Source organism: Pagrus major, chromosome 11 (genome assembly GCF_040436345.1).
Source record: "Pagrus major chromosome 11, Pma_NU_1.0".
In the NCBI taxonomy this organism is placed as follows: domain Eukaryota; kingdom Metazoa; phylum Chordata; class Actinopteri; order Spariformes; family Sparidae; genus Pagrus; species Pagrus major.
Genome location: NC_133225.1, coordinates 10,074,607 through 10,146,695, shown reverse-complemented (window position 1 = coordinate 10,146,695; position 72,089 = coordinate 10,074,607). Strand labels below are relative to the sequence as shown.

General features: G+C 42.2%; 3 protein-coding genes across 3 annotated transcripts; 2 read left to right on the top strand and 1 right to left on the bottom strand.

Annotated features, from left to right (window-relative positions):
- Positions 1 to 47,200: 47,200 nt before the first annotated feature.
- On the bottom strand, positions 47,201 to 53,701 carry prdx6 (peroxiredoxin 6). The gene is made up of 5 exons (XM_073475695.1): positions 53,517 to 53,701; positions 51,218 to 51,374; positions 49,558 to 49,701; positions 49,116 to 49,262; positions 47,201 to 47,549 (listed from the first exon to the last, which is right to left on the bottom strand). The coding sequence occupies exons 1-5, from the start codon at positions 53,606 to 53,608 to the stop codon at positions 47,424 to 47,426; spliced, it is 666 nt and encodes a 221-aa protein (XP_073331796.1). The 5' UTR covers positions 53,609 to 53,701; the 3' UTR covers positions 47,201 to 47,423.
- A 1,483-nt stretch (positions 53,702 to 55,184) lies between these two features.
- On the top strand, positions 55,185 to 58,947 carry plpp6 (phospholipid phosphatase 6). Its single transcript, XM_073475694.1, has 2 exons — positions 55,185 to 55,757; positions 58,503 to 58,947. The coding sequence occupies exons 1-2, from the start codon at positions 55,268 to 55,270 to the stop codon at positions 58,868 to 58,870; spliced, it is 858 nt and encodes a 285-aa protein (XP_073331795.1). The 5' UTR covers positions 55,185 to 55,267; the 3' UTR covers positions 58,871 to 58,947.
- Positions 58,948 to 63,218: 4,271 nt separating this feature from the next.
- On the top strand, positions 63,219 to 68,669 carry LOC141004332 (flavin-containing monooxygenase 5-like). Its single transcript, XM_073475763.1, has 11 exons — positions 63,219 to 63,313; positions 64,767 to 64,909; positions 65,021 to 65,205; positions 65,302 to 65,467; positions 65,611 to 65,753; positions 65,868 to 66,067; positions 66,852 to 66,987; positions 67,083 to 67,302; positions 67,381 to 67,453; positions 67,786 to 68,038; positions 68,143 to 68,669. Exons 1-11 carry the CDS (start codon positions 63,234 to 63,236, stop codon positions 68,290 to 68,292), a joined length of 1,749 nt encoding a protein of 582 aa, XP_073331864.1. The 5' UTR covers positions 63,219 to 63,233; the 3' UTR covers positions 68,293 to 68,669.
- Positions 68,670 to 72,089: the final 3,420 nt, after the last annotated feature.

The following is a 72,089-nucleotide window of genomic DNA, read 5'->3' as shown; positions in this document are numbered from 1 at the left end:
TTCAACTTTTCAACCTCCACTCATTGCTCTCATCTGCGACCTTCTCTCCTTTTCTTTGATTTCTTTCCCCCCTCTTCCTTTGTTTTAATTTCAGTTTCACTCTCTCTCTCTCTCACACACACACATTTACATACAAATCTATACGGTAATACGCTCTGTGTTTCCTGAAAGCACTCCTCTGTCTGTTTAGTTTACATTCTCCCAGCCCTCCCACATTTCATGTCGACGGCGGGTGATGCACAGATGTGACAGAAAGTGCAGATGAGAGGAAAGGTCAGGAGTTCCTCAGACTCGAGTTCCTGACACTGCACCACCTCCCACAGCATCGCCAGTGGGCTTTACGGTTCCCCTCTGTGTTCATTGAGGCGCCACAGCAGCAAGGAGGGGCTTTCTTCCACCCATTCCCCTCAACATTTGCATGGCACTCACTATTAGGGTTTTCCCTCAAACACAGAACACTACATGCACTGACACAAATGAAATGCATGGTATCTCAAAGCCAGAGATTGGAGTGATACACCTTGACTGTCAAAGATGATGAAGTCCTGAGTGTCTTCACGGACGCTGATCAGGGGGAGGTGGTAGAGGTCGTGTGGGAAAACACCTTCATGAATTTCCTGGTTTAGGATCGATACTTCAACAGAATGACAAGAAGGTACCCAAGTTCCCTATTAATCCCCCTGATAATTTGTAAGTCTGCTGCATCCAAGTGGCCCCTGCTGCCATCATAATTCCATCCAGTGCTCTTTTATATCACATTTTAACAAGTCCTGTAGAGATATTATACGATATATTTGAAAACATTTTCAATTTTGGCTTTATATTACAGTAAATTGACCTGCAGATCTTGTTTGAACCAGAATATCGACTCAATCTAATCTGAATATCTGCTTCTAGTTCTGCAGCATTTAGTATCCTGTAAAGTCATCTCACGCCTCTACAGCAAGCTAAAACGTCGTCACTTGAGGATGATTCAGTGGTTTCGATCAGTATGCAGTTACTCAAGCACTAAAGAGCAGTATTGTGTCTGCAGCAGTGAAACTGCTGTGTTCAGGAGATACTGGATGGCACTAGCGAAACACTTGGTGGTTTCATCAGAGATAAAGAAAACGGGTAGATTTAAAGGCTTTAGTTTGACATTTTGGAAACAGGCTCTTTTGCTTTCTGGCTGAGGGTTAAATGAGGAGATCAATTCCTCTCGCATGTTTGTATGATAAGTATGTAGCTGGAGCCAGCAGCTGGTTACATAAAGACTGGAAACAGCTAGGAGGAAAAAGGAGAGGAGAAAAGAAAGGAGAAACAGCTAGCCTGGCTCTCTCCAAAGGTCACAAAATCAGCCTCCCAGCACCTCTAAAGCTCAATAATTAATACATTGTTGTTTGTTTAAGTGTGAAAAGGAAAGTTTGCTCTTTTATGCAGGGTTATGTGCCAGAATATTTCTTGGCTGGTAGCACGACTGACTTATGAAACAGTCAATTGTCGTTCTCACACTTTGGTTTTGGTGTAAATTAAAAGGTCCAGGCTAGGGCAACGGCACTGCAGCTTAAAGAAACACATGCAAAGAGACAAAACATGTGCAAAATAAGAAAACATCTTCATCAGTTTGACAAAACATCCAAATACAGGAACGTGCTGCAACGGCCCTGGGTTGTCAAATTGATGAAGATGTTTTCTTAGTTTGCTCATGTTTGGGAAGTAAATGCGTTTCAATTTCATGGTTTTATTGGTGTATATTCGCTTGAAACTAAGAATTGGTGTTTTCATTTCCTTAGATTGGGCCTTTTATATCTATAGAGGGAGTGGGGCCTCTTCAAGTCCACCTTGTCCACCTCCAAGTCTTAATGCTGAGCTAAGCTAAGCCTCTCCGTCCTGTGGACTCATTTACCTGATAGATCTAAGAGTGGTAACGGTCTTCTCATCTAACCTCAGCAAGAACGTGAATGCTCAAAGTTCCAGGACCAGAGTATAACTTCGATGACATGAGTGGTGTGTCCCTTTTATTTTCAGTCCAGGCTGACGTTCAGTTCAGCACAAGGCTGTGGGCAGTTTTTGCTATGTCATGATGGCTGCCCTGGACACACGATCCTCTTCGCAGCATGCACCCTGCTGGTTTCTGTATCAGGTCACACTTGCCGCCAAGAATGCCGTCTATTTCCAGTTGACCTGCCGTGACAGCTAGTTATATACCCGGGTTATGCGATTAGGGCTGCCAGAGCTGAGGGAGAGGAGGATGAGGAAGATGAGTGTGGGGTTTCCTGGGAAGCTCCCAGTCAGACATCTGCTGCCATCACTCCATCACCCTTCCTCCCTCCAACTCTGCCATCGTGCTGTCTATCTGCTTATTGGCTCGCTTTCTGTCTCAGAGATGGCTCTTTGTGGCGAGCAGCAGCGCTCCACTGAATAATTCAAAGAGACAGCAGGGACAGACAGTGGATTAAGTCCCAAAAGAGGAGGAGGAGAAGGGAGAGGGATGAAAAGGGTGGACAGAGGGGATTTTACCCCATTAGACACGAGGAGCTGAGGGGGAATTCATTGACCAGGCAGCGGGGCGGGCAGCAGTGTTAAATCAGCAGGGATGCTGTCAGAAGTGAAAAAGAAAGGGAGGTGAGGAGAGGGAGCGAGTGGGTGAGCAGCGCATCACGTGACCATCGGGAGATCCCTGAGCAGAGCCGGTCACATGACTGACTGGAAACGCAGCCTGCTGCCTGAGAACGATTCCCAGAAGTTACGTCTGTGAGTGTGAAACCATCCTGTCCTTGTCCTTAATACTGATTACGGTATATCAGCTAAGATGTGAGCGACAGTAATACATCACATTGTGCAGTTTTGGCATAAAAAAAATACAGTTTTATACACAGAATTAAAGTGAAGAATAAATACATTCAGTCAACATGACAGTAGAAACAAAGAGCGAGGTGCCCTTCAGATGACTGTCTGTGTTTAAGTGTCAGCAGCTGGGATTAAAAGAGGATTCTGCTGAAACAAAACAGTGTGTTTAAACGTCAGAGGTGTTGAGTTTGTGTGACTGATCACAGTCTAAACCAGGGTAATTCTCTTTTCTTCTCCTGCTGCTGCTGCTGGACTTTTGGGCCAGCTGTCGCACGCCCACTCGGTCACACACAAATGCACACTCTCACACACCAAAACATCCACAACGTCACTTACTGTTCAGTGTGTTCATCATTCAGAAAGTCAGGGGGATTTGATCATTTTTTTGACTATTAGAAAACCTGTTTGTAATTTCTTACTGATTTAAATTTTTTAAAAATTAAATGAGTTTAGAGTTGAAGCTTGTCGCTTTGTTCGATTAAACTCTTATTTCTTCTTGAATGGCAGATGTTGACTGTGGTGTGTGACTAACCATTCAGCGGCTACATGTAGGTTGATCAAGAGGGTTCGATCAGTCCAGTTTCAAGAGTTAGTGTAGAATTTTTTGGCTTTTTTCTGATTGTTTTAAAGCGAGTCAGGCTCTTTTCATTCCCATATTTAATAAAAAAATAAAATAGTACATAAATGAGATTCATAGTGAGATTAGAATATCTTTACTGGACAAAACATATACCGTATGTATGAACTGTACATGTAAAGGTACAGGTAAAGGAAAGCCAGGCCTATATAGGTGATTGCAAGTAGCATCAAAAGACGAGAGGTTTAAAATCCTTTATTCTTCTTCTAATTCCACTGAAGGGTTTTTCAGGTGCTTTCAACAAAATCTCCTGGTCTTCCTCAGGTGTCAGTGGACACCTGGAGAAAAATCCACAAGTCTGACGCCCTAGTTAAAGTGCCATTGGTTGTGGTGGACCCCGCCACTACCAGCAAACATGACTATAAAGAGGTTTACTGAAGTAAATGATCGAAATGTGGGGACAATCAAATTTGTTATCTTTTTGGCTCAAGAATCTTTTTTAAAATGTAATTTCTGTATCTAATGCTACAACCTCACGGGATCGGACGTAATTGCCAGACTTGAACAGACTTTTTCAAAATCACAGTTCTGAAACCTTTTCACATTAATGATGAGTAATGTGTTAGTAATAGGGGATGGAGGTTGTACAGATGTAAACTTGACTCATGCTTTGTGGGACGTTTCGTGCTCATACCAAGTCGACACAGTTCATGCTAAGGCTGGTCGAGCAGCATTCAAAGCCCTGTGCATTCTGGGAGTGTGACTAAATAAACACATTGCAACCATAACTGCACAGTTCATTGATGAACTTTATGGCCCTTGTCTGAGCGCAGCGCCTTCAGGCTTTGTAGCGGGAATGAAAAATGCACTCGGCATGAAAAGACGTTAAATACTTTCCAGGCGCACACGTCGGTTTGTGTACCCTGGAGGACGTCCGCACGTTGGTTTATACGTCCCTGGTGGGAATCTGGTGTTTGCTTTAGTTCCGGGTGGGTTGCGCTCTGGGTTTGTGGGTCGTGTTTTCAGGCCAGGAGCTGCAGAGATGGGGCCGGGCAGGACCTCTGTGTTATAAAAGGAAGCCATGAAGCTGTTGTTGCGCTCATCTCTGAAATGTATTTTGAGCATTATGAAAAAAATATCCCCTGCTTCTAGGTAAATGTAGGTGAGGTAAATAGTAAAGCTTACTGAAATACACGTAACCAGTGTTGGTTTCAGAGCACCCACTCTTGTTTCAGAGCATCAATAATAAAGAGTCACTCCACAGACAGACCTCTGAACACTGGCCTGCAGTGAACAAATGTGGGCCAACATCACTGCAATAAGCATAATAAAAACCAGAGCAGCTCTGTCGTGGCTGCACCATCAATCAGACAGCCATCTGGCAGCGATTCATTTTATTAAACTGCAGTGCATTTCAGTTTTCTTCTTGCTTTCTTGCTTGTCTCCTTCTCCATCTTCCTTCATCTCTATCCCTCTTTCTTTCCCTCTAACATAATTGAAGGGAGCTTCTCCTCTCCTATGTAACCCAATGCTCGTCCCACAGCACTAAAGTGTCGTTCGGGCCGCAGCTTAAGTACTCGGTGCGCTCTGTGCTGCGCTCTCACTCTTACAGATCAGCAGAAACCCAGATTAGACAAATGAATTATTCAGCTTATTGCCTTAAATGCAGTTTGTGGTAAAAGACAGTTATAAATCCTATTAGACTTCTGACCCTGTTCATTTCGCTGTTATGACATGAGGTTCCTGCTCTGACCAACATGATGCCTGAGAGCTGGTCATTCTTTCTGCTTTTCATTTCTCTCCCTTCTGAGGTTGATCTTTTGGACCAAATCAGGTGACCACGCTTCATTATTCCTTTGAGGACTCGAGGAGAAGTGAGCACATCTGGAGCTGAACAGTGGGATTTATACAAATATGGGTGTGCGTGTCTTATATCCATAATATTGACAGTCATGTATATAAAAATGGTGGAAAACAGTGTTGAGTTTGGCAGAGCAGATTCTCTCAAAGCCAAGACAAATATAAAAGATCTTCTCGCTCTCTTTCTTGCCTCTGATCGATACATATAATAATGGATGTCAACATGCTGGAGTGAATTAAGGTGAGGCTGGTGTTAGCTATCATCATCAAAAACTGATCGTTAATAATTGATGCAGGTGATGTTTAGTGTGGCTGATAATATGATAATGGGTTGATGCTGCCCAAGTGGATCAGCATGTTAAGACGATAATGCTTTTCCTGAGTGTGTGTGTGTTGTTTTCACTCTGTCTGTCTGTCTGTCTGTCTGTCTGCCTGTGCTGCTGCGTCTGTCGGGGGTGAGATTAACCTGATGATCTCATACTGTGGGTGATGCAGTCTTACGGCAGGTGAGTCATCAGGCGATGCTGTGAGCCTCTTACGGGAACAAAGACGCGCTCAGATCATCTCCCCTGCAGCTTTCATCTACTGCTCTACTTACTGCTGCATCATCACCCCATCCTCCCTTCCTCCCCACCCTCTCTGCCTCCACCTCATCGCACAGCCTCGTCTCACTTTCCTCCTTCACTCTCACTACGTTTCTAAGTCTCTCACCTCTTTTTCGGTCCCCATCTCGAAGAAGTTGTTGCTGTTCTCCATCCGTGCCACGGTCCCCTTCTGCATCTTTCTAACCTTTTAGGACAGTGGCTGTTTTGTTGCAATCTGAGTCATGTATTGGGAAAATAAGTAACATTTAGGTAAGAGCATCTAATGAATCTAACAAAAAAAATAAAAAATAGGTCAAAGGAATGACTTTGTGACTCTTTGACATGCAAGCAAGATGTCCTTTGATTAAATAAAAGATTGCGACCATGTGGTTTTTATCAGTCAAGATTTTACCGATAAAAGATCAAATTTAAATGCACTTAAAGAATATCAGCATTTTGGGAAATACGCCTACTCACTTTCGTGCTGAGTTTTAGATGATAAGATCTATATTACTGAGCTAAATATGAAGCTGGTACCAGCAGGCAGTTAGCTTAACTTAGTATATAGACACAAAACAGGTGGAAAAAAACAACAACATTTTAATAAAAAGTCAGAAATAAAAAAAAAGTATAACTTGTTGCTTTTACACTTTATTAAACAGACTAGATATCATGTGCTAGTGAGCTTTAGAGTTGCTCGTAGCCATATTTTGTGACCTTTTTATGCTCAGCTAAGCAAACAGATTGCCACCTCCAGTTTTGTATTTACCTTTAAGACATGAGCGTTAAATCATTTGTTTTTTCTTTTTTTTTTTTTCCTTTTCATGGCTTTATTTGACTAGAACAGCTGAATAGTGACAGAAGACAGGATGAGAGAGAGGGGGGTTGACATGCAGCAAAGGGCCACAGGTCAGATCTGAACCCTGGGCCACTGTGGTGAGGACGTGGCCTCTGTACTTGAGGCACATGCTCAACCAACGGAGCAACTGGGGCGCCCAACAAACATAACATTTTTGACTATCTAGTGTGTTTTATTGTTTTGATGTGGACAAGCAATAGCTCTCAGCAATGTGTTAGTGTTAGAAATGCCCGGTGGCAGTGGGGCACATACCATTGGCACAGCTTGTGGTGGGTCATCTTTGTCATAGAGAACCTTTGGTTTAGTTTCTTCATCAATAGCCGACTCCTCTGTCATCCGTCCACGTCTCCTGTCTTTGTCCTCTGCCTCTTTCCCTCCAGCTTCTCTGTGTCACCCTGCCTTTCTATTTGAATTCCTCCGGCTGCTTGTGTTTTATGCCCTCCATCACACCGCAGTAAACACAAGAGTCACAGAGACCGCTGGTTTGTTGTTTTAATTAGGTAAATGCACTTGAGTCTGTTGGACCAGACAGAAAAATCACTCTCTGGACTCCAGCTCTGTCATAAGGATTTCTTAAATTAATGAGTCCAACTAAATGTTATTAAAATCGTGCCATGCAGAGGGTTGTGCATACTTCTACCCACTGCTGTTTTTGTTTTTGGGTTTCCTAGGTTTGCAGTCGGGTTCTGACAAGGTGAACACGCTGCACAGTTTCCAGAGAGCAGACTCGACACGCCAAAAAGGGGAATTTGCAGCGGGAGACCTCAAGCCTCAGCCTTTACCTGGTCCTAAAAGGCTGCAACCTGACTCTCCCACACCCACAGAAGGTGAGGCCTGGCTGGGTTCGGCGGTTGGAGGAGTGGCACTGCCCCGTCTTTCCAGGGAGGATCCTTTCAGACACAACAACAAAAACAAGCGCTCAGACAGAGGGGTATTATCTGTTATTATTATTGGAGATAATTATGTCGGATAATTATATCTAATAGCCATGTTGTGTCTTTTCAGCAACTCCAATGTCAATATTGTTTTATTCACAGTCCTGAGAGCGCCGGACCGCATGAGAAAATACTGAGGGTCGGGTAAAGAGGGGGTGTAAGGAGTATGGATTTTATTTTTTTCTGTGATAAAGCTCTAAAAATAATAATTAAAAACACAATTATTGTATATTTGCAATATATTTAAGGTATTTGAGGAACATAAAAGAAGTCTAGCCTAGTTTTATAAAGTCCATTAAAGCAAGGAGGTAAAAAAAACATCGAAAAACAATAATTAGTATCAATTAATCGTCAAAGAAAGTACACCAGTAAAGCCATGACAGACTTAAGTTCTATGCCAGTCTTTAGGCTTTAATCCACTGTAGCATAAAAGAAAATCACATCTGTGTTTTTTCTTATTACCACAGACACACACACTGTTACCCAACATGCCCCGTGTCCTTGTCGCACATGAGCGTTTCTGACTTTTGAGGGACTGTTCTTCTCACAGAGGGCTTTTGTGTGCTGCAGGTGTTGAGGTATATGAGGCCGTGCTAAGGAGTGTTTTATTCCTATCGGCCCCCTGAGGCCCCGAGGCCTGGTCCAAGAGAAAGACCAGAAGCTGCTTCAACTTCCTCCACTGTTGTTTTGTATGGAACACAACTTCAAACACTGTACGTCAGAGCGTACAGCCAACCACAGCGACATGCACACACACACACACACACACACACACACAGTATTATCTCTCTTTTTTATTACACAAACTGGACCACGAAATAAAAGGCTGGATATTCTAGAAACGAGACGAGCTGTATGGAGCCGATCTTATTTGTTTTTTCTGTGTAGTGTCCCCATCTACTTCAATTGTATAGAAGAATAACACAACGTTGTTTTGCTGTGAAGCTCAAGAAATGTTTTTATACTTTTAATCTATAAAAATGTATCATATATCATAAGATTTTTTTAATCTGCAAAGTAACGAGTAACTGAATATGGTAGTGTATTACATAGTAAAGCTAGTAAAAACCATATAAAAATGTGTAAGTAACTAAAGTACACGTACTCAAGTACAACTGTAAACAGTTGTAGTAAACCTCTGGGAAAAATTCCACACGTGTGTAAATTTTGCGAGGTCACTGATTTATCTTATAAACAATTTTGAAGTTCAACTTGAGAACATAACTCTCCCCAAAGAATACTTTGTGCTATATTTAATACATCAGAAATGAGTCCCACCTCCAGTGTGTAATATTAGACTTTAGCACCAAATGGAGTCCAGTCAACAGGTAGAGAAGCCGAGCCGAGCGCTCCCAGAATGGATTGTGTTAGCGTCTCCAAAGCCTCTGGAGCCACAACACTGACCTTTCCTGTTATGGAAATGTAGTGCTGGCTGTTCTAGGCCCACAGCCACATGCTGCTTGTTTGAATGGCGACGCAGGCCCCCTTCTGCTGCACGCCTCTTTCCTGAAGACTGCTTTTGCTGTTTGTGCTGCGATGTGAGCACACATTTGTGGAGCATTGTTCAACAGAGTGGGGACAACTTGTTCTCTTTTAATGTTATTCTCTGTCTTTATCTTGGCAACCTTTTATTCCACTGTGTGGTAGAATTCTGCGGAAATTGACTCTGAACTCCTCATAATACCCAATAAATAATGTGTGCTTCTATCTGTGTGTGTTGGATGCAAACCAGTTGATTCAGGATCCCAAACCCAGAAAAATAAAAGGGTGTAGGGAGTTTAGCTTCGCGCAGCTCGCCGTCACAGAGCCTCCCTCTCTCCTGTCCGTCACTGTGATTACAGCTTAAACTGGGCCAAATGAAGTGACATGTTTTGCTTCGCAATGAAAACAGAGCTGTGTTAATACTTGCATGTGTAGTTGTGTGAGTGTCGGAGCGGGGGGCTCGTGCAGTGCACTGGGTCAGCAGTGATGCAGCGTCGAGCTCTGTCCGCCATCATCTGGACTTTCGATGTGTGATGTGATTAGAGAGCAATTTGCTCCTTGACAATCTGACCCAAGAAAAACACCTGCTTTATTAAAACAAAACAAATTACTCCATTTAGCCCCGAAGACACGGAGCTGAACGGTTTAGCGGCCTGGATACATCACATGGATGGATGATTATAAACAAATAGAGGTTAGAGTCGACGAACGTGATCCTTATCGTGACGTATGGTGGCCCTCCACCACAATCTCCATTATTTTTGTTTGACCAACAATCTGGACTGAAAGGCTTAACGGAACAGAGCTGAACATGGCTGTTTGGATTATCAGACGTATTGTAATTGCAGAGCAAGTAATCCACTTTAAATATACTTTGTGTGTCTCAGAGCTTAGTGCAGTATTTACATGTTCTACTATGTGGCCTCTTAATCCCCAATTTTAATTTAGAAACTTTTAAAGGTCCTATTTGTAGGAAAAGTAGATTTTTGAGTCTCATTCCCAACTCATCAAAAAAAGACGCTTTGGGATTGTAGGACGGGTCGGCTGCCATCCCAAAGCCACAGTTTTTGATGAGTGGGAAACCCAGAGCATCATTATTTGATGTTGGGACTGAGACTCAAAAATCTACTTTTCTTACAAATGGCAGCTTTAAAGGTGCACTATGTAGCTTTTGGGAAGAAATTTTAATCAGATCTTCATCGACTAAATAAAGTGAATAAACAAACTGACCTTGAAGGACAAACACAATTTCATGCTGTTTTACTTTGTTTATATTTGGCGGACCCTGCCACCCTTCTAGCTTCAAACAGTGTTCTGGGGACCTTATTTTCCTCAGAACTCAAATATCAGAGGCAGCCTGGGCTCTGAGATTTTTCCAAAGCTTCTGCTCCTGTAGATATAAGCTCTCTGGATAGTATATTATTGTGGCTGTATATTTCACATCATTTAAAAATGAAACAGGGAATTACACTGTGCTGGGTTACATAAAAAAAACAGGCTACCCTATAAAATAAACACATTTGGATTGATGTGGCTGAAGTGTCAGAGAAATTGGAAGATCTACAGCCGTTCTGCCAGCATGTTCTGTATAACTGGGAGATTTTAAAGACAACAATTTTGGCAGGAGAGCTTTGTCCCACAAGAAAGCCCCCCGACGCAGGGAGGGGATTATACAGAGTGACGTAAACAAAGATCAGTCCCTCAGTGCTGGTAAAAATAGATTTAACAAACAACTTGCCAACAGGAATTTGCATTAAATTTGACTTGAAATATCTGAGAAATGCCATGTGGCTTAGCTGCGCTTAGGCCTGTGACGTGTCCCCCTGCGAGCCTTCAGAGAACGGTAATCGCCTTGCCAGCGTTTGTGGGATGTTAGCCTAGCATAGAGCGCCTTAGCATTAGACTACTCAGCTGTAAGCCCAGATTGTTTATGAATTGTCAGAGAAACTAAGCACGGCATTATAATCGCTAAGCTGTCGGGATGCCCTTTCAGTTTTGGCATTTTGTACAGTTGTGGATGTTGCTGATGTACAATGAGGCCTTTTCATGCAATTGTTATGCCAGTAAATCTCAGTTGAGTGTGTGTTCTTCTCAGAAATCTGCACGCCATTTCCCTCGTGGGCTTCAACAGAAATCTGTATTAGAATCGGTCATCTTTCAGGGTTGCATGTCTGTGGTCTTCAGTAGAAACCAGAGAAGCAGCAGTGTTATCTCCCCTCTCCACATTGTTTCTTTCTATCAGACAGGGTTAGCCCCTTCTGTCTATCTTCATCTGCTCATAAATACAGTAAGCTCTCAAAAAGGAAGGAACAACAGCGCCTACAGCTCTATATGCAGCATGTTCCGGTTCCTCAGCGTTTGAGTTTTTCACTTCCATATGTAAAATCAGATCTTCTCTGTTTTGTACGCTTCACTGGACATTTGCTTTCTGCCTGGCTCCTCTCACTGTAAAAAGTTTCTGCTTCATTCACTCTCTCTTCCTCAAAGCTGCTGTTTCTTTATTCAGCTTCAGACGTCCCCTCCACTCCAGTTTGTCTCTGTCTGAATGTGCTATGATTTCTCTATTTTCTTTTTCTGTGTGTGCAGACTGTTTGCCCTGCGTAGGATGCAACGGGAGAGCGGCCAAAAGCAGCAGCCCTGACACATGAAAAACAAAAATGTTCTACTCTCCGGCCAATATTGTTCCAACGCTATTGCACTTTTGTATGAGAGTTGTTCATTGTTTTTTTTTTTTTCCATCATGGTGTTTTTTTTCAGCTGGACAAGAATCACAGAAGCCACTCTCGCCATATCTGATTTAAGTATTGTTTTTTATAAAATAACCACTGCAACCATGTTCAACAACAATGATAGAGAAAACTGCAAATGAAGTTTTTTGTTTTTTTTAATTCTAACACAGTCAGCAGAGCGTTCCATGTTTCTTAGCTGGATGCACATTGCAGCGTTGTTTACTTCCTGTTTTCTATCATGATTTCTGTTTGTTGTCGCAGACTGCATCAGACTAGTAGTTTCTTTGCAAACAATTCCCTTTAAAATGAGTGTAATTTGGCATTTTGTTTAAATGTAGACGAAGCAGTTCTGGACTGGACAGTAAAAAAGTAGCTTCAATCTAATGCTGAAAAGGGAAAAAAAACAGTTCCGTGAGAATAATCAAATTATGTGATTGGTAAACACAATGATCTGATCTGATCGCCAATAAAATTTGTATTAAATGTGTTTAAACTGAACTTCATTTAGTCTCCTCTGTCAGTGATTTTAATGTATTACTATATATAATGTCAATTTGCTCGATGCATGAAACCTACATAAAAACAAGACAAGTCTGCAGCTATGCAAGGGGCTCTGGCTGTTAAAAGAGACCGCAATGTTAGCCACTAAATGCTAACATCAGCATGCTAACATATTCACAGTGAATGTTAACATGTTTACCCTCTTAACATTACTCTTAAATTAGCTTGTAAGCATGCCACCAGTCGAAAATTAGTTGTACTCACACAGCTGAGGCTAATAGGAATGTAATTAGCTTAGCGGCTATTTGCTCATGTCAGAGTTTAAAGTTTGACCCAATACAACATATTCATACGGCAGCCGTTTTCCTCTGACATCACGCTGAGGGTGGGATAACGTTATGCTGCTGTGCTGTGTGAAAAGTCCGGGGATCACCAGAATCAGTAGGATTCATCCTCCAATATTTTTTGCCAATGAACAACCAGTCAGAGAGCGCTGCCGCTAGCATGGCTAAAAAGAGGAAGATTAAATTCCCTTCCGCGACGGTCAGCAGCGTGACTGCAAAAGCAAGATAAACTTCTGTCTCCCTGCTTTTAAATTACAGACTCAACCAAATATAGTACACATCTGCTGCCAACAGTCACATCTTAATGTCTGTTTAGAGTCTCAGCAGTATATATCAATGTTTGACACAATTTGTTTGGGTTGAATTTAGCAGCCGCGCAGGATTATTTGAAAAACGACCCATGGCAGTCTGCGGAGACAGCAGGCCAAGTGAACTGGCTATACAAGGGTTCCAAGCAGATGATAGTCAGAGCCCCTCCTTCCCAAGCTCTGTTTTCCAGCATTTATTTGCTCCACGGTGACAACTCCAGGCCAACGGTAAGCAGGGATTTGTCTTTCGAAGAGTTGGCCTACTTCTGCCAAGAACACAAAAGTCTAAATCTGTTCTTTCAGCGCTTCTCTGTGTGCTTCTCACCATCTCAGACAGACAAGATTCCAGCACTGGTGCCAGCCCCAATAACGAGTGTGTGTGTGTGTGTGTGTGTGTTTAACGACCGTGTGCACGTGCATGTGTGTGAGTGTCTGTGTCAGCATGTGTGTATTTTGGACAAGACATGGAGGGTGTTTGAGAGTTTGGAAGAGTGGTGCGGTTGGTTGAAAAGAGAGATGAAGCAGATGCCATTTCTCAGTTGGGGCAACGTTGAGTCTGTGCTGTGCCAGGAGGCAGCAGCCGTTAGCACGGGACTAGTGTGTGTGTGCGTGTGTGTGTGTGTGTTTGTGTGTGTGAAGTGTGAGTGTAATTGCAAATGGGGGGGTTGGGCGAGGTTGTCTCAGTACTGCATTAGCTGTGCCCTTATAAAGACGGGAGCAGGATATACTGTTCTCATACTGAAATGCCATATTAAACAAACACCAAGCAGTGGGTGGTGAGACCGTGTGTAAGTGTGTGTGTGTGTGTGTGTGTGTGTGTGTGTGGAGGGAGATGGTGTCTTTCTCTGTGTGAGGCCTTTATGGGCTTTAGGAGCTGGAACACCGCAGTCCTCTTGATGTAAAAATAGACTGTATAGACTTACACTCTCTATACGCAGACAGTCAAGAGATTCAAGTCCAATTACCTTCCGTGAGTACAACGGAGAACAGTCCATCTTCATCTCACATGGAACAATATGAACAGCTGAAGAAGAACAACGAAGGCATCAGTATCACTCTGTCATTTTTGTTTCCTAGTTTTGCAGCATTAAATATTAACGCTGTAATCCTTCAGAGTTTGTCGCCTCGCTACCACTTGAGGTGTCTCGTCCCCCTGGTTCCATGAGTCACTGTAAAAAAAATAAATAAAAAAAAATACATAAAGAACAAAAAGACCAATATCTTGTTTTGATAGGTAATGATATATAGATTTGTGCTTAACTCAATGACATGAGAGTGCCGCAGGAATGGGTCCTAAACCGAACCCAGAAATCAGTTAGCATTTTTGCACTTCTGGTTCCATCCTCTTGAAGTCAATGGGTTTTTTGAATCAATCACTCAATCTTCGTTTGTATAGCGCCAATTCAGAACAAAAACCACCTCATGACACTTTCCAAATTGAGCAGGTCTAGACCATAATCTTTAATCAATTATTTACAGAGGTCCAACTTTTCCCGCCATGAGCAAGCACTTGGTAACAGTGGCGAGAAAATACTGCCTTTTAACAGGCAGAGACCTCGGAGCAGAACCGGACTCAAAAGCGGGCAGCCATCTGCCGAGGGTAAATGAAATAAGGTCTGCGGTTACCACAAGCCTAAGATATTTTCACGTTTTGTTCTATGACATGCAGGGACATTAAATGTTAAAGTCTCATCTACTCACTAGTCCGTCTTTACAGGCCGACTGTAGTTATAAACTATTCTAAATATTCTATCAATTTATAGTAAAGGGTGTGTGCTTTACACTTCAAAAATCATGTGTCAAGTGTTGTTAATTTGTTAAGATTATCTTGATTATCTCCCAGAAGCTTTTAGCCTATAGAACCAGGGCCATGCTAACTTCCGGATTAGCCTCCAAAAATACATCATGCATGGGAAGAGAATCTAAATAAGTGATGGACTCCGCCACTTACAATGAAAACTACCATACAGAGAGATAATTACTGACATGTAGTGTCAGTAATTATCATAGTGGAAATGCAATGTGTATAAAATCCTATGATTATAACTTTAAAGATTGCTCGGAGGTAAGAAATTACACGTATGTACAGCAGGGATGATGATTTTTTAAAGTGTTTTTGTTTTTTGTTTCTTTACATGGTGATCAGTATCCTCTTCCAGTGGGAAACAAACATAAAGTCCAGGCTAAAAGGTGATGTGCGTTTAAAAAAAATTATATTAGGTGAAAATCTGTAAAACCTGAAAACAGTGAGCCTTAGATGTACTATAGTAGTGCTCAGTCTTAAACGTTGTGGGCAGCTTGATGTGTTTCAGTTTCTGCATCAGTGTAAGATCACGCTGACCTTTACAAGAAGAAAGCTGCCCTGCTCCTCCTTTTCCTCGCTCTTCGTCCCGTCTCGTCTCGTCTCCACTCTGTTAAGGTCAGGGATCAGCATGTGTGTGGCTCACTCCATCAGCTCTGAGCAGCTGGCACAGGTTGACCCCGCTGGTATGGTCAGCTCACACCGGCAGTAACACACTCGGCACATGCGTGAACAAACTAACATACAGTTAGACAAAGAGGCACGCTCAGCAGCAACAGCTTAAAACAGAAAACACACACGAGACACACATGCACACACACTAGCCTTAGTGTTTGTTATGTCTGGGTGTGTGGTATTGTGCAAATCAGGCCCCATGTGGAGCGTCTGATACACTTCCACTGCTCTTTTTTGTAGATGAAGAACACATGAACACCAAATGACTGTGTGGGAACTGGGAAGACTTCTTCAAATAAGCAGGAGACATATGCCTGAAAAACATCAGGACAGAGTGTGAACTGTCAGCATCAGACTCCTGTTCTATTCCACAACGCTGGAAACTGACTGTTTTTTAAAACCTAACGTTAGTTTTGTTGACTGTTTAAGGCTTTATTGATCACTGTCGTAAGTGCTGCTGGCCGTTAAGACAGAAATTAAAACTGATTTTTGGAAGCACATCACATTTTAACACCTTGGACTGGATTATGGCAGCAAACCCTCGTCAAACATGCCTCAAACCTCTATTGTTCTTGTCTATTGTTCAGATGGAGTCCAAATTAACAACTTTTTAATGCTGTTTTAGAGAAGTTAAATCTAGTTTGTAGGTTTTATGCTGGACTTTTTCCTGGCCTGAAGCAGTCAGTTTCTTTTGGTTGCGTGACAACGTAACGGTGACAAGACCCTCGTTAAACCACAACTTGTCTTTTTTTTTTTTTTTTCAGGTTAAACAAATGAGATATGATGTGTTAATTGGTGTGCTTTGGAGGTGCAGGTAGGTTGATATTGTTCACTCAGGACAGAGCCAGGCTAGCTACTGAGTTACACTCTCAAATGGACGTGTAGAAGTTCAGTTGGTCCTTCTTCCTGAAGTCCGTTTGCAGGACACGTTCCACACAAGTGCAGTAAATTACCGCAGGTCAGTCGCCAGGATATATTATTTTAAGTTAAGCTACAATCTTGTCCTTAACCATAACCGAGTGGTTTTTGTGCGTAAAGCTAAGCAGAGCATATGCCTGACAGGTGTCGACTGGGTTGATAGCCTTCTTCTCGAGGATCGTATTCACAAATCAGCTCTCAAATCTTTCCACTCCTGCCGACACACTTTCCTCTTTCCCAAACTTTGGGCAATTTTCCTCCACAACTTGTTGCCCATTTGATTGTCTTTAAAGCTGAATTGTAAAGATACGGTGATGGACCCCTTGGTTCCCCTTTGTCCGCACGGTCAAAACAAACTGGAGGTAAGCAAAGCCCCATACACCTTCTAATGATGAAATTTACATCATGCAGACCCTCCCTAGAAGGCACAATTTCATCTTAAATCCATTCACATGGATTCACACCTTTCCTTTGTTGACGTGTTATTGTCATCTCCTTCGCACCATAGGCTCACCACACCGGGAGACAAGCAGAGGCAAGCAATCAAATTCATGCTTGTAGGCAAATGAAGAACAAAAAATATTTCTCTCCCAGTTGCACAGTGTAGTGAGCTTGTTGCTGGTAATGGGGCTGTGGTTGAGTCTACGTGAGCGTGTTGAGTGAGATAATAACTTTATTTGAGGCCTGAAAGTCTGGCCGAGCATCCACTTGTTTTCTGTGACTGGAACCATCTACAATTTATTCTCACAATGCAAGAGTGTGTGAAAAAGTGATTGGCTGGTGCGCATGCATCTGTGTGTTTGTGAGTGTGGGGCTCTCTCTGCAGATGTAGGGCTGGCCGGGTGCCAGCAGCAGGGATCTCTGGGAGCAGACCCAGGCATGATGTCATTACCAGCCAGACCAAGGAGCCGCAGTAATCTGTGACACTGTGTCTTTCGAAAGGGAGAGCCATGCTCCCACTGTGTGTGAGTGTGTATGTGTGTGTGTGTGTGTGTGTTAACATTATTTTTGAAGAGTTTATGTGTGTGTGTGTGTGTGTGTGTGTGTGTGTGTGTGTGGTATAGGACATGGTTATTGTCAGTTTTCTGTGCCTGGTGTCTGTCAGTCACACTCCTCCTTCATACTCCTCTCCCTCTGGTTATCAAAAGACGACCCTCGGAGGACCTTCTCTTCAGCCTGTCTGAGCGTTTGTGTTTTCTCTTTTCTATTTTAGGTTTATGACTTTATATGGACGGATAGACGTCTGACAGGATGACATTTCTTGCTCGCCGCTCGAGTTTACTGCTGATGTGATTTGGATGTCGGAGGACAGGCAATGACAGTCTACCGGTCTAATCCAATTGGTCTTTTTATAGGATGGAAACGACAAAACTCACCATGACGATTTTCCCTTTTCTCATTCACTTCAGACTGCCGGTCCTCTGAGACGTATGGGGCCCGTCTGATGCTTTCCATGTTATATTTGTTTATGCTTGGCTAGTGAAGGGGGGGAGGCAGAGAGAGGAATCATTGAAGTGCGAGCCAGTGTTTATGTTTGTGTCTGGGTTTCCATCTCTACCCACAACAGCAAGCAGCTTCAGCTTCTTCACCACACCCCACTCTCTCTCTCTCCATCTTTTCCTCTCCCTCGCTACCTGTCTCGCCCGACCCACACTTAAGTACAATTCAAGGCAGCCCCAACTTTTTCCTTCACCCTGCCGTCTCTCTATACACCTGCCAACCGTTACTCTCCCGCCTGTGTTTGTGCTCCAGTCTGGCTCTCGGCGTGGTCCGTCTGGACGCTGAGGAGAAGGAAAACCCGTCAGGTAGAGCGCAGCTGGGAGGAGCTCGGAGGTCGGGAAGAAAGAGAGCCTGTGGTAAAGGAAGGGCTTCAGGATTTTCCATCGGAACGCCACGACCCAGACGTCTGAGCAAGCTTTATCAGGAAGGAGTCCGCTCCAAATGGACATGCTGTGCAACAACACACAGAATATTAAAGGTGCACTATGTAGTTTTGAGGAAGAAAAGAAAGATCTTCATTGACTGATATTTGTATGCCTAAACAAACTGAATAAACTCATTCAATTGAGTGTTGATACATACTTGTTATTTAAAGGTGCACTCTGTTGTTCTGGGGAAGACATTTTAATCAGAGGAGAAAGATCTTCATTAACTGATTTTTTAATGCCCAAACAAACTAAATAAACAAACTCTCTTTGTTTTCATGACTAAATAAACTGAATAAACAAACTGACCTTAAAGGCCAACGCAATTTCAGACTGTTTTACTTTGTTTATATTTGGCGGACCCTGCCACCTTTCTAGCTTCAAACAGTGTTCTGGGGACCAGAACAGCTTGTTTATTCAGTTATGGGAAAAAAATATATATTTCTGAGTTTGTACTATTACTACTATTATTGTTACTATTACCTTCAATTCATATTGTAAATATTAAAATTCTGAGTTTAGATTTCTTCTCCAAAACTACATAGTGCCCCTATGAGGTTGCAGTCGTGGAAATTTAAACAGCCTGGTGGACTAATTCTTCTCTGCCTTTCTTTTTCTTTCTCTCTCTCTGTCTGTCTGGGCATAATCGAATCTGCACTTGAGGTTTCACATGTCGGCAGGGAGCTCTGTTTTCAGAAGGTAGGTTTCAGATAACCATCCAGTCTCTTTCTACCCAAACACATTAGCACTCACACTGCTGCTCCAATCCGCCCTCTCACCTTGGAATATGAGGTTCACCCCCAACCTACCTTTAAGTCATTTCACCTCATTTTTAGAGGTTCAGAAGTTCCCCGAGGCCATAACACTGAGACATACGACACCAGTAACCTGCCTGTCACCACTCACACTGGGAGAAAGCAAACTCCCCCACCAACCAACTCTGCAGAATGAACAGGAAAATTTGATATGTTGGAAAATATCATGCAATATATAAAAATTCCAATATATGGTAGGACTCATATATAGCATGCATATGTTTTGCAATATGTGCAATATCAAGATGAATGAAATATCTGTTTGAAGCGGATGTACGGATATGTGTTTTCCGGATGTACGTGTTTTTCGTTCTGAGTTGCCACAAACAATCGTAGTGTCATCTACAAATCTGCTCAAGACAATGTCGTGAGTTACTGCCTACGCATTCAGTAAGGGAAGAGCTTTGTGTTCCCAGAAGACAACAAGCAAACAGTCAAAATGGCGGGACAGCCCGCCAAGCTCGTTAGCTCGGTGGCGTTTTACTGGAAGTCAAAGGGGCAGATTTGTAATTTCGGTATGACTCCTCCTACTGAAACTGCCAAACCCACTTTAAAAGGGATTGTTTACATGGTGTTTGTCTTTATCTGCTTCATTGAGAAATTGATTATCAAAAAATATGTTCACATATATCAGGTTGCACACTTCATTTTCCTTTTGCATCTTTAAAGGGGCAAGAAGAAATAGAGGAAATTCAAACTCAGAATTTGAATATTTATAACATTTATGGGGTAATAATACAAAACCCATAAGTGAATAAGCAAGCTGTCCTCAGAGAAAAATAAGGTTCCCAGATCACTGTTTGAAGCTAGAAAGGTGGCAGGGTCCACCAAATATAAACAAAGTAAAACAGTATGAAATTGTGTTGTCCTTTAAGGTCAGTTTGTCATGAAAACGAAGAGTTTGTTTATTTAGTTTGTTTAGGCATAAAAAAAGATCTTTCTCTTCTGATTAAAATGTCTTCCCCAAAACTACATAGTGCACCTTTAAATATCAAGTATGTATCAACACACATCGACAAACACTCATTATTTTAAAGTATCTTAAGGTGGTTATGGCGACTGTTTTACCTGAAATTACAGGAAATGCTTGATTTAAAAAAAAAAAAAAATTCCACCAACCCTTTTCTCACTGGGAATTTTGCTGTAGTTTACCTCTGAGAAAGTGTAAACATGTGGAGAAACCTTTGACCTTTAGGTTTGCACATTCTGTCTACCTCTGCACCAGCTGTGGAGCTCTCAATCTCTGCTCCGCTGAAGCTCACCTTGTGCACTCATCTGTATCCCCTCGAACTCACCACACCTCTTCAGTTCAGACTGAGAGGGATTCCCAGCCTGTTCACGGTTACTTTACCCCCCCCACCCTTCTGCTTCGCTGTCGCCTCCCACCTCCCCTGTGGTTTCTCCTGCCTACACTGTGGTGAGCCTGTCACTGGTCGTGAGTCAGCTCAGCGTTATGGAGAAGACATGCTGTGGTTAGCTGATCTTTATAGTCTACCTGATGAGAATCCATGAGAAGGAGACCCCCATGATGCTTCACTGGTAACCACACAGGGACACACTAATGAATGCAAAATGTGTGTGCGCCCCCATTTATGCAGAAATGAAACTTAGTGAAATGACAGATTCATTTGTTTACAGTCACTGTGTAAAAAGTAAAAAATTTGCAATACAGTAAGAAGTGATGATAATATTGACCTCACCAAAATTGTTGACATCTGGGAACTAGCAACGTGGCTTTAAAGGGGAAGAATGTTAGCAGTTGTACAGACTGTAAACAAGTCAACAGTTTAGTCAGAGCCCAGCGGCTTCAATCTGCGTACAAACAACACGACTTTAGTCTTTCAAACTGCATGCAGTACAAAAGCCAGTCCCTTCAACTAGGTTAGAAAAAGATGCTTTCAAATACAGTCACACTGTAAAGATAACATTCCTAAATTAACGAACATAATGTATTTAAGTTATGCTTGTTGGTTTGTCAGCAGGATTACTCAAAAACAACTGAAGGGATTTCCACAAAACTTGGATGGAGGATGGGTGTGTCCAGAATAGAGCCCATTAACTTTTGGTGAGGGTCCAGATAAAGGTTCAGGAAGATTTAGGAATGTTATTCTCACTGTCTTTCACATTTCGAGACGGGGCATTTTTCAATATTTTTGTTAATTTTTCAGGGAATAATGCATCTTTCTGTAAAAAATCTCATATTCAGGTGGCTGGTATCTATGAGGGAGTACAATTTGATGCAGGTTTTGGATTAGACTTGATAGCATTTAAGCGGACTGATGGTAGTTTTATTTCCTAAACCTAACCTTTTTGTTACCACAACAACGAAAGTCACCTGAACAGATATTAATGAGAAGGACTGGCACATCACCTGCATGCACAATTGGACTTTGGCGTATGCACTGCATGCTATTGAAAGTGTAAAGTCATGTTATTTGTGCTCAGATTGATGAGACTGAGTTGTTTGCAGGTAAAAAGCAAAGGTGGAAAATATAGCTATGTAAGGTTGATCAAAGTTGAACCCACAGATTGTTCTGTCAACTGTTTACGTGTTTCTAATGGACAGTTTGGAGATTTGTGTAACAGGAAGGAATCTGTCGCTTTGAGCCAAATGCTAACATCAGCAGGAGGTATAATGTTGACCTTAGCACTGAACACAAAGTAAAGCAGAGGCTGACGGGAATGTGATAAGTTTCGCAGGTATTGGGTCATAAACAGAGAAAAGAAAGTATTGTGCAAATTTAGAATTTGACTTCATGATGGCTCTATATGGAAAGTTATCTAGTCACAGTCACATCCTGAGGAAAACATGAATATCTGTTCCAGTTTCATGGCAATCCACCCAAGAGTTGTTGAGATATTTCCATCTAGATCAAACTCTGATTGCGTGACAGCTTGTGTTTGTAACCCTTTCTCTAGCACTGTGTCTGTGTTGTCAGACCTCAGCAATTAAAGTTGATAAAGGATCTGTAATTTGGTGAGAGTATTTCCTCTTTTCATCAGATAGAAACATAGATTTGGCCTTATTTTTTACTTCGCTAACATCCACTGTTCTTCGACAGCTGAGAGCTCACTGCAAGAAAGATTTGATCGAAACCCACCTAACTTTTCATGAGACCACAGGTTGAATTTGAATGTCATTACGTGCAGCATTACTGCAGCATTAGAGAAGTTATGCTTCTCTCTTAAGGTCATGAGGCGTGGGGGAGAGGGGATCCCTTAGCTGAGACACAAACCAGCAGAGCGTCACGGATGCACAGCAGAGTGCTAACATGGACCCCACGCAGCGTGTGGGCGGCCTGCTGCTCGTCACCTTCTCAGCTGTGGGGGGGATTATGAAACTGCCGGGGGGGAAGGAGAGCCCTCATTTCAAAGAGAGAGAGAGAGAGTGTGTGTCTGTGTGTGTGTGAGCAACAACAGACGACAACAGAGTTGAGGTTGCAGGTACATGGCACACCGGAGCGGGTTGGAGGTTGGTGGTCTATATTACACCCACGCATCCTCTCTCACAGGCCTTAACTCCATCTCCGTAATGTTACACACTCTTGATCTCCCCCCACTGCCTCTAACACACTCTTTTAGCTCATTTAAAGATGCTATTCATCCATCAAACATGATCTTTAAAGTAATGAATAATTACAATATGAATATGACCACTCACTGGCTTCCCACTGGCATACAAAGCCATCCGTGCCATTCCAGATGCACTGCTGAACCCAAGATATTCCGGTTAATTAAAACAAAGGGGGATTTCACTCTTATGTGACAAGATAACCTGGCTGGAAGTCACAGCTTCCTATGAATGACCATGAGTTCAGGCTAGCACAATAGGATACGGCACCACTTAGCGAGACGGTGACATGGTGCTGTACTTTAGCCAGCGAAGGATCTGGAGCCTTAGTATGAAGCCGTGAAGGTGCTGTTGTTCTCAGCGAGCGGGTGTCCTGGTTGATAATTAGGTCAGCACAGCCCTCCTGGGAGTAGAGGGCAGAGGGGACACTGTAGAAACCCCTCAGCCCCCATCACAGCCAGATGAAAAGAAAACACTCCCTGTACAGGTTCCACATGTCGGGGCGAAGGGTGAAAATGTGTTTTAGATTTTCTTCCTTCCCTCTCCTCTCTGGCCCGTTTGATTCCGAGCTGGAAGGGAGTAACCTCCTAAGAGCTCTTATAACACCTCTCTGTCCCGCAGTTTTAGGTCTGTTTCTGCACCATGTGTGTGCGTGGTGTGATGTGGTCCAGCATATCTGTTTCTTCCTTCCTTTGGGTTTTAGCTAATCCACTTCTCTAGGCTTCCTTCCCAGAACAGCGAGACCTTTCTAAAGAAAACAGGGCAGAGCAGCACCTTGGAAATCCCTCCACTTCTCTCATTAAAGATGAGGATGAAGACGAAGTTGATTTTCCTGATTCAATTTAAGCCCGTGAAACTAGAGCTCAGCCCCGCCGCTTCGAGAGAGGGATGAAAGAGGGACAGCTGGAGAGAGGGGGGACACTTACATGAGCAGAGGTGAATCTGCTAGATCACTTTTCTGCAGTTCTGACCGCAGGGTCTGTGGTGGGTCCGTATGTGGTGAGCATTTCTGTACGTATACAGCTAATTTCAGTAAGAGCCCTCTGCTTAGTTCTGCACACATTTAGAGTCAAAATTAAATTACATTTTTTGTCTATTTTTAACCTTGTTGCTTATTTGGAAAAAACTGTACCAAGGAGTTTCAAAAGGGTGTGAATCTTACCAACAGACACTGTTGATTGGTGCAGCATCTGTGCGTGTGGGCACATAAAATAGTTTGATGGCCACACGAGTTGACCAGCTTGGGACCGTTACATCGTACCCTCTTTGATTTATGCAGTTGTTCTGTGACATCACACGTTAGTTACTCATTGGGGTCAATTCAGGAAGTGATGTACAGAGTGCTGATAGTGACAGGAATATTTGTTGCTGTGTGTTTTGGTAGTCTGGCCGTTCCTCACATCTACACACATAAAAGAGAGACAGTTAATACTGCCATCCTCCGTTTCACTTCCTGTCCTTGACTCGAATTCATAAAACTCCCTCCAAAACCACTTTAACAGGAAGGAAAAAGTTCAAGAAACCTCAAAGCAACAGAAGGAGGCACAAACATGTAATACATATCGTGTTTACAGTAGGAGTAACGCGATAATGCGAAATTCACGATAATTGTGATATTAAAAAATGTAATATTAATATTATGTTTATTATCGAGTGAAGATGTTAGGCCTTGTGCATATTTTGTTCATAAGTTCACGTGTAATGAATGTAGCCCAGAGTGTAATTGTTCTTTCTAAACTCCTTTTTTTAAAATTATGGTTACAGACTTTCTCCGCCTCCTTACACTCGTACTTTAAGGGTCATTTATTTGCCAAAAAAGAAACAAAACACACAGTCAACAAAGGTTTAGATAGATTTGATTGCTGGCATTTTTCTTCTTCTTCTTTTTTTTTAAAAACAGATATCACAATAATATCATTATCGTAAATTTGTTTGGCCATGAAAATCACGTAGTGAAAAATTTGATATGCTCATATTGTAGAAATGCTGACATGGTGCGTATGACACGTACAATTTTTACATTTTATTCTGCCGACTGGACCGTATCTTCTTCATGAAGATTAATTATGAGGACAGACTACACAAACACACAAGAGGCAAAACTCAAGCACACTATTCACACAGCTACTGCAGAATAAAGGAAACAAACACACAGGGGAGAAAGAGACAAAGACAACATGCAGACAAGGGAGAGTTGTGGGACAATTACAACACTGACCTGGTCCAGAAAAATGGAAAACTATGCATGACAGTGAAGAGAATTCACAATCATTTCAACTTTCGGCTGTAACAAAGAAATGGCATGAGATTTACTTGTATCTAGAGAGACACAGACACTGTGTGAATGTCTGTGGTCGCATCCTGCACATGCATCCGTCCGCCTGTGCGCATGTGCAAACATGTGCATGTGGTTGTGTACAACATAATGACCCACCAGCAGAATTGCACGTCAGGCAAATGACAGACCTGCACAGATAAAGACTGTTCTTAAGTTCATGTAATTCAAACAATAATCTGCTGTGGACTCGCTGATCCTGCCAAACTGGGCAGCATCTTCTCTGTAATCACACTCCTCACGTTTGGCCTGAAGACAAGAGCAACAATTCCTGTCTTCCACCAGGCCTTTTATATCCTCCATTAATAATACATGAAGCCCTTTATAACAGGCATTCTTAGTCTTTGAATATCCGACAAATCTGAGTCAAACTTGAGTCAAACAGGCCCAAACTGAGACCAGGCTGTATTTTCCATATAAATTGACAGTCATCTCTGCAAGTACAAAGTGTGTAAGTTTCGAGTCTTCCTCTGACACATGAGTGTGAGTGTCAGCTCTGTGGTCAGCAGTGTATTTGTCTCTGTCAGCAGCCTTTCAGCGCCAGCGAAGATCAGAAACCGTGGAATAACAATCCAGGAAACCAAACATGCTTAAAACTGACCCAAGTCTACAGATTTAAGCTGGCAGGGGAAGTGAATGAAAAGGCTTGTTTTAGTGAGCTATTTTTGTCCTGCAAATGAAAGAGGCAGAGCAAGTGAATCATGGGAAAATTGTGCAGAGGTGGAGTAAAAAAAGACAATTTCTCCTGAAAAAATTTGTAATTTCTTCAACCCAGGTGTTGAAGTTCTCGTGTAAAATCCCTGTCAGTTGCTTCTGCTTACTGGAAGAGTGTGTGGGTCTCACTGTCTCACACACCAAAACCAGTGTAGGCGCCCATTCAATTATTCAGTGTGTAAGCTGCAGCATAAATACGTTAAGCCAGTTCAAACTAATTGAACTGAATGTAAAAGTGCTGTACTGTACTGTACATTAAACCCTACATTTACCACTACATTACCTCAAAGTGGAAGTAAAAGCGCTTGTGTAAATGCACTGAAGCAGTCGCTGACCGTAGTTCCCCTCACAAGAGGGGACTGGTGTATTCAAAGTAGGCAGAGAGTGTGTTTTCACAACTCAAAGCTGAGGCTGTTTCCTCTCATCTCACACTACCAGCTGTGTTTTTGTTGTCTTTCCCTCATTTTCTGTCTCTCTTTTCATTTCAGAAGAAGTGCTGACAGGGTATTTCAAACACTGCAAAAACGTCTCTTTCTTCAGATTCTTTGACTATTGTTCACTTGGAGTTGAACTGTCAAAGCCTTTGTGTCCATACAATGCATGCGTGGACCATATTTAAGACCTTATATACAGTTAAGAGTTGAGCCACACTCCATTCTTTGCTCTGCGTAATTGCAGCATGTAAAATAAACAATGTTGTGTGACTAATTGAGTGAAATGTATCGTGCAGATGTGTCCACACTGGATCAAAACCTGCCGGCAACGTGCACATATCTGCTTGACAAATCATCTAAACTCTAGCCCTCTCCATACACCCCCTCCGGGATCTCTTGGGAGCCACTTCAGGCAGCCTGGCTCCACTGTTCTCCACTGAGAGCCAGGGGGGCTCCATTGGAGGGCATACCCAAACTGTGAGTCCCTCCTGGGGGCACAGGTACACTCATCGCCCTGGAATCACAGTGGAGGAGGAGGGTCACGTGAGGTCATAAACACGGTATAAGCACAGTTAATGAGTCACAGTAAATCCCTGATCTTGGCTGACATTCTGTGTTGTTTGGTGGAAATTTAGGCAGCAAAGTTATTGTGGAGAGTGGGAGGAAAAGGTCTCTCTCCTCGCTTCTTGACTCATTCATTATCTATGTGCACTCCCTCTGCCTTTTATAAATCTCTTCCAGTAATGTAACGTTACAATTTTTTTTTCTGTTTTAGAATTCTGTTATCTGTAATCTGTTACGTCATTTTTCTTAAGTTACCTGATTTAAAATCTTGCAGCACACTTGCAATTGAAATTACACCTATTTTTAGCCATGTTAACACCATGGTGCTTAGAGATGGCTGTGTCAGACTGTCAGTGGTTCAGTTCACCACTTTGATCCAGACAGATATATCTCAACAACTGTTTGATGGATTGCTGTGAAAGTTTATACAGATAGCCACGGTCCATCCAGGGGGATGAATCCTAATGATGTTGGTGATCCCCTGACTTTTCCTCTAGTGCAACAAGCCAGCCCAGTTGCCAGAATAAATCTCTCTCTCTCATGACCTACCCTAATCCGCCCCGATCGGTTGGCTTTGTTGGTCGCATTCTCTATGCTTGACTCTAACTGTTTAACTCACATACAGTAGCTCTGGTACTGTCTGTTTTCAGCAGCATTTTTGAAACACACCGGCCTCTTCAGCCTGTCTTCTGGTCCTCTGCTGCTCCTGTCGGGGTCACTCACTCTCCGGAGCCACTCATTATCAGAGTGTTTCTGGGTTCCTTATGTAGAGCAGACAGCCTACCACTGCTCCGCTAACCGGCCTGTCCACTCTACCTAACGAGCCCGGGGACACAACAGCTGTGACAGCCAGTTGTGGTGTGTTTACCGGGGCAACTACAGCTCACAGTCCGCTACATCAGCTCCACCGCTGGTTGCGAGAAAAACACAAGCATAGCCTATTAACACCAGACAACCACTGAATATACAGTTAGGAAATACTGATGTGTCATTTATGCTGACAGAAATTTTCGTGGCCTTGGTAGTTCAGTGGACTAGAGGGAGGGAGATCGGTGGGACCTGCGTCCGTGGCCAAGTGCCTATTCTTGACTGTTCTCCTTTGTCCACACCCCCTGGTTGACCTGGTTGTCCGCAGTATAACCAAATAGAGGGAGGGAGCTCAGTGGGCCACAATGAATTTACTATTTAATCAGACTATAAAAGAGACAAGAATTGGCTCTCTAGCATGCTATTTCCTAACTGAATATTTAGTGGCTGCCTGGTCCGTACTTTTGTTTAGTCTCACTGTTGTTTAAAACAAACAGCCAGCGGCGGAGCTGATGCAGGGGACTGTGAGCCATTGTTGCCTTGCTAAACACACCTCCGTGACTGGTTTTTGCAGCTGCAGTGTCTCTGGGCTTGTTAGGTAGAGCGGACAAGTTGGGTGGCAGAGCAGGGGCAGGGCAGCCCACCTGTGCGCTCTACCTAACAAGCCCAGAGACACTGACGGTGAAGAGCAGCTCTGGAGGATGAGTGACCCTGACAGGAGCAGCAAAAGACCGGGAAAGAGGCTGAAGAGGTCGGTGTGTTTACCTGCAAAACTACAGTTGGTAAACCATCAAAAAACAGATATTATTAGAGCCACTGAGTGAGCTAACAGGTCGAGTCAAAACGAAACTAACAAAGCCAACCAATAAGAGGCGGTTGAGGGCGGGTCTTACGAGAAGATGAGTGGGATCCATACTAATGCTGAAGATATATACAGTTAACCTTTTCTACGTTGATATGACAAGTTTTGTGATTTTAATCTTCTCAGATTGAAAAGGTTAACCTGTAGAAATGTAGAAAATGTATACCTCTTCATTGGAAAGGTTCTTCTGGATGACTCGAGCTTGTGAACTGATGATGATGATGATGACTCAAGTCCCAAGACGTTCTTTCTCGTCAACCTCCAAGATACTGCAGTATCCAGTCTTTATAAAGGGAAAAGACAAGGTTTTGACACCTGTCAAATAATAATATTATTGGCCAATTTATAAAACCTGTTCTTGATCCAAAAATCTTTCACTTCCAAGTCCAAGTCGATACTCAAGGTATTTATTTTTTGTCAAGTTGCAAGTCATCAAAACAGTCCACATCTCTATAGGATATTTTTTAAAATTGTTGCCTAATGGGAATTCATCACCTTCCACAAAGCAAATGCACAACAGCACAACAGTCAGTACAACAGGTATATGAAATGGTACCTGGTAAGATATCAATGGCTGGCGCTTTCACTAACTAACTATGAATGCTAACAATGTGAGCCAATCTATGTTGATGCTGCTCTGTTCATCCTCCTCTGTAGGCTTCTGTTGTCTTCTCACTGTCACAGATTAATTTGTGAATTGCCCTGTTAAAGACCCACAGGCCACTTAGAGCCTGTTGCCCTCTCACCTCTGGGAGGGGTTAAGTATGGGAATGAGAGGGTCACAGAGAAGTTAAGGGTTAATTGTAGTCCCTCTTAGAAGTAATCGCCAACATCACCCACGCCTACTGCCTCCCAGCACACACTCACACATTTGACAGCTACAACAGCGCTCCAGCTCTCTGTCCTCTGCTTCATATCCTGGCCTGCAGGCAAACAGTCCCTCTTTTTATGTGGACAGATAGATGCCCAGCTTGTTTCCTGCTACATATTTAGCATACCACAGAGCGCAAGAAGGTCAGGCCTTGCCCGAGCCTCTCCCCATGGGACTTGATGGGGACTGTACCCCTGGGTCACTCTAACACACAAGCAGACCATAGTCTCAGACATTCAGACATCCTTGCGGGCGTGAATTCAGCAGGGACCCAGTGCAGTCTGCTATAGCTCAGCACACACATGAATGATGCCTGCTATTGGGAGGATATCTGCAGGAATAGGAATGTTAATTGGAGAGGAATTTTCCTTTTTCTTATCAGCCTTGACTCTTATTTTGTTGAACAGTTGCAGTCAGCTTTTCATTGGAAGGACAGTGTGGGAGAGTGTGTGCATGCGTGTGAGGAGTGACATGTATGTGTGTGCGCGCTCATGGGAGGCAGAATGGATGCGATTAGAGGACTGGATTGAGCGCAGCAGGGTAAGAGGGCGAGATGGAGAGACAGAGGAAAGCCGGGTTGGAATGGGAGGGTAATTGGCTGAGATGAAAAATGAGAGTCCTTGACCTTTTGTTACCTTGAGGGATGGCTGATAGCATGAGAGCCCATCCAATCGCCGCATCCCTGTGCCACTCCCTCACCCATAAAGATCTTTAACTACAGGGAGGGAGGAAGGTAAAGACAGGCGGTGGAGCTCAGGGGGGAGTCACTTGGTTGCTCTTGGGCGTGGTGATCTTTTATTGTGTGTGTGTGTGCATGTGTGTGTGTGTGTCAGGGTCTCAGCTGTCTCAGCCTCCATTAGTCTCTAATAGGGCTGTCACTCTGGGCTTTTAACTCTGCTTGTTAGTATGGCAGACAACCAACAAACCCGCTGCTCCAATCCCACAGATGTCCCCATTAGCATTGCTCTCCACCCACCCACTCATCCAGGTCTCTGCACTTCATGTCCAAACATACAGACATGCCGGATGAGACGAGTGCTACCTCAACCGCAACACCTGTGGGAGAAGATTCCCGTCAGCGCTGCTTTCTTCAGAGCAGGTCAACAACTGCATGCAGGCTCCATAATCCAACGTGCAGTACGGTTTTACCAGGAATTCCCCAAGCGTCCCCAGTATGACCTGCTGTGTCTGTGTGCAGCGTGGTGACAGGTGTGTCCGTTAATTAAAGCTCAGAGCTAATGACAGGGCGGCAGACCTGAAGCCCGGCTGAAAAGAAAAGGGGCCCCGGGGATGGAGAAGTGCCGGCACGAGTGTACTTGTAGACTGAAATCCTCATTGTTGACAAATGACTAATTCGTTAAAGAAAAGAGAACGCTTGATGTTTTCTTTTCCATCTTAAATTCAATTTTATTTTGTTTTCAACTGACTAAAACAATACAAAAGTTATATATTAGAATTCATTATAATAAATGACAGATGTCCACATATATTTGCAGTGATGGAGTGTTACTAAGTGCATTTAATCAAGTACTGTACTTATATACAAATACAAACATTTATCAACAATCACATAAATAAAACGCTGATCCAGATAGTCAGAAAAATGTTAAAATCGGATCTGATAATTGGCAATGCTGATAACTGGTCAACTCATAGTATACAGTATTTACATACATGTAAATATATACAGTATATAATTAACTTTGACTTTGGATAATTAAGTACAGTTAATATCAGATACTTGAAGACTTTTGAGTGACCTTCACTCCCGGTCAAGGTATTCCTCAAATCTGACTGAGAGAGTGAAGGAGAACAAAGACTATCGCTACCAGATGTGAGCTGAATAAATGGAACAACATTTATAAAATACTTAAATTGGCATCACCAGCTCAATGTGGCCCCAATAACCTCAAGAAATTCCAGGTTTCCAAAGAAAAAATCAGAGCTTTTGTGGTTTTTAGACCATCTCAGGAATGTAGCAGCTTAGATAAACTCTATGCCATTGCACTTTAGGCTCGGCAACACACCATGAGACAATGGCAACAGATTGAGTTAATTTATTGACCGTTGAATGCAGGAAAAAAAAGCCCTAAGTGGTTAAGCAGATACTACAGACTAGTCAGGAAATGGGGACAAAGACCTGAAATACATGGGAAGGGAATTAAAGAAGAAAAAAGGCAGAAACAAGGAAGGATTGAACCCGAGAGAGCAGGCAGCTGTGAGGAGGTGCAGTTTGTCCTTGTTAAACTCGCAGCCATATGGCCGGCATCTGAGCTGGTTCTGGAGGTGATTTTTATAGCTGCTTTTATGGCTTGGCAAGCGCGCACTGCTCCAATGAGAGAGTGCCTTCCTACCTGCCAGTGTACGGCCATTCAGCTGATGGAGAGGAATAAACATGAATAATGTCCTGAACTTTATTCTACATTTGGAATATTAAAAAGAACCAAGATCCTGCGCCTTGAAAAGACATTAGTCGGGATACTGGGTGGGGGCTGTTCGCCTGTCCTTCGTCTTTTGTCTTTTCCTTGCTACATTTCTTTGTCCCCTGCTCTCTCCATCATCCATTCCTCCAGGCCTTTCTGGACTATTAAAGGTTCATGGTGAACTGTGTCCATTTGAAATGAAAACAAACACTGCTGATTTCAGCCATGTCTTTCCTCACCCTGATGGATAACAGTGTTACACGACAATAGCTGCACACTCAAGACCTTCACAGTGGTCTCAAGCCTCCGTCGAGTGGGAACAATTCACAATTTAGTTTCACGATTGCTCAAGGTAAGTGTGTTTTGGTATCCAGTGGTTTTCCATCACATGTATACCATTACTTAGCCATTATAATGAGATGAACGATAGCATTTTTAAGATAAGCACATGCTTGAGAATGTGCACACACACAATATCAGTACTTGAGTACTGTTTTTTCTTCCTTAAATAGTAGAATAAGCACAGTTCCTTCACAGTAAAACCCCCCTATGGGAACCTGTCTCCATTCATGCTCACACACATACATTATATCTGCCATGCAGCTAATTTCTTTTCATCTTTTCCCACAAAGTTCATTAGGTTTTGCTGCCGTTGTTGTTAGAGTTGCCAAGCCTCTCCACCAAATTGCATTTCTCAGGCATTTCTCTCAGCGTTTGAACTGGAAATATGAAGAGGATCAGGTTTCCACTGAGGGGAATTGATGAGTGTATGTGTGTGTACGTGTGTGTGTGTGTGTGTGTGTGTGGCTAAATGGAGGTTTCTCGTCCTTCGTGAGACTCTTTTGTGGACAGACAGATGCTTCACACACACAGGGTGAGGCACAGAGTGGCCAGGCTGAGATTTTGCACTCAGAGTTTCAAGCAATGTTTTCGCTGTTGTCAGTAAAAACAGTAAATAACTGTAAAACAAAAAGGCCAGGAGAAGTGTTTAGGATAGAAAAAAACCCAACTAAACACTAAGACACTAAAACACGCTAAGATAAGAGTAGCACAAAGCACACAGCTCCTGAGACAATTGAGCTGTGGCGCCAGCAACAGCCTCCTTTTTCTTTCTTTTTCTGGACTGAGGTACGTTTGTGATGGCTATTTTGCTTGTGTTTATCTCATTGTTGCATTTTGGCATTTCACTGAAGAAGGTAATGAGAGCTCAGTGAATGTTGCAAACTAGCCGTCTCATTTTTGAGAGTGTTTTGTTCAGTTCAGCCTCTGACTGAACTCAGAACTTACTAGAAACTCCAAAACTTTCTGTCATTTTCCCACCAGTCCCTCTGCTATTCCTTCTCATTTATAAAGTAGATTTAGATGCCTTGGACAAGTGTGATTTTTCAGTGTTGGAAAAAATGTAACTTGCGCAGACACAAAGTCATGTGTCTATGTGTTTCCATGAACTACGTTTTCATGCCCCTGTTTTTATGTTAATTTTCAATTTGTGCACTAAAACACCGGAGTGGAAAACTACAAAAGAAATTGCATGAATATTAAAAGAAAACGTCTTATGCTTGGCTGATGTGGAAACGTTTGATGGTGTAGGCCCATCGCCAGAAAAGAAATGTGCCAAACTGCAAAGCAGATTTCTTCAATAAATCATGACATCGTCAGTTGTCACAGAAGATACATGAAATCAGATCTGTATGGAGCGGATACAGGAAGACTGTACCATCCTAAATGCCAGAGATCCATCACATTTTCCACATGATTTCCACCATTTGAGGTTTGACTGGGGCTCTTTTATGTCATCTTATTGTGCCCTTATCCTCTGCAATGGTTCGATGGCACATGACTGGAGAAATGGCACCACCAGCTATTTGTTTCGGTGCGCCCAACTAGTAGGGGGTCGAAACAAGCATGAATTCTTACTTCCTTTGGTGATTTTATATATTTGGATGGAAAGTTGTCCATTGAATGTACACCCAATCGCGCTACAGCCAACATTTGCCTTGTGTTCTATCTGACCACTTTTTTATTGCTTTACTTTCACACTGAACTGCATAAGAAACCTGAAATATTTCTGTGCACAATTTACAGTAAAGCTCGGGACTCAAAGTCTTTAAACTGTCCTACAGGTCTCTACGTCCACCAATCGACTGGCCCGATACACGTGTTTGAATTCAAAGTGAAACACGCACTGACGCACATTCTGGCCGCGGAGGTGATTGAGAAAAGTGCTCGTTTATCCGTGTGCCAGGTAACCACATCTGTGGGGCCTGTGTTCATGTTTACATCATGATAATAGAGTCTCAACTCACCACACTGCCTCGCTCCAACTCTCCCTCTCTCTTTATCTCTCTTTCATCATGACGTTGTGTTGTGGAGGCCTCGTGGATTGCGGCCAGCTTAAACAGCTCCCCCTCTCTTCCCACCCTCCCCCCTCCCACTTGCTGTCACATCAAACCTGACCTTCAGAAACTGACTGCAGGCTCGCTCTGAGTGTGTGTTGTGGCTTTGGCAAAAAGGCAAAGAGGGGATACGTAGGAGGGAGATGGAGAAAAAACGGCACGAATTCAACGGAGAGAAAAGATGGTTAAAAATACTTGAGTCGACAGCATCCATGCAGATGTAGGCAGGGAAAAGCACAGCGGAGAGGCGAGGAAGGAGAGCAGCTGAAAAGAAGGGTGGTACAAAGCTGAAATCTGAACTCCTGCCAAACTATTGTAAGAGTAGCTGCTCCGCCTGCAGCTGTCCTGGTAATCTTTCCCACCGCTCGTTCCCCCTCCACATCTGTCCTCAGTCCTCCTCTGATGCCGATCTGATCTCTAAAGCTTTCCAAGGCCTAAAAAAATCTGGCCACACACTAACATAAGGGACCAACATAGGGGCACCTCTATTCCTAAACCTATGATGGATTGATATGTCGTGAAATCTTAAAGTGTGCATTCCAAAGAAAGAGAGAAGCAAGGTGGAAATAACTCCGAGTTGATGCTTGCAGGGTGAAATGGAGGAGAAAGGAGGGGAAGTTAAATGGAAAATGGCCGCGTGCCAAGTGGCAAAGTGCCCTTTCAGCCGTCTGCTTGTTTTATACACACTCCTCCATCACAAACATCTCATCGCCGAGGACAAGCTTCAGTGCATGTGTGTGTGTGTACCTGCAATAACTTGTTCCTTTGACCATAAAATGCAAAAGGATTTTTTTTTTTTACAGAGGGACATTAAGAAGCAACTATTCTGCTCAGCAGACAGGACAGGGGACACAGAGACATGTAATTTAGAGCCTAACTTCCTGTCAGAGACTCATAAAGAGAGATGATAACACCCTCATGGAGATATGCCTGTCACAAACCTCTCGACAAGCCCAATATGTGTGCGTGCTCATCAGTCAGACTCCTCTCCTCCCTGTCTGCATTCAAAGAAGTGTATTGTCCGCTCTTATCTGTGCATCTGTGCTGAAGAAGGAGAGGAGGAGCTGCAAGGTTGTTGTTCAACCTCCTGTTGCCTCCCTGCTTTTAAGCTGTGATTTATATTCACCTTTCAACTCTGACAGGACAGACAGGCTGCATATTACTGAATGATGAATGTCGCTATTGATAGGGAAGCTGGGGTCATCTCAGGCTTTTAAGACAAATCCGCTTTTCTCTATGGCAGCTTTGAACTAAAGGTGACAAATTAAAGGAAAAGGAAATGACTGGAGAAACATAATGAGCGCAGACGCCTCCGTACAGGGCTCGTTGAGTCGCTGACTAGTTTCATAAGCATGAAAATTATGTGAATCATTCGCCAAGAACTTCAGAGTCACCAGATCTCATCCAAACTGAACAACCCATGGAAGATTTTAGAGTGATATGTTAGACAGCCTTCTACTTCATCAAAACACCAAATGAGGGAACATCAACTTACCAACTAAGGGTCCGTGTTCACATAGCGTTTATTTCTAGCAGAAAAGCACGGGCAGTTCACTTGGGAGTGCTGGGTACAGATTTTTAAGCCCACTAAGGCAATGCGATTGTGATTTTTGGCTGTATAAATTGACTTGGGTTGAAGTGCTTGGGCAGTGAGAGAAAAAAACACTGCATGTTGGTTTTCACTGACATTACCTAATGCTGTGAGGGTGCTATGAGTACACAGCTTAAAACAAGCTTACAGCTTGTTAAGTGATAAAAGTACAAAACTCACCAGCTATATAAAGTATACAAATGGACTTTTCTGTTATGAATTTCTGTCTGATAGACAGACACGGCCAGAACAAGCTTCTCAGGCTGACAGATGACAAGTACTGGCGTATCAAATATATGATTGGTAGCCTGAAAAAAAGCAATGTTGAGGACCTCGAGTTCTCGGAGCAGTCGCATGAAAAAGGCAGAGCGCTCTGAAAAAGAAGCTGGGTGAAGTGCTTTTTCTCTAGACGGCTGCATGTTGCCCTGCTCATTGGGAACAATTGTGAAAAGGCCCTGGCACTAAGAAACAAAAAACATGTGGACGCGGGCCCTAATCTGTCTTCAGATCAGGGATGCTCTCCAATGCGGCCTTTTCATGGCTTATTAAACAGGACAGCTTAGAGAGATGACAGGAAATTGGATGAGAGAGAAGGGGGACGACATGCAGCTACAGGTCTGATTGGAACCCTGGGCCACTGTGGTGAGGAGACAGGCTCAGTACATGGGGGTGCATGCCCCGCCAACTGAGCTACCAGGATGTTGGGCCATTTAATGGGAGTCCAAAAAAGCTGCAAACACAACACTGATGTTTTACCTTTTAAGTTGATGGCAAACTAACCTGCTTATCAACACAGGAAGTAATGTTTCTGACCAAATTACCACTTTCAGTCTGAGATTCAGCTCTACTTTGCTCTCTACTAAGGGAAATATCTGGCTTTTTAGCTTCTAAATGTTTCACCGCATAATGCATCGTATGTTAGCTGCTATCTGTTTCTGTCTGCTGTAACAAGGTAGTGCACTATAGGTTTTTATGGAAAAAACGGCTGCGTGCTAAGAATGAAATAAAGGCTAATGTGAGCAGCGAGATTGAGCCAAAACAATAAAGGGCCAGATAACAGTGAGCTCAATGACACCAAAAGGGGAACTGCAGAATCGGGTTAAGAATTCTCTGTTGGTTCATCACTACGAGCAACTCTTTCACATACGAGTAATCGTTCAAGCCATTGTTAATATACAAAAATTGATTATAGTGACTTTAAAAGTATTATCGTCCCAATTTAAAGATGGCACTCGGGTATGTGATAATTCATCAAAAATTAAGCAAGTAGAATAACAGATGTTGGAAAGTACAATAAAAAAAGCCATTCGATCACAGTAATGAGGGTACTTGTGATTAGATTGTTACTTCCCTTCCATGTAAAGCGCTTCAAGCTGCCAAATAAGAGTCCTTCAACTGTGTGGTAGTATTGGTATATAACACTATTCAGTGTGGTACAGTATAAGTATTGTTTCTGCTGTATTTAGAGCTCCCAGCAGAGTAGTAACCACAGTCAATGCAATAAAACAAAGACCTCTGTTTAAAAAGGGCTCTGTTTGCTGTTAAAATGCTGGAGCAGTGATCTGTAGCTTTAGCCCAGTGTGTTCTGCAAAGGGTATCAAGTAGATTCTAGTTGCTATTTTGGAAGGTAAAAAAAAAAAAAAAAAAAATGCTCAAAATTCCCCAGCATCCACTCTACCCCACTGTGCCTGATTGTCAGTGCCCTGACATGAGAAAACCTGGCTGAGTGTGGGCCAGCTGGAGCGGCCCTGAGCTCCTCTGAGAACCACACTTACAAAAGGCTCACTGTGCTGGAGTGGCACTGAGAACTGCGCCCTGGCAGGCGCTCTGAGACTGCACCAACGCTGGGCAACACTTGAAAAGACCTGAGATTTTTCTGTCCGCTGTTCACCTCCATCCACCTCGTTCTATTTCACACTGGCGTCGCCCTGTCTTAGCTTTGTTGTCTGTCTCTGTCTGTGTCCCCATTTGTCTATATAGAGCATTTTCATCGGTAAATGACTCAACCTGGCTTTCTCTTTCTGTTTCTTATCTTTCTCTTTCCCCTTCTTTCTCTTTCCCTCTCTCAGTATCTGTGCAATCAACTTGTGATTTCCAAAATAGCTTGCCTTTTCGCACAGAAATCCACTGGCAGCGATGGAAAAAGAGTCTTATAGACTTTTATGCCCTGTTTGTTACAGGTTTTTGCATGAAATCCCCTGACAACATGGCTGTGATGTCATCATCGCGAGACGGCTGGACTGAGATCAGGTGCACTGAGGTGGAAGCATGGCACTAATCCCGCTATAAGAGGCCTAAATGGCACCCACTAACAAGCAGCAGGGAGGAGGGATAAAGTATTGGGTGCAGGTGATAAGAGGGCAGACGGAGAGAGTCAGGCGGCGGGGAAATCCCTGCTGAGGTCACACTCCTATTCTGAGGCCTGAGCCCCCTCAGAGCTCTACCCATCTAAAAAAAAAATCCCCACCAAAAAAGCTGTCAGAGGGCCAACACCTTACCTGATGCAACCTACCGCCATTATCCCACTCTATACAACTGCAGCCTCCGTCTCTCTATCACACCACAGGAGCAGAAACCAGAGGAATCAATGCTGCATTCTTTTTTAATTGGTACCAAGTCACATTTCCTTTTTGGTGAAAAAAACGTGTGACCCTGTGGGATATCTGTGACATTTAGCTGGATTTGTGATACTCTATTTCAGTGTAGTAAATCAGGCGTAAAGACACAGAGCCAAAGAATGTCTTGGACTGAGCCTCGGGTCTAATCACTTTATCCCTGCTTGAGACCGCGTCATTACTGTCCCAAACACCCTTTTACTAATACTGTATCGCAAGATGAATTAATGCGACCAAGGCCTTTGAGAGAGCTATAAATATCCAGGGTTACTCAAACAGGTCACCTTTTTTTTGGGACCATTCTCGCACCTACTGCCACTAAATCACTTAGTCAAAGGACAAACAGCAAATATTTGACTTTCAGTTTGTTTTTCAGTGTCACAGATAAGCTCAGATGCCACAAGTCAGGTGACTCCCAACTGGAAAGCATTGGTATCAGTTGTTGTTAATGTTGCTAATGTTGTTCATAAGCCTTTCTGTTGTTATATGGTTATATATTAAATCCATACCGCTCTCCATGCTGTATGATAAATATGGCACTACAGCCAGCAGCTTCGTTCGCTTAGCTTAGCATAAACACTGGAAACAGCAGGAAACAGCTAACATGGCTCTGTCTGAGAAATTCGCCTAACAGCCCCTGAAACTCAGAGTTCACACATGACCTCAACGACTCTGCCTGCAACTCCCCTCCAGTTAGTTGGAACTGAAGAAGCCTCTTGTATGAGAGGTGAATTGTCTTCATGAAACTGAAACAAGTCCAGTTGCCTACGATACAGCACTTAGAGTAACCATGACCTGGATGACTGAGACCCTTCTTCAACATAACAGCCCCACCTGTCCCACATTAAAAAGAATCATATAGTCATATAGAGATTTTTAAATGAGCAACCTAACTATTATACAGTTAGTGAGTAACATGTATGTATTAATGTATAACCTGACACGGCTTTCAATATGTAATAATAATAATAATAATTATAATAACAATAATAATTCTTGCTATTCTCATGTCACAATCGAGTTTTTTGTGATTTTTATATATGAAATATAATCAAATGTCCGCTGAATGTAAAGCAAAATGCTGACCAGCAGTGGGAATGAAGACCTTTTTAAGGTAACGTTCGGCTGCACCCTCAGGTGGGATACACCCACACCCACAGTTTCCAGAAAAGGGCAGCTCCTGACCCTTGATCCCCTAAAGTTTCGCGTCTGACTGGAGGTGGCGAGCAGCCACCCTCAGCGGCTCCATGTTCAGCATGTTAGCGATGGATTTGATCTCAGCATCGTGGCCAGTGGGTCAGTCCGAGGTGTGAAGCCACTGACCCGACATCTAAGCTGTTGTCTCTTTGTCTTGTTGCTCCCAGCAGACAAATGTGACCATTTGTTGGAACCCAAACACGTAAATCTAAGTCACACCGACTCATTCTCACCCCCCATTTCCTCCTCCTCCAGTCCTTTGCCCTACCTATGTATAAATAAACATGTGTACAGGCGGTCGACTCACCTTTCCTCCCCACCGTCCTCTACTTAAATAAACATGCGGGTGGAAGCGAGGGGTTAATAGGGCCAAGTTTAGGGGAAAGGAGGAGAAGGGAGGGAGCGAGTGAGGCATTGGAAGGAGGGGTGAAGGTGAGGGAGGCCCAGGGGAGCTCATTATACTCAGACAGAGGAGACATTAACTTACACACACACCTCCAAACTTCTTTAACACACACACAGAGACTTATTACTCTCCATGTGTAACATGTGCTGGCTTAAAGCCCCATTAACACACAAAGTTTTATAAGCGTACTTATTGAAAGCAGTTACCCAGAAAACTCACTGGTTCCTGGTGGGGTGAAGCCCGCAAGCTACGTTAGAACATGAGAAAGAAATATATGTGTGTTCTCCAGGATATTAAAGTGTGTGCCGCAAGACTTGGTATCTGATATCTGTCTTTTAAAGGTTTGTCTGACGTTTAAGAGCATTCTAACATCTTAAAGCACTCGGATGTTCTTCTTTAATAAGAAACTTTTTAAAATCTTTTTTGTGCTTTTCTAATAGCATCACGGTGTTCTTTCTGTCTTCCTCTGCCTCTCTCGCCTCTGTTAGCTTGGCAGTGTTTATTTACAAGTGCTTGTTTTATGATCATCGCTTTAATTGATAGTTAACCATGGCTCTGCTCTCCCACTGTTGGATGAACATAAACAAGTACTAAAGCAAAACATGTGTTACTCTCTCAGCTCTGTGTATGTGTGTGTGAGCGTGTGTGCGCACATGACCCGGCCTGTGAGAGCCAGGAAAGCCAGACTGGTTTCATTATGCTCCAAAGTAGCCCATTATGGTTAGGGAAAATCATCCAAACCCTAAACAGTCGCTATAGCAACGCCATGTCACCTCTCTTTTTTTTTTTTTGACTTTCTTCCAGTTTCTCCTCGTTCTTCTCGTCGGCCTCCTCCACCCGTTCTTCGCCCCCTCCTCCTTTACTCTCTCCACCACATCACACTCAACACGCACAAAGACGCAGAACCGCCACGCACGCGCAAACGTGGCGCTCGGTCTCTCCGAGCTGCACGGCCACCTTCCCCCCTGCCCTCTCACACCGTCTGCCCTCTGCTCAAAGAAAAATAAACCAGTGGAAAAGAACACAGAGGACAGAAAACAGCAACAGGGGTTTTGGAACTGCACGGCCTCTATCTTTTTCCTCTCTGCCACATTTTGTTCAACGTTTCTTGTTTCAATACAATTTTTGGGCCGGCCCACTTCCTTTTCTGTAAGGTCCAAGTCAGGTTTCTGTACAAGAGGTAACAGCAAGAGGAGTAACTGAATCAGATCCTGTCTATGGTCAGTTTCAACATGACTCTTATTACTACTAATATAACCTTAACACTGGAAATATTTTCCCTGCATCAGAACAGAAGTCACTTGTAGTCTTCTTTTCGACCCACTGTTGCAAACTCATGATGTCGGGTAAAACTTTGCTCCATTCCGCAAAACTTTATTTTAAATCCTAAAGTTCCCAATGATTCAAATTGTGCATGTAAAATGATGCACAACACAACTACAGTTGAATATATCTGTTTGATTGAATAGTGTGTAAACATCATGTGGCTTCAATGAAGAGCTGGAACAAGCACAGAATATGTGATACCATCAGACAGTGCGAAAGAAAAGACGACTTATACAACCTTGAAGCATGTCTAACTTGACATTCACACTGCGCCAAACCCCAGGCAGGAATCCAGAAATATCGTTTTTGAAATAGTTGCATCAATCAGGATTATATCTGGAGCAAATCTGAAGATTTTTTTCATATGTTTTTTGACAGGAGTACCTAGATACATTTAATGTTACATACACATAAAATAAAATATCCAAATATGCTTCATGCCGTATATATGGAAATATGTGTGGTGTTTGGCAAGAATATAACCAAATCTGTGGCATGTGGCATGTCAATATGGTGTACAGATACAACACTAGGTGATACTTTGACTTTTATATTTAACTGAAGCTTAGCTAAGCAGCGGAAACAGTGGGAAAACAGGTAGCGTGGACATCAGAGCTGAAATCAGAAAAGCCAGAGCAGTATTTTTTTCATTATACAGACAATATGGAAGGCCAAGCATAACAACACCGACTAAACTGCAAGTCTTTAAGACCAATGTCAGAACTGTCTTGCTTTATGGAGATGAAACGTGGCACACTACAAAGACCAAGTTAAGGAAAGTCCAAGTTTTGATCAACAAATGTTGTTGAAGAATCCTGAGAATCTGGTGGCTGGAAACCATTAGAAATGAGGACCGGGCCAAGAACAGTTGTTTATCAGTCAAAGGAATTATTCATGGATCGGCCACACTCTGAGAAAGCCATGAGGCCAGAAAGTTACAACTGGGGTAGACTTGAGACGGTGGCCCAAAATCACGTCCGATTGAAACAAGCAATGGTGGGCCTACGCTCCACCTGGAAGTAAAACATGATGATGATGATGATGAATTTTTTGGTCGGGTGCAATGTCTTCTTGGAGTCATAAATAAACAATATATTGTGTATTAATTAGTTTGTTTTAGAGATGTTAGTAGGTGGATTTTATAACTTTAAGACAAAGCCAAGAGTTAGTTGTGTTCCCTTATGCTACGTTAAGATAATAGCCGCTGGCTGGAGCTGTAGCTTATCATCTGCAAGCTGTATATACTGTATATAACATAAAGACACGAGAGTGGTATCAAACTTTTCAGCTGACTCTAGCAAGAAAGTGACTAAAGAGATTTCCACAAGTGTCACATTTCAAAGTTACTTAAGATGAAAATGGGAGAAGCTGTAAGTAGTATTAAAGTATACATATCCCTTAAGAATACTGAGACTGTGGCTTGAGGAACCTAAAACACACACAGGCACACATGCTGCAGACATAATTAATGACTTAAAGTGGTCTAGTAGTGCTGCGCTCAGTGGCAGGTCTGGTGGTCTGTGATCCTTATTGGCTTGTGTTTGATGTCTCCTCTTAATGGCAAAGTCCCCGGCGTTATGATCGCGCACACACACACACTCGTACACTCACACACAGTCACACTCACACACACTTTATTATGAGAGTAGCCATTTGCCTTGTCGCTGTGATAAAGCTCCTGGCGCTCGACTGAGGTTGTTTTAAAGCCCAGACACCCTTAGCCATTACTCAGGTGATATGCCAGCGGCTGGTGATCAATGTGTCTCTAATAGAGAGAGCGGGGGGAGCAAAAAGCGAGAAAAAGACAGCGATATTGATAGAGAGAGATAAAGATAAGCATGGAGAGTGATTGCACTTTTACCTTCTCATTCATCACCCCGTTCACGGAGCACTAACTGGCCCTAACCTGCTCTGCAGTAATAGCCTGTCTGGATGCTGTATTTACGAGGTGCCATCAAAACAATGGCATTTATCTAGGCGCTCGGATCATACACTTTCATCACTTTTATCATTATGTGTTCGCCTATGTGTGCAGGTGTGTGTGTGTGTGAGTCTGTTGAAAGGCCCATTGACCCATACTTTAGCAGGAGTGAGGAAAGCTCAAGGGTGAGCGTCGACTGCCAGGCGGTTAACGCTCCTTAAAGTTCAGCCAAATCCTGAGGTCAGCTTGCATGTTTCTGTGCCTGTCTCACCTTCGATTTGTTCATCTGTCTTTCAGTACTTTCATACCGCGATCACTTTGGATCACACGTAGGATGAAACGGCACCGTGAAAGAGAAAGAACTTGACTGTGCTGTGTTTTGTCTGTGCATGGGAAAGGGAAGCTGAAGAAGCAAAAACTCTGATAAGCGGGGTTGAGTGAGACGGGGGAGGTGTAATGTGGTTGTGTGTGTATGTGTGTAATGTGTGTGTGTGGGAGATGTGAAGACCGTGGAGGGCGAGAGTGCCAGCCGATGTAGGAGGGAGAGAAAAGAGAGGCCGCGTCTGGAAAGCATCAACCCATAGCTCGACATATGTGCAAGTACGTGTGTGTTTTGTTGCTCCTCTGGTCTCTGGCTTGTTAACCTGCAGGTCACGGGCAGCTTCAATGCCTGGCACACAGCACAGGAATAATGACCTCTTCCATAGCAAAGCACATGCTCATGAATAAACACACATACACAGAAATGTACATAGTGAGTGTGTTCATGGCTTTTTAATGTTGTTACCTCTCTACGTCAAAGGTCTGCAACACCTTTGAAAGAATAGTATGAAAGTTTGACAAATACGCTTTTTCGTTTTCCTGCTGAGAGTCAATATGAGAAGATTGATACCACTCACATATTTATGTCTGCTCCACAACTGCCAGCAGCTGGTTAGCTTAGCTTAGCATACAGAATGGAAACATTGGACAGAAGTGAAGCAAATATGTCCTGGATACGAACACTGCCATATTGCGCTGCACTGTCTGAGTCTGCACGGTACAGCTCAGTATTGAATTCCCGCACATACAACCACCCGCTTAATTGCGTATAGGGAGGTGCATGCCCTACGCTGTAGCCTGATGTAAATGCACGTCTCTGTGATGCGGACTGCTTCGATTGTGATTGTTTCACCTGGTAGAATCGCATTTTCCGAATTGTCCTGTGATTAGTGGTGGTGCAAATACCAGGGAATGTGACCTGTAGTTTACCCAGTAAACACACTGACCTCTTCGGCTGTCGCTGTCCCACCTGACTGGCCGGATGCTGCTCTTCTTGGCTTATGACCTGTACCACAGCCAGCCACCAGGGGGCAGTTGAGATTTCTTGGCTTCAATTTTGGGATACTGTCACTTTCTCCATCTTTTTACCTCAGTAGGAGAAACTGCCGGCTGTTGGCTTTCTCCAAAAGTTACAAAATCCACAACACTTTAAATTTAGTTTGTTTAATGCATACATGAGTATAAAGTGATTAATGTTAGCGATAATGTTTGTGTATCTACTAGCATAGAGCTTGTTTAGTTGGTGGGGATCCTCTTGTGGTTACCACTTGTCAGGAAAATTGGACGAAAAGTCTGTAAGGAAAACATCTTCTCTGAGATAAGACAAGTTTGCTGGGAGGCCTCTCTTTTCAGAGCAGTGTTTATGTCTTTGATCAGCAGTATGTGTGTGTGTGTGTGTGTGTGTGTAGCGTGTGTGTTATCGAGAAGGAGAAAGAGGGAGAGACCAGCAGCTGGTGTGTTGTGTTTTGCCCTGTGAGACCTGGCCCGGGCTGGTGTTGTGTTACATGTACTAGTGTTGCCGAGGTGAGGTGGGGTGAGTTGGCTCGATAGCCAAGAAGTGAGGGGTGACAGATGAACACGAGGGGGGGAGGTGGGGTTGGTGCTGGGCAATTAAGCCAGCGTCTGACACCCAAAGCGCTTCTCATGCTCTGGCACAGGCTATTGTAATCTGGAATTCGAGAAATGCATTTGATCGGTTCGGTGTTTCTGTGTGGGCGTTATTTTGGACGACTCCTGGGGACAAAACAGCCACCAGAGAAGGGAAGGAGAGAAGAGGCAGAGGAGGCTGAGGGCAAGGGTTACCTGATGAATACATGGACTTTTATCGCACATTTGAGAAGCATCCAGTGTTTTTGTCAAGAAGAAATGTAGTCCCCTACCGAAGCCCTGCACTGTAATAAAGAATAAAACAATATAAAAACACAATATCGCTCTGTTTCTTTAACTTTTATGGGGTGATACTGTTAAGTGAGCAACTGATAAAAAAAGGGAAGAAAAGAAGAATAACATTCCAGTTCACATTGTGTGGATGACAGGAGTGAAAAGGAGGAGGGCCCGGAGACATTTTATTTGGCTCTGCACACTCTCTGCCTCCCTCCTCACTCAAAGGGAATCCCATTTTTTCTCTTTGACCCCAGCATTCCTCTGACTCACAGTGAATGCAAGGCCAGAGTACGTGTGCATGTGTGCGTGAGATCAGTGTTCGACTTCAGACTACTTACAGTAATTAATACGAGCCTCAGTCGTGCAGGTTTGAGGTTTGAATAACTCAAAGAGGAAACCTACACCTCGAATCCTGGCTTCAGTGTCTCGGCTGCAGTTGAGGCCGACCTGCTGAGATGAGTTTAGTGTGGCTTCTTCTCTGTCTGCCATGGAGTGCTGTGATGATTCTGTGTATTTTTATAGAGGTAATTATTCTGTTTTTAATCAACTGAACTGAAATTAAATAAAGATGAATGTGTTATTCTCCCAAATCTATGCCTGACATTATCAAATCTCTGTTACCGCCTGTGCGTCATATATTCCCTGCTTACGTACTGGAGGGAATGACAGCCAGGTAGTTTAGTCATGTGGTTCTCAACCTAGGAGTGATCAAGAAATGATCAATAGAAGAGGAACTCAGAAAAAAACACACCTCTGCTACACATATTCATGTACACTTTTTAAACTGATCTATTTTTTTTTTACTTTTCATGTAATATTGGATAATTTTATCTTTTTGGGCCGCAAACTGTTACAGAAAACAAGTTTCAATGGAAAATGTCTCTTTGGAGGAACTTCTAGTATCACCTGATGTTCCAGATGTTACGAAGTCACGTGATCTTGTGAATCCAGCTGCCTGTCAAGGTAACTTTTAATAGCTCAAACATCTGAGATCAGGGCCACAATTACAAACAGCTTTTTGTAAACAGCTGACAAGCCAAAAAGATTGAAAACTGGTTTCATCTGAAGCAACATGTTGCTTTTTATACTCTCATGTTTTTATTTTGATTTCATACCTTAAACTGTAAGCTAACTAGTAACTATAGCGGTCAGATAAATGTATAGATTTAAAATATACATTTCCCTCTGAAATGAAATGTAGAAGTATAATGTACTATGAAATTGATATACTGTAGTCATAGTACAACTTTTTTTTTGCAGCTGGTAAGTTTCATCTGGGATAATGGCATTTAAAAAGGCCTTGACATGACGCAGAGAACAAACACAACTATCAATTTAGAAGACTAATCAATGGTACATTAAGACATTTAGACAGAAAGGGCATTAGCCTGTTCTGCTGAGTTGGCAAAAGGATTAAAAATGCAGAGCAAAGGTTTTGTAAGTCTCTGTGTGCTTGACAAAACAGCGTAGAGCTAAAGTTTATCTGAAAAGTAGATAAACGTAATGTTATGAATCATCTTTTAAAATGAATGAAAATGTAAATAAAGGAGTCATTTCAGTCCATGTGGTGCCACTCCCATCACTGCAACTGTTAACAGACTGGTGCTGTCAGAGGAAAGCATCATTGGGTCAATCACAGCGCGTATACTGCCACCTATTGATATACAGGAAGTACTGCAGCAAAAGCTGAGCGGTGATCTTTTTCCAATTTAGGTTGTAGGAGGACACCTAGTGGTACAGAAAATCACAGCAAAAGAAGCTGTTACCAAACTTGTGCTGAAGTGTGAACAGTGTGAACAGATACAAAGAATCGGAGGACGTGTGTGAAAAATGTGTTTTTATTGAAGGGACGTATAAAGGCACTGTACAGTTACTCCTTAAATGCTCCTGGTTCATTGCTGAACACAGCGCATGACTAAAAGAAAAATAGTCACTAAAGCAGATAGGTGCATGTAGGCTTTTGGTCAGTTATATATGTGAGTTATCATCCAAAGAGTTCAAAAGTTCAGTAAAGTACAGGAGGATGTAGTCTCTAGTGTGTTTTCAGGGCTGGGTGTAGCGCAGGTATTTCTTCCCAGAAGGCACCTCTTTAGTGGTCACACCGTTGGGGAAGAGATTAGCAGCCTCAGCCTCAGAGAGCGAGGGAATGACCATGACTTTGTCACCGGGCTGAAAGAAAGGGACACAGAAACAGAGAAGTGTTGGTCTAGTTTCGATTGCAGTAGTAGAGGAAGCCTTCACTGTTACTTCTGTGTCATGTGGCTTTTGGTCACTTTCTTCAGTGTTCCCATTAAAAATGAGTTTTTTTAACAACATCTAGCTGTTGTTTCTATGCAGGTTCAAGGCGCTTGTTGTTAGTCACGGTGCACAAAAGTTTCCTCTAAATGAATGTGATGTAATGCAAGATATATGTAAAATGTAAGATTGTTTTTGTTATAGTTTCTAGTGCAACTCCGCCAATTATACACATTAAGTGTGTTTACAGATCTTGGGGAGTACCTACTGCATATGTGAAAAAACTATTATAACGACTTATGTGGCTCCAGAGGACGCTGCATGTAATCTGATAAACTGCCTCCAATGGTGTCACCCAGTGGTTAGTTGCATTGTGGGTAATGTAGGCCTCAGGTTTTGAAACGCAGTCCACCAGCCTGGTGCCTACATAACATGCAACTTAGCCACTGAGTGACATCACTGGAGGCAGTTTATTAAATTACACGCAGTTTCCTCTGGAGCCACAAAAGGCTTTATACTACTTTTTCACATATGCAGTAGTACTCCCCAACACCTGTAAACACACTTTAATGTGTAAAATTGAGTTATCCTTTAAATTAGAGTGTCACTGATGTTATCTTGTGTTATTCAGTTCCTCAAGTGACAAAAAAAGGTTTTCTAAGTATTTTTCAGAGCGTTGCCCATTTCTCTGGGGAGAAGTGAGAGTCCAGAACTGTTATGTTGAAACTTCAGACCGACAGTGGTTTCTATACTGTCTATCCAAAACATGACCGAATTATTGAAGGGGACCAGTGTTGACTTTTTTTCCCAATTATTTTCACTTCATCCAACAGTGCAAAAATGTACTGGAAAAAGGAAGAGAAAGAGAGGTGGAGAGAAGGAGATAAGAAATGCAGGGGAAACTGCAGAAATTAAGGGAGTAGTTTGACATTTTTGGAAATACGCTTCTACATTTTGTTGCCAAGAGTAAGATAAGAAGATTGAAACCACCATCATATCTGTATGCTAAACATGAAGCTGGAGCAGGGAGACAGATAGTTCTGCACATATCCCTCCATAAACAATTGAAACTTACATAATTTGCAAGCTGTATAGGTGCTCATAGAGGGGTTTCGTCAACTATGGACAGAGTCCAGCTGCTGGCTGTAGCTTCATATTTAGTGGACAGATATGTCAATGGTATCAATCTTCTCATAAAAGTCTTAGCAAGAAGGAAATGTGCATCAACAGAAGTAAATGCTATCAGTGATAAAGCTGCCTCCATTAGATTAAAGATGATGTTAATGAGTTCTATTGATCAGATGCTGACGGTGGGTTTTCATAACATAATATAGGACATGGCAGCAAGTATTTTCTTCTACAGTAGTCAAATGATACTAAAAGTCAAATGCTGTGCCGTATAGTGCTACATGCGACTACAAATAGGTCAACGCATTTATTTTTGTTTCTCATGACTCCCCAAGCTACTGACTGACATGCACACACTGTTACACTGCGTACCTTCCAGTCGACAGGTGTGGCAACCTTCTTCTGTGCGGTGAGCTGCAGGGAGTCGATAACTCGGAGCAACTCATCGAAGTTCCTTCCTGTGGTGGCAGGGTAGAGGATGGACAGCTTCAGCTTCTTGTCGGGGCCAATCACAAAGACCTGAAGTGGGTTAAGGCAACATAAGATCAACATTAAGGAGACATATTCAGCTTTTTTGTACTATGAGAAAACTGCTGTGTTTTTTGAGCATTAAAGCATGAAAAATGTAACTGTCTGTTTGGCACAAAGCTAGAATTTTCTCTGATTTGATTGGCTCCCAACCAAACAATTAAGATGTCAGCTAAACAAAGAAGATGACAGAAAAATCTGTCCTGCCATGACTGTCTTCCACCTTTTATTGCCATTTCGCATGTGTTAATCTTGGCTCATGATCTATGGAGGACAGGTTTCTTACACAGCGAGCAGTGAGGGGCAGTCCATCCTTGTCTCTCTCATCAGGGTCCAGCATGCCCAGCTTGACGGACAGTTCTCTCTTGTCATCAGCGATGATGGGGAAGGGCAGATCGCTCTCAGTCGCACTGCTAACTGACATCACATCCTGTACAGAGGGAAGAGACACAGTCAGTCTTGACACCTTTGTTAATGTGAATGTAATCATTCTGTCTATCCCGGCAGACACCTCCATCATTGCAGGTTTGATGACTGACCAGAGACATTTAATCTTTAACTCTTGTGAAGGCCATAACCAGTGGTTCAATAACATGTTATAGTCCTTTTGAGGGCCATGAACTAAGAGGCCAGCAGGCACTATCACTGTTGAGCCAATACTGTTGCCTCACAGATCATCCGGGGGGAGCAAAGGGAGAAAACACCAGGATCTAATAGATCATAGTTTACATTTTTTTGGCAGGCAGGTGGTGTTTCTGCTGTAAAATAAAAACCTCACAGTTCATCTAACCGACACTTTCCCAGTGAACATTTCCTCTTTGACCAATCACGAGCCTGTCCGAGGAGGCGTGTTGTAATGTGACAACCCAGTTAAAAGCCAATCACAGTGAATCCACGTCTGCTCAGAGTTTAACCCATGAAACTGACTCCTGCGTTTCCTTATGGAAAACAAAGAGGCTGAATTTTTTTGTAATAATATTTTGATTATAAGTCAATTCTATAGCCACAAATGTTGATTCTTTAAAAGTTGCTCCAAATTGTGTGACATTTAAAAATGACTTGAAAATCTTTTTTCCATTTTTGAAAAAGTTGGAAAAATTAAGTGCCTTGAGACTTGAATTAGATCTTAATTACTTGAGTTATATATTGATTAAATCCCCCTAATTGTTTTACTGTTGTTTTTGTTTATTTGTTGCTATTAGTTTTTTATTTCCTCATTTAAGTGTGCTGCTTGGAAATATTATGAGGTATGTTTAGCAATGATATCGCCTGTTTGTTATTTGAAAACGCAGAATAAAGTTTTAAAAAAAAAGTATTAAATTAAAATTATATTTATATTATATTTTAAGATATATTTAAAGTTATATCTGATCAAATGTATTAAATTAAAAATGACTTTTAATTATATTTAAATAAAATAATAAAACTTCAATTTTTAAAATATTAAACTGCAGGAAACATATGAAAAAAATAAAATCAATCTAAATTTTAAAAATTAAAATGGACACATGGGCAGAATGATGAATATTTTATGTACATGTAATGAATGGATCTGAAAGATGCTTTTTTGGTGTCAGGAGTCATTCTCAGAGAGCTGAGACATTTCAAGTTCACCAACACTACAAACAGCATATTTCATGGATCCAATTAGTGGAGAGTTCTGCAGGCTCCCATCTAACGAGGCTTTAGACTGAATTCGGGTTACTGGGCAGGAAGCACACGAACCTGTCCACAAGAGATTAAAAGGTGGAGCTGGACATCGACACTGCTGTCATGTCTGTAGATAGTACGCCAACTCAAAGTACTAAAACATTGCATGTGAGCGTTAATTACCCTCGTTAAGTGTCACTCCACCCACAAAGTAATCCTTTCACCTCATTTACACTGTCATTAAACAGAGGTAGACATATACAATACATGTGTTTGTGTGTGTGTGCAACTCTAACCTTGCTCCAGGCTTTGTGATCCTCAACACTGTCAATAGACAAAGCAATCATCTTCACTCCTCGTTTCTTAAACTCATTGGTGAGCTTTGCGGCACAGGCGAGCTCAGTGGTGCAGACGGGAGTGAAGTCCCTTGGGTGGGAGAACAGGATACCCCATCTACAGAGGAAAACACACACACAGCAACTTTTTAAGACTAACCTTCCATGTTCCTGAGTATTAAATAGACATTACAAAGTTAATTTGAGGAGCTTTGATGTCTACAATTATTCTGTTTCAGGCGTGTTCTGCATTTGTGTCTGCTGTGGTTGTGCGTCTTTATCTTGAAGTATCCATGTTTCCTGAAAGAAAAGTAGCCCATACTTTTTTTCTTGGAGGAGAACTAAAAACTTGCACTTTTAAGATGCAAAATATTGCAAGTTCCGTTAATTGGCCGACTTCCTGCACAAAGTGTCGCTCTGCCCGCCGTGCAGTGATTATGAAAAACAAGCAATAATTAGAGATCATAAATATTTAAAGAGCATTTTACCACACAAAAATAAAACTGCATTGACAGCGTTTTATGCTTTAATTTTAAAATTAAAATTAATTGTTTTTTGCTATAAACATCTGGCAGGCTGAATCCAACCTTATGGCAGGCCAAGAGGCAAAAAGACTCAAATGTGTAGGAGTAAAAGCAACAGGAGTTGAGACAGCAGAAGAGGAAGACATGGTGATAAGAAAGAGAACAGACCGAGAACATCAAGTCCCAGTAGAAGAAATTCCAGCCACAGATTGAAGCAACAGGTGTCTGTGCATCTGGCTCAAGCTCAAGACTTAAATTCCGGCTTAAATCCAGCTGCGCTGAAGCTGAAAATGTACAACGTATGTGACATGGATGAAGGAAAAGACGTGCGTGAGTTTTCCTGCAAGAGCATAACTTGGCAAGCGTGTTAACTCTTGAAATTGTTGATTGACTACCTCAAAAGGAATCACATCACATGTGTGGATTTATTCTTCACTATGTTATAGTGTACCATCACATGAGGAACTAGAGGCAACAAAAAAAAGCTTTGCTCCCAACGGGCATTGTGATCAGCTGATTATAGAGTGACCAGAAGCTCAGATTAGACTGTGAAAGTCCCGAATTGCTCAAGCAGAACAAACCCTGAACATTGACGCAGTTTGTAAGAGGAATGTTTTCAGAGGCTGTTGCTGATTTAAACCTTGACAGGAAGTAAAAAAAAACAAAACATTTTTGGCTGCAAAACCTTCTGCTGAGTTCCCACATGGGCTGTTCTATTCTCTTTACTTGTACGCTTCAAAAGGGGGCAGTAAAAACTTTGTTTTTCGCTCTGCTGGGATGAGCTTGCAACTTTTCCACTCGGCTTCCACTCACACAAAAAAAACTCAGTCAGGCATTGCTGAAAAACAGAATGGACCTCATAACTAGGTCACAATTGCAACACATGGTGACCTCCCACAGTCTGAACATAATTTCCCACCAAAGAAAGAGTTTATTATGCAATAACTCTAACTGGGTAGTTTCCTTGATTTGGAAAGCAGGTTTTGCCAGTGTGGAAACTAGGACCAGTTACACCCTCTATTCATTGTGTGCCAGACCTCAATGAATGAGGGTGGAAAGGAGAATTTTGATGAATATAGAAAAGAGATTATCAGATAATAAGCTTTTAGAAAAATGTCATTCTCGTATTGTTCAAAAGAGGTCATCATTCTTGTGAAAATCATTCGAATAGCAATTGCATCAAGTTGTTGGGGCATTATAGACTGCAGGGGCCCACAGGGTCGACATGAGAGCTGATGCCAAGAGGAGATACAAGCACTGAAGCGCAGTTCCAGGTTCACACACAATACAGGCTTTGTCCTGCTCACACCTCACTAATATCCTGGTTGGAAAATAAAAACATAGCATAAATGAAACAGACACAAAGCCATGCTGCAATTGCTCCATTTTCATGTGTATTGTTACATTTATGGTACATTAACAACATTTTCTAATTCAGCCGAGTCATGCTTGTGTAACTCTGTTGTTGCAGCTCAGCAGGTGTCGCATGACAGTCACACACTGAGATCAAGAGCTCATACACGTCTGGACTGGTGTGCAGATCTGAATAAAACCAAGCTGCTTATCTTAATTCAGAGTTAATCCTTAATCATCAGATCAGGGAGCTTCCCCCTCAGTCTGACAACAAGGCAGCAGACAACCTCGACAGAGCCCCCTGACTATCAAAACAGAGCACAATGCACATTTCCAAACTCAGAGTAAACAAAAGCGTCGCTGTGTGATGCCTGCACACTTACGAGCCTCCCAGGAAGTCGTGAAACTTGATCCTGCCGACGGTGGTGTCGGCCTCGAAGTTGGGGAACTCGTCTCCCAGCAGAATTCCAGGCATGTTCGGCTCCTCTCTGCAGCTCAGACACCAGAGAAAGAAGGAAGGAAGGGGGACCTCTTGCCCGACAGGCCTGTAGATATCAGGACCACATGAATAGACCCGGATGGGGGCGGGGTTATCTGCCGTTACGTGACTCATTGACCAATCAGAGGCGAGTCGAAAAGCTACGACAGATTTTTTCTTTGAAAACTTTATTGAACGAACAACATTACAAACAGAAAATAAGATTTATACAACATATTAAATACAAAGTAATTTTATTTACAAAATAATAATTAGATATAATACAAATTATTTATAATCTTGTCCACCATGTTTCATAAAATGTCATTTCTATCAAAACATTAATTTTAATGTGCTGAAAAAAGATGAATGGGTTTTGGACATTGACAGAAATGAAAGGATAAACATGATAACAACAATATTCAGTACAGTTCTTACTGACAACACTGAAATAATAAAAAACAACAATTAAGTGATCCTTATTACAAGTATTGCCCAGTGTTGTGATGAGTAGGCTACTCAAAAGTAATATTGAAGTAAAAGTAAAGATATCATCTTACAATATAACTGTGGTAAAAGTTGAAGTCACACATACGAAAGGCATGTGAGTTAACGTTTTAAAGTATTTCATATTCAATGTACTGTAATTGTCTTCCAATATATGTACTTATGTATCAAAGTACAAGAAAAAGGAAATTATATACATGCCTGTATACTATGGGTTGACTGATTATGGCCAATTATCAGAGCCAATATTATATCCAATATTCTTTAAATCCAATTAAGCCAATAAAATAAATATTTTTTACCATTTGATGCAGAGTGTACTCTGCAAGATAACCAAGGAGTACATGTTATATCCCATCACTGGTATTATTTGTATCTTCAATTCCTGATATATCTTATTCCTTTGTGTCATACAGCTCTATTGTTGTCCAGAAGCTATTAGAACCTATATATTAGTGTGCCCACACTGTTTTACTGGGTAAAATATTTAAACATTTCCATGAACAAGAGGACTCATTTTGAGTCAGTCCCTGTTAAATACTCAGTAGCACACCTCCACTGCAGGAAATAGTCCCCCAACAAATGCACAGTTTACTCGTGTTTGACTAATTTTTAAACAGACACACTGAGCTGAAAAAATAAATGAATAAAAACCTAAATATGTGTGACTTGTTTTTGAAGATTTGCATTTTTAGGCAGACCAAGTGGGGCTCAGTAAGAGAAAGATGGGTGTTGGCTGATGAGAGAATTATTACACCAATCAAAGAGATACTTTCACCAAGGTACAATTTACGCTACACAAGATATAAACCAGTCAAACACAGCCTATCCGAGTAAACGACTACATTTCTATCTTGTATATCTTAGTTTACGGCCAATGCGATGCTCTGTTATCGCAACTTGTCCGAATAAACGCAGATAATAACAGTCACGCGTACGTTCCTAGAAAAACACAGTTTCCCAGGTTGCTTTGCGAAGAGAACAACAAAGATGGCGATTCGGCTCCGGGCTACTGGACGTGAGAAGAATCGTGAAACGTACAACAGATGAACTAAAGAAGCGACAGACCGCACAGCGCTGCAGATAAATCACCACTGCGGTTCAACTACACCACAGATATCTGTCCACGTCGGTAGATAAACAGACAACATGCCTTCTCCTAAAGCTAAAAACCCCGGTCGAAGCGGAGGAAGCCCGGTGTTCGGCAGCTCCAACGGCCGCTACGACTTCATGTCACTGACGAAGCCGCTGAACCGGTCCCCCCCGCCGCACCTGCTCCAGCGGCAGGGCTCCGACCCCACCACCGCCCGCCTCCGAGCCTCGGAGAGCCCCACTCGGCGCCGGGGCTCCAGCTCGTCCACGGGCTCGGCGAGCGGTCAGCTGTCGGAGGAGGACGGTATACGGCTCAACCCGTCCTTCGTCCGCGTAGCGCTCAGCTCCCTGCTCGCCATCGACCTGTGGCTGTCCAAGCGGCTGGGGGTGTGCGCCTGCGAGGACTCGTCCTGGGGCAGCGTGCGCCCCTTGATGAAACTGATAGAGATATCGGGACATGGCATCCCCTGGCTGGCCGGTACCGCCTACTGTCTCTATAAGAGTGACAGTGCTGCAGGACAAGAAGTCATGCTCAACCTTCTCATGGGTAAAACACTCTGCTATTTGTCTTCTCACTGAAATCTTTACTTATACCCCTGCAGACATGTCTGTGGGCACCACTGAGCCTGCTGAGGTGCAGTATTTGTGTCACGGCCCCCTCCTCCTCCTCCTCCTTGGTTCTCATCTGGCATGCGCAGCTTCTCTGTGTCAGATCTCACAGGTGGTCCCACCTCCCATGACTATTTATGTTATTATGTCTCTGACCTATTTTACTTTTCCTCCATCAGTGCTGGCAGGTTCTCACCTGTAGATCTGTTGTTCATTCTGGCCTGAATCCTTCTCTGCCTTCACTCCTCAGCTCTAATTTTAACGTACACATGTTGTCTCTTACATCTCTTTCCATACTTGGCAAACAGGTGAATGCGTATGACTTGGTGAAATGTTGCCTATTGTTACGCTGTGTGAAATGTTGAATGCAGCACCACCTGTGTTGTGCTTTGACTTCAGAGGATGGAGTCCAGTTGGCTGCTGCAGCGTGCTCTACGCCACCCTGAGTCTGTCTGACTGACACTTGGTGAAGCCACATGAATGAAATATAGATGATGATGAAAGGATGAGCTTGGTTTCAATATTTTTTTAAAGCAAGGTGTAGTGCAGCATCATACAAGTCTTCTCCTGCACACCATGCTTTATTCAAAAGATGTTTACCCCGATCTTTTCCTCATTCGGACTATCCGACACTGAAGAGGAGTAGTGAGACAGATTCAGATTTGATGGACTTGTACTGAAGCTCACACAGGTCTGCAATTATAACAAAGGCCTGCTTTTAGACTTTGGTCTGATTTACGAGCGGTAATGCAGCCCTAATTTGGATTGCATTAGTTAATTGGACATGCCAATAGGCTTTTAACTTTTATCACTGAAAGCCATCAGAGCACCAGTGTCTCCAGTTTGTACATCAAGAATTGCCTCATGATAAGAGGAAGATGACCTGTGCGTCGGGTTGTTTGCCTTGCCCAGTAACACGAGCCCACAATGGCAGCTGTGTATACTACATTTTTGTTTTTCTCACTCGTTCCTGTGTGTTGGTGAATGAATGTTTTTCTCCCTTTTGCTGTAGGATAACTGAAGAGACAGGTGGCAGGTCATTAATTATTAGGCAGGTGGAGGCAGGTCTGTCTCTATAGGTGCATGTTTCTCAGGGTAGAGAAGCTACAAGCAACACTTTTCTGGCTCTGTCTGTGCTTTGTTGACAGACTGCGTGGCAGCACTGTAACTATAAGTTAATTAAGTGGTCATTGATGAGAGCTCCTATGGTTGATAAATCTATTGGTTATTGATAAACAGCCACTGGTATCAGCTTCTCAGATGTGAGGATTTGTTGTTGTTCTCATGTGATGTCAGGAACTGAAATATTGACACAGCAATATGTGGTCTGTGTTATCAAATCGTGATTGTATTGAAGGATTGACTTCAGTGCCTTTTTTATGACCGCGGATGAGATGGAACAGCTGTACTATAAAAGGCATTAAACGGTGTGTTAATGTACAATAGTGGCTTTCCTGGAGAGATCTCACCGCATCGTTTCCAGGAGGTACGGCTGCAGTAGGGAGGATTGCTCCAAGGGTACTTTGAAGGATAATAGTATTGGATCAAGACTTAACTTTGCCACCAATCCTGAGTCAGTGTTCATCTCATATTTACCAGTTAACCCCCCTGAATGTCTGATGTCAGTTAGCGACAACCTCTGGTCCTCTGCAGACAGTTTCGATCTGCATGAAGATAGGCCTGTTGTAAGCACCAGAAAACTGATGCTGAGAGGTGGTGGTGTGTTTGTGCATGTAAACCAGATCATATTAAGAAAGTCTGGAAAAAGGAAGTCACTGTTTCTTCAGCGACATGAACAAAATACTCAAATCAAAAGGACGACTGTTAAAGGAAACAGCAGGCCGCACTAACATTTCAGAGCTAGTTTCCTACTCTAGATCCAACAGCAGTTATTTGACTATCGAGTAGTTACCATCAATAATGAACAAAATGTACTGTTGCATATTAATTTTGCTCCAATCCTTTCATTGAACTCTCAGCAGCGATGGCTCAGTGCCACCTGACTGTGGCATACATTTTTCAGCACTGCAGCTCTGGAAGGAACTGTTTATAAAAAACCTTAAATAAGAGCAATGCAGTGACACAACATAAACTTCACTGTTTGTGTACTGTAGTACACTGTTTTTAAATAAAAGCTGCAGACATACAGTCATCTTTCATGATGTTTTAAAGTCGATGTGTTTCTCCTTCTGACCAGTTATATGGGCTTTTCTTCTTTGCGTGCGTCTTTACTTCAACTCCAGCTGTCGGCTACAAAAAGATAGTGGAAAACTAGTGGGCATGTAAACATAGTCATTGAAACAGACCAATGAACATTTGCCCAGAGCGATACATGAGTAATGGCATGCATTGGTGTCTGCTTTAGTTACAGTCTTGATACAACCACCAGATGGAACCAAAGCAAATCATTTTTTCAAATCTTTAACCTAATCAGTCAGCTGGATGTGTACTCCTCTCTGACCCATTCTGGTCAGGATAATGCACTCTGTATGTATAGGCAGGCTAATCATGCTTATAAATACCACAGAAAGCATCAGGCTGTGTAAATGTACTGCACCAGAGGACATGCAGGCTCATTATCACCCCAAGGGTCAATTGTCTCATGTCCTTTTGCCATTGGCTTCTGCGTTAATGTGGTTACATTACAAATAGTATAACTCATCTCCCCCTTCATCCCCTCCAGGCCTGCTGTTGGACCTGGTCCTGGTTACCATTGTTAAGGCAGTGGTGCGCCGGCGTCGGCCCGCGCACAACCGCATGGACATGTTTGCCACCTTTTCCGTGGACCGCTACTCCTTCCCTTCAGGCCACGCCACCCGTGCCGCCATGTGTGGGCGCTTCCTGCTGGCTCACCTTGTGCTGGCTGCCCCGCTGAGGGTCCTCGTCCTGCTGTGGGCCGGCCTGGTGGGGCTGAGCCGAGTGCTGCTGGGCAGACACAACGTGACTGACGTGATGTTCGGGTTCTGGATGGGCTACTGCCAGTATAACTTGGTGGAGATGCTGTGGCTCTCACCTCAAACCCTGCAAGGGCTGCTGGGACAGTTAGTTTAATATGACAGACTGAAGGAAGAGGACACATGGTGGTTTAAGTCTTGACTGTAAGAGCGTCTGCACACCTTTTGTCTTTTAGAGTGATATATAGGAGAAAATGCCTTTTTGACTAGAGAAGAGAGCTCAAACACAGTTTTGTTCTGCTGTTATCTGACATGTTCAAAAGCCCACTATCAGCCCTCGCGTTAGGGTTACAGTGACCCTACCAAAAAAGTACAGGATTTGTAATGAGAACATAATGTTCCAGATTATCTCCTGAAGCCATTTGACTCCCCGCACTGTCCTGAATCATATGAAGTCAACTCCCTTTTAAGTCGTAACAGTTTTTTTTCGAAACAAATTATTAAAACTACTGCTAACTACTTTTGCTGACAAGGGAGTATATTTCAAAGCCTGAGCTTTGCTACCCTTAAGGATCTGACTTTGATTCAAATGGGACTGTAACCTAAGCTATTCTACTAACAAACCCTGATGAAATTCTTTGGTTAGGCTGTGACAGTGTCAAGTAGCACTGCAGTATTCAATACCAAATGACTTTTTAATTGTAAAACTGTGTTTTACCTTATATAGGAAAAGGGATATTTAACTGATCGGTAGGTCTAAGGATTGAAATGTTTTCCAACACAATTTATTCAAAGTTAGAAAAAGTGTGCAGAATCCTCTTCTCCAGGCACCAACACTTTCAAATAGTGTAATGAGGCCTCAGACTTTCATACTGTACAATACTTTTATTACATTTGTCAATAAGAGGAAGGAAAGCTGCATATTGAACTGGCTTAAGTCTTAGCCAGTAGTTGAGTGGTAGATACTATATCTTTACATTTTGAAGCAACGGACCATACATTCACTAAAATAACCTGCTAAACTGCAGAACAATAACTGTTTGGTTCTATTGATGGTAAAGGAGTCACAGATTCACTGTTTCACTGGTTTAAAATTTTCAAACACAGTACATGGACAGGTCTTTTCAGTCACTTTCACTTCCTGTTTGAAGTTAAACAAAAACTTTATTTAAAAGGGCAAAAAGAGGAATCATAGTCACAGACAACAGCACCTCTATAATCTGACCAAACTGTTTTTGTTTACATAATAGAATATTATCAGCTGTGGTTTTATTGACCGGTTCATGGCCCATTGTCTGGCAACAGAATCACATCAGCGACAGGTAAGAGTTGCACTTGCACTATTCCCACTTTTGAAGAGTTTCTGGGCAGCTTGCCACTAATCTACAAATTATCTATTAAGTATGGAACAAGGCGTGGCTGAGCTCTACTGCAGCTCAGAGGATGGACGCATGTTTAAACACCTGAAATGTATTCAGGTACACAACAACTTCATACTTGCTCACTGGCTGTGGCTGATAATATAAGTTGCCGTCATGACCCCATTCACTAAATCTTAACATTTAGATTAACATCGACTTCATTGTGGTAACAATATCAGAATGCACCCAATTTAAAAACTTGGTTTTCTATCATCTGCAGTCATGCTCATAAAAATGACAGCTTGCTAAAATTCTGCACTGTGAACATATTACTAAAGACACCGGCCTTGTACTGTTTAAAACATTTTTGTCCGACTATGTTTGCAAGCTCTGAAATAATACTCCAACCCTGATGAGAGTTAAGACGCTGTGTAAGAAGTATATAAAACCAGAATGCAATCATTTGTTTTCTGACTTTATTAAGTGTTCTTGAGCACATATAGTAATATCCTTTACACAATCATGTGTCTCGTGAACCTCGCCACATCCTTGCTTGTGAACGACTGAGCCTTTCGTGGGTGCCTCTTTCACCAATCAAGATACTATCACCTGTTAACAATCAACCGTGTACCTGTGAAATGTTTCAGACAGGTGTCTTGTAACATTCCATAACTTTCCCAGTCTTTTGTTGCTGGCATTTAATTCAGAATAAGCATATATTTACAAAATCAATGAAGTTGAAGAGGTAAAACTTTGTCTTTGTAGTGTCAGTTGAGTATATGTGAAAAAGGTTGAGCAAATAATTACATTCTGTTTTACACAGCGTCCCAACTTTTTTGCAATCTGGGTTCTACTCTCGCAAAGATATACTAGGTTTATTCATTAATATACATTTCAAAAAATTGCAGCAGAATAAGTCACTACGGACGTCATTTCCTATTATCACCGTGGCAACGTGCAGTTTTATACTGGCACCGAGCCAGGGTGAGTGCGTGCGTGCCTGTGTTTGTGTTGTAATGGCTTGGTGCTCTGCCATGGTTCATGGATCGCTGATCAGAGTTTGAAGGCAAAGTTGGGTAACTTACTACCTGCCACGCACACTCATATCTCAACTTGGAAAGCGCTTTGTGAAAATGTATGATAATATAAAGACAGCCCTAAACTAACAACTCTAATGTGATCAAGTGGCACTTTCTATATCAAATTATGGTAGGAAAACGTTCTTGTGACTCAAACCTTTGGTTGTGTTTTCATAGTGTTTTAAATTCACACTAATTCTAAGTTAAAAATTCACAAAGGCAATAATCTGTAAAATAATCAACAGCAACATGTCCACTTGTTGACAATCTTAATGTTTAGTCACAAGCGTGACCTTGTTTGTTTAGGTATACATATAAGTACATATGTCTCGGGGTCAATTTAGATGAACGTACTATTGCTCAAGGCAGCATGGTTGATTGTTAATCTGTTTCCACGCACTCGCCCACTGATTGGGGTCGTGCTAAGCTGAGATCCCACATTAATATTGAACTTTAAATGACGCCAGTGTTCTAGATGTCACAACACAGATGGGTGTCTGACATTAGCGCTGTCACGGAAGCAGTCGACTCGTACATAAGTCATTCAGGGACACAGGATGTGAAAAGTTCTGGTTAACTGATTTATGCCCTTACAAGTGTTGGTTGTCACACACCTGTGCCAAATCTGAAGAGCAAATGTCACTTTTTGGAGGTGGGTGATGTGTCATTAAGCAATAATTTTGCTTATTTTGAACAAACCATGAAATCAGAGGATTATTTGCCTGCATTCACGTCATTAGCCTTTTTTCAGTTCAAGCTAAGTAGAAGCTGACAGGCATTTTCCTATCTTAAATTCTGTAAAACAAAAATTGAAAGGTAAAGGAAGTGTTGTGCATGTGTTTTTGTACTGAACCCATTCAATAACTTCATTCACACAGGTACACACATGTTGGCACTGCCAGATAAAAACAAAACTTGTTAATCTACTGGTGCATCCTAAAAAAATCTGTCTTTTGGTCTGTTTTAATTTGTCAATTAATTAGGATTATAATCAGATATGTGGACATATGATTTCTGTGTAAATGTATGATGTATCAGCTACTGTTGAACCATTTCTTTTTGACAGAAAGAATGTTTAGTTTTTGTGTCTTCGTAGTTTTTACTGACAGTGAGCCGCTGGATGTAAGCCACATCCAGTGCCACTTGGTCCAAAGCAGATCCAAGATATCTGGTATGAACCAGTATCATTTAACAGACTGGTCCCAGGTACACTGTGCACCATTGTAGACTCTTTCATGTTGTACGCTCTCTCTTTGCAATAATTGCCCAATGATCATTCCGGTGTGATCAATAAGACGACCGTGAGTGAGGTAGTAGCTTCCATCATTTTTAATTCCATTACCCTTCTGTCGCAAATCTAAATATGCTGGACTGTGAACTCTGTGACCAAAATAATTTCTATGATAGATTTTTGTCTTTTACTTGTTGTAATTGAGATCATGCAGAAGCCTAAGATACAGATGTTTATCACAATGATTACAGAACAGATTTTGCACATTCCACATGGTCACCTGTTTACTTCCAGGTTGAGAAACACCACCATAAAGAAAGATGCATTTTTAAAAAAAATGTTTTGTTCAGTTCTCAGAGGTTGTCAGCAAATGCCACGTGTTCTTGCACATTGTCAAACATGAAGCCAGCTCCAACATATGTCACTGCACTGAGTTTTGCCTGCTGAATACTATAAATTATATTGTGTGTTTCCTGTATAGACCTTATTCTCAATGTATATACTTATGCCTGTATGGTCATGTGATTACACTGTGTCATGTTCAGTGGATTTGAATGTGTTCCATCTGAATGATTTGATTGTAATGATTTTTAATTAAATGGGGAACAAATCTGACACGTCTCATGTCATGTCTAACAGACACGTCTGATTTTAAGGTTACATGTACAACCGTTGTTACTCGATTACTCATCAGCACTCTGCAGCCGCTTGATTAAACTCAGAGGACACAAATTGAACTTTAGTCACAGTCAAACCCATTGCATTTGAGTAAATACAATTAAACTTTAACTGCCTTTTTTGGGGGGGGGAGGGATAGAAAAAAAAAAGAAAGGAATGTCTCTTCAGTGAATGTCACAGTATAAAAGTCTGTCCTCTGGTGGTGCTCGTCCCACGTCTCAGGCACAAAAAACCAACACGCAAGGATCAAGGTAAGAAGAGTTGATACTCTTGTAGTTCTGGTGCATTTTCAATTCAAGATTAAAATATGAATTGTTTTTTTTACTGGTGATGGCTCAAATCTACATTGAAATAAAAAATATTACATGGAATAAAATGTCATGCATTAAAAAAGAAAATGGTAAAAATAAGAGTCAAAAAGTAAAAAAAAAAAAAAAGGCAGTACTGAGTGCAGTACACTGTTCTTTAGTTGCTGTTGAGATGTACTGTGGCAATTGGGATATATGATTTTTTTTTTTTTTCAACAACTTCCCTCCACAGGCATTAGCTCAGAAAGGGGTAAGGATGGATGGGATGCATCATCATGGATTTTGTGCACCAGTATATTAATTTTGCATTATATTCTGAAAGCTGGTGTGCAGCCTGTGATTTTGGTTTCATGGTTGATTCCTCTGAAGAATTTGGCTCTATTTCTCACAGACAAGAGACCAAACCGGGACACAATGTTGAAGGATAATATAATCAGAGCTTGGTAGACACTGCACAGAATCTCTTTTTGTCATTGAATCTAAGTTTGCAACAGAAATAGCTCTTATATACAGCCTCTCCATGCCCTGAGAAAAAGGCTGTCTGGTCTACTTTACCACCAAGGTATTTCAAACTGGGTTCTTGCTTGAATTCTTTATTATTAATCTGTAGTGGCTTTGACAGTGAGTGGGGCATGGTGGTCTTTAAAGATTGCTTTGATCAAACCACTCAGTTCAGCAACATAGTCCACATGTGTTTAAAGACTGAACCTTTGGTCAGAAAGCTACCGGAGCCAAACCATCTACGTACTTCACTGTTGAGGCAGTTTTAATGCACCTGCGTGAGCATGAGGATATGTCATGCTTGCTTTTACTGCAGATAGTTGGGAATATTATAGTGAGATGTGTGGTATACCCCGTTTATGTGCAAATGAATAAACTGCAACATGACTGAGTAAAACAAGAATATCGAAGATGGTCGTCAGAGAAGTGTGAGTGTGAGATAGTTTGTGAATGGTTAACTGTCGATGTGTAGGATGGTTTCCAAATTTTGCACTGATACTATCACAACACTAATCACTAAAGTTGTAACATAAAAAGTTCCCAGCAGTGTGTTATCAATAAGTCAATCGTGCATGATCACCTTTGCTGTGAAAGTTTGATGACAGACAGTATTATTATTCGACAGTGGGTAAAAGCCTCACTGAAGTATTTTGAATAAGACTAACCTACCTCTTCGAATGTGCACTTGTTGTTTGTGTCCACCTCTTGGCACAAACTCTCAATATAGCCCAAAGTGCATGTTCCAGCAAACATTACTCAACCAGATGCCTTTAGCTAGAGCAAGACAGTGTATGCCCTGAGCGTGTTTCTATTTCTTGGGACTGAAAGTTATGTACTTAAATCTGATAACAATGATGACATAAAAATATATTTTTTGTCTTTTTCCTTCGTGCAGCTCCACCATGGTGCACAAAGTAGCAGTGATCGGGGCAGGCCCCTCTGGTCTGACCAGCATCAAGGCCTGTCTGGATGAGGGCATGGTGCCAACCTGTTTTGAAAGCAGCGATGACATGGGCGGACTGTGGAAGTTCAAGGCAGGTCATCGCCCCAGAAGAAGTGCAACCATTTAGTTTTTATGCACCATGCTATTTTTGTCAATCTGTTTATTTTCTCCTGTTTTCTGCCATTTGAAACATCTTTTGCAGGAAGTGTCAGAACCCAACAGGGCCAGTATCTACCGTTCGCTCACCATCAACATCTCCAAAGAGATGATGTGCTACAGTGACTTCCCCATCCCTGCCGATTATCCCAACTACATGCATCACTCTAAAATCCTGACATATTTCAGGATGTATGCAGAACACTTTAAACTGCTGCAACACATTCGCTTCCAGGTAACAAAATCCATGTGAACAAAAAGAAGCACGTGGTTCATTCACAGCAGTTTAAAACAATATGTACAAACTAATCTACTGTATTATGTATTTTAGACCTCAGTGAAGAGTGTCAGACAGAGACCAGACTTTTCTCGCACTGGTCAATGGGAAGTGGTGACTGAGAACAGAGATGGACAGGAGGAGAGGCATGTCTTTGATGCAGTAATCTGCTGCTCTGGTCACTACACCTACCCTAACCTGCCGCTCAAAGACTTCCCAGGTACAGACACATTTAATGTAAATGTTGCCCAGGCTTGCATTCAAACGAGTCTGACTTTTAAATTCTAAGCTGGATAGTGACATTATATGATCACCTTATTTTAGTAACACAAAGTCTGAAGACATTGTTCTGCTGTGTTGCAGGAATTGAGACATTTGAAGGGAAATACCTCCACAGCTGGGACTACAAGGGGCCTGAGGACATGCACGGGAAGAGAGTGGTGGTCATCGGCATCGGTAACTCAGGAGGTGACATCGCTGTGGAGAGCAGCAGAGTGGGAGAGCAGGTTGGGAAGTCTTGTCTGATCGCTCTAGTCGTTTGCACTATGTCCTTTAATATAAGACATAGATTAAAGATAATTCCTGCATAGTAATGGCTTTCTCTTGATCTCCTTCTATAGGTGTATATGAGCACTCGTCGTGGTGCCTGGGTCATCCGTCAGGTATCTGACAACGGCCTGCCAGTGGACATGAAGTACAACACGCGCTTTGTCCACATCTTGTTCCAGCTGTTGCCAATCAACATCCTCAACTGGATTGGTGAGAAGAAACTCAACGCCATGTACGACCACACCATGTATGCCCTCAAACCCAAACACAGGTAGGTTCTGACCCCTCAATCACATTTAAGCTTTACAATTGACATAATCAATTAAAGTGCATTTGATGTTGGAAATTGGAGTGCAAGTCACTCTCCCTCTGTCTTTATCTTTATGTCTTAAGGGGATAGTTTACCCCCAAATCAAATATGTATATTTTTCCTCTCACCTGTACAACTATTTATCCATCTAGATTGTTCTGGTGTGAGATGGCAAGTTTTTAAGATCACTGTAGAGATGTCTTCCTTCTCTCAGTTATAATGGAACTAGATGGCACTTGGCTTGTGGTGCTCAAAGCTCCAAAAAAAGTACATGACGACCCAACTATGGAAGACAATCAACAGACCTCATATCTTCTTTCCTTCAAATTACACCCATAACAACCAGTAAGAGCACTTAGTAAATTGATAATATTAGTTACTCGAATAACACAGCTTGACAAATACGTCATGTTCTTGTGTAGCTAGGAATTACGTATATAGCAGTGGAGTACATCTAAAATAATTCAATATAACATAATTCAAATGAAAACTAAATTATTGTACTAGTAATATCACATATGCTCATGTGATACTGTAAAATTGTGTTAAAAGTTATTACCAAATCTAATTTGATAGCAATGTGGTATCCTGTAAATTAGCAGATTTTTAAAGCAAAGTTATCATTTCACATCTGAATGATTACCTGCTCTAAAACATACGTCAACTGTCTTGCTTTCACTGTTTTCACCACCTATCCCTTTAACCTCTTTGTTTTCTGCTCTTATTTCTTCTGCTGCCTCATTAGACTCTTCAGTCAGATCCCAGTGATCAACGACGATCTGCCTCTCAGGATTCTGTCTGGGTCGGTCATTCTCAAACCAAATGTGAAGGAGATCCGTGGCTCCACCGTGGTGTTTGAAGATGGCAGCGTTGTGGAGAAGGTCCGAGGCATTGTTCCCAAGGATACCCTCAAGAATATTTCGTTGTTTCAAACACGATGTACATTAATCTCCCACGTATCTTTTCCCTCTTACAGGTTGATACGATTGTGTTCGCCACAGGTTACAACTACGATTTTCCATTCTTCCCAAGCAATGCTATGTACAAGTCTGGACACCGTATTGGTCTGTACAAGCACGTTTTTCCTCCCAACATGGAGCATCCCACTCTGGCTGTCGTGGGTTTCATCCACGCCCTTGGCGCCATCATGCCTCAGGCTGAGATGCAGGCCCGCTGGGTAGCACGAGTCTTCAAAGGTGAGGCTGCATTTCCAGTTAAATACCACCACCATCAGTCTTGACACTTGTACTCACATCTGTCTTTTTGCTCTTCAGGACAGAAAAAATTACCTTCAAACCAGGCAATGATAACGGCTGTTGAGAATGACACCAAGGAAATGGAGAAAAGGTGACGTTCATTATTCATTTGCCTGATTGTTGTTTTTGTCCCATTTTCTGGAAGTCCAATATCATTTTCCTTTTGCTTTTCCTTTGTAAGTTTAATCTCATCAGCTCCTGAAAATATCTGTCTCTTTAGCTGCTAAATGTTCCACTGACCTTCAAACCTGTTGAAGCAACTTTTAAAATTATTTCCTGCAATGAATTTATAGTTAGTAAACACACTGGTCTGAGTGCAGACAAATATATTTTGTGTTCTTATTAACCTTATATTTTTTTGAGCCATTGTATTAACTTTAGTGTGAGATTCCTACATCCATGTCTGATTTATTCTCTCCACAGCTACATTACATCAAAGTTGGCCCCCCTGCAGGTGGACTTTGTTACCTACATGGATGACATTGCAGGAGTGATTGGGGTGCGCCCAAGTCTCCTCTGGCTCTTCTTCACAGACTACCCACTGTTTAAGAGGGTTCTGTGGGGACCCGTCACGGCTTACCAGTACCGGTTGATGGGACCAGGGAAGTGGGAGGGAGCCCGCAAAGCAATCTTCACCCAGTTTGACCGCATGTTCCAGCCCCTAAAAACCAGACAGGTCTGTTATCAACACTGAAATGCTAAATGTATACTTTAACGTGACAAATTGACTGACCATTTGGCAAAACTTCAACATAACCATCTCCCTACTGTCTCCTCCAGCTGAAGGAGGAAGAGGCCTCCATCACCGGCCGCCTGTTTAAGTTGAGCCTGACCGTCATGGCTGGAGCAGCTTCCATCTACTACATCCATGTGCGCAACCCAACCACCATCCCCACCCTTCTGTCCAAGCTCCGTCCACAAATGATCTAAACAAGCTCCAACACACATAACAAAACATAGAAATCTATTTCAGTAAACTCCTCTTTGGGTTTTGATTATGGGAATGATTATAGGGTTCTCTGGCTGTCTGAGCTGCTGATTATTTGCTAGGTATTACGGTATCTACATATTTATTTAGTGTATTTAAATGCTTAAACTTGTAATATGGCAACTGTTTTTCCTAAAATATAATAAGACCTTCAAATGTAACCCCATTTACAAAATGTATTTCAGAGGAAATACATTTTCTGGATTGTTAAGGTCAAGAACACCTAAGCTTACCGGATGTATTTACATCATATCCAACCTAAAGTCACCATGAATGTGGAGGTTTTTCCTGCGTGAATAAATGTCTCACCCGAGTGTCATCCTGTGTCCAGTTTTATTCAAACTATAACAATATAATAGAATAGTAGGGATGAGCTCTGGCCCAGGCTTTAGATGCTCACAGGAAATGCAACAAATATACAAGTTCTTCATGATCCTGTCAAACAAAGATGCAGAAAAGCAGAATGTAAGAAATTTTGCTCTTACCAGTAGTTCTCTTGGGATCCTGTTTGTGACGCCAATTTGTTAAAGGGATTCTTGAGAAGTGGGCAACATGTTTCAGGAGACTTGATGTTTTCCACTGAAACATTTATTGAAGCACGATCAAGGGGAATAGGCACAGGCATTACAAGTGAGAACACTGTAGTGCCAGACCAATTCTGAAGGCCACGTTCTGAATGACCAGACCACAGAAAGGTACACTCTCCACTCATCTATACATATGTAACCGAGGGATATTCAATTCGTAAGACCCAGAACAAACTGGAACCAGAGACTGCTATATCAAAAAGATTTTATGAACAAGTTAAAAAAAAAAAAAAGAAGAAAAACCATGGAATCTGATAAACCGTCTAAACACAGGCCATAAAGGAGGGATGAAATGAAAATGTACAGTTACTTTATAAACCAACCAATAAGAAATCAACAAACACATGAAATAAATTATATAGGGTTAAGCTGCACTACTACCTAGGGGTAGGTGTAGAGTCATGCATAAAAAAAAAGGGACTGTCACAAAATATGTAGGTGATTTATGGGTAAAACCACCACTACACGCAGAACAATTGAAAACTGTTTGTACACTCAAATGACTTATTCACAGCAAGCTAAGGTGACTTAAACCACGCCAGAAACACACTAAAGCAAGAACCTCTACCCATCAGTGAGGACATGTTGTAACCTCCTGGCGTGCATCAGTACCTGGGTTCATGGATCAGTGATCAGAGTTTGAAAGTTTTGTAATCTATTACATGACGTGAATGAATGATTATAGTGGATATACAGCACAAGGTGCCTTGCTAAAATGTTCAAATCCTTTGATATGGCACATTTTAATGTGAGTTTTATGCAATGTTGTCTGGTATCTCAACTTGGAGGTAGTGCGATCAAATTCCAAAAAAACTAGAAATTGTATCATTGCAACACAGATTTCCAAGTCCGGGAGGACAAAATACTCACATTTCACTTGTTTATTTGGCTCACATCACAATAGATAACGTTCCGAAGAAAGCTCTGTGCTAGAACACATTCACGGTTATCTATTGTGAGGTGAGCCAAATAAACGAGTGAGTATTTTGTCCTCCCTGACTTGGAAATTTGAGATGTGCTGCCTTTTCAAGTTTTGGGGGGGAATTTGTTCACTGGATTCCAACACTCCACAAAGAATCATTGTTGAAGCACAACCTTTTTCTATTTAACCCTAATGTGATAGCAGATGGCACTGGCACTTACATCTTTTGTGTTGTAATGTTGTAAATTTCCCACAAAGGGAATTATCTGTAAAGGGATTAATAACCAAGTGTTCCCACAGTTCATATTTGATGATAAGGTGACTGAACTGGTAATGAATCTTAATGTGACCTTGGCAGATGTCAGTGTAACAGATGTGACCTCCAAACAAGGGTGGAAGTACTACATATTGTGTGTCAGTTTAGCTGCACACCCTATTTCAAGTCAAGTCAAGTCAAGTCAGCTTTATTGTCAGTTTCTCCACATGTACCAGACATACAGAGGAATCAAAAAGACGTTTCTCACTATCCCAAGGTGAAAGAAATAAAGTGCACAAGCACAACAGATAAAGGCAAAGACATTTCCTAACACTAAAGTAAACAATAAAATATAAGAATAAGAATCTACTATGTATATGAGAATCTACTATGTATATTCTCTGTAGTTGATGGTTAGTGATTAATCCAGTGTCATTTAAGCATCTCTTGTGTGAAAACAAAAGACATAAGTAGCATAGGATCATGGGAGTTGCTGTCTGACCAAAAAAATATAATTGTTGAGCGGATATGCTCATATTTTTCCAAAAAGGGATGTTGCACTGGGACTTGAAGAAGTGTTGTACCTGTGTATTATTGTACAGGATCCATTCATCTACTACATGCACACAGTTGTGCTTGCTGAGTGACTTCTGCTGATGTGTTGCTGGGGAGAACATGACCTCTCTATCAAGTTGTGCAACAGCTGGCTCTGTCTTGCTCACTGTTCATACACGCATCTTTGCACTGCCAGACAAAAAGAGGACATGTTGACACCTTCTTATTCCTGGAAATGTATGTAAAAATGCCATTTGGAGTACTCTTTTGAAAGGTTATAAGCTGATTTTTTCCATAAGCTCTGTAAGAGCTTCTGACATTGATCTATGGTTTGAACACACTGAATTGTCTCAGTTTTTTTAACTTAAAAATAAGCCTGCGGTTGACCTGTAACTGCCCCTATTAGCTATAAAACTCAATGGGTCCATATCATATAGTCTCATATGGCCCAAGTTCAAATTATAAAACAAAATCAATGAAAATGGACACTTAACACTTGTTTTTCTGAGGAAATATTCAGGCTACTGGTAAATATATATATTTTAAAAGCCATTTTATGATCTCGAAATACCACTGCTTGAGAGTAACAGGGGCAAAAACTTATTTGCCAGTCACTCAGGAGAGAGGAAAAAGAAGAGAGAGTGGGTCACTTGTCTGCACAATCACCCATTGGCTGTTTTAGCCTTGATAGAAGCTCCTATCTGCTCAAATTAGCTATCAATCAAACGGCTGCCAAAATGGTGTCTGCTGTGAAATGAGAGGAGTCTTTTTGATGGATAAGACGTCAAGATATTCAGATATTAACAACAGTAAACTTAGTGGTATTCACATGAGCCCACAAGTCCATCATACGCTTTTCATATCTTTATATTATTTAGATTCACAGTTACAAAGCATATGCAATACAGTAGAAATTACAACCCTATTAAAAGACAAATCTAAGACTTCATACTGGTTATTTTTTTATACCAGCAATGAGGAGATTCCATCCCTTTTTATTTCCTTACCTTCCTGTTGCAAATCTAAATCTAAAGATGGTTCTGTGGGGACCCGTCATGGCTCACCAGTACCTGTTGATGGGACCAAGGAAGTGGGAGGGAGCCCGCAAAGCAATCTTCACCCAGTTTGACCGCATGTACCAGCCCCTAAAAACCAGACAGGTCTGTTATCAACACTGAAATGCTAAATGTATACTTTAACGTGACAAATTGACTGACCATTTGGCTAAACTTCAACATAACCGTCTCCATACTGTCTCCTCCAGCTGAAGGAGCAAGAGGCATCCATCACTGGCCGCCTGTTTAAGTTGAGCCTGACCGTCATGGCTGGAGCAGCTTCTATCTACTACATCCATGTGCGCAACCCAACCACCATCCCCGCCCTTCTGTCCAAGCTCCGTCCACAAATGATCTAAACAAG

Bases quoted from the DNA above. Each gene is read 5' to 3' on its own strand.
- plpp6 (XM_073475694.1), top strand. From the start codon at position 55,268: ATGCCTTCTCCTAAAGCTAAAAACCCCGGTCGAAGCGGAGGAAGCCCG. The intron at 55,758-58,502 runs GTAAAACACTCT...CATCCCCTCCAG, and splicing joins CATGCTCAACCTTCTCATGG to GCCTGCTGTTGGACCTGGTC.
- prdx6 (XM_073475695.1), bottom strand. From the start codon at position 53,608: ATGCCTGGAATTCTGCTGGGAGACGAGTTCCCCAACTTCGAGGCCGAC. The intron at 51,375-53,516 runs GTAAGTGTGCAG...TTTCCTCTGTAG, and splicing joins CACGACTTCCTGGGAGGCTC to ATGGGGTATCCTGTTCTCCC. The intron at 49,263-49,557 runs GTAAGAAACCTG...AACCCACTTCAG, and splicing joins TGCCCCTCACTGCTCGCTGT to GTCTTTGTGATTGGCCCCGA.
- LOC141004332 (XM_073475763.1), top strand. From the start codon at position 63,234: ATGTCACAGTATAAAAGTCTGTCCTCTGGTGGTGCTCGTCCCACGTCT. The intron at 65,206-65,301 runs GTAACAAAATCC...TATGTATTTTAG, and splicing joins TGCAACACATTCGCTTCCAG to ACCTCAGTGAAGAGTGTCAG. The intron at 67,303-67,380 runs GTGAGGCTGCAT...TTTGCTCTTCAG, and splicing joins GGTAGCACGAGTCTTCAAAG to GACAGAAAAAATTACCTTCA.